Source organism: Mesoplodon bidens, assembly GCF_964165515.1.
Source record: "Mesoplodon bidens genome assembly, chromosome: 12".
Taxonomy (NCBI): domain Eukaryota; kingdom Metazoa; phylum Chordata; class Mammalia; order Artiodactyla; family Ziphiidae; genus Mesoplodon; species Mesoplodon bidens.
This window is the reverse complement of record NC_138168.1, coordinates 24,846,965-24,899,811: the sequence shown is the minus strand read 5'-3', so window position 1 is coordinate 24,899,811 and position 52,847 is coordinate 24,846,965. Positions and strand designations below refer to the sequence as shown.

At 40.6% G+C, this 52,847-nt stretch overlaps 2 protein-coding genes across 2 annotated transcripts; one reads left to right on the top strand and one right to left on the bottom strand.

Moving 5' to 3' along the window:
* Positions 1–16,940: 16,940 nt before the first annotated feature.
* Positions 16,941–18,367, bottom strand: LOC308626139 (CD59 glycoprotein-like). Its single transcript, XM_081250959.1, has one exon. It carries the CDS (start codon positions 18,340–18,342, stop codon positions 17,971–17,973), a length of 372 nt encoding a protein of 123 aa, XP_081107085.1. The 5' UTR covers positions 18,343–18,367; the 3' UTR covers positions 16,941–17,970.
* A 16,398-nt stretch (positions 18,368–34,765) lies between these two features.
* On the top strand, positions 34,766–37,050 carry CGA (glycoprotein hormones, alpha polypeptide). Its single transcript, XM_081251079.1, has 3 exons — positions 34,766–35,014; positions 36,172–36,356; positions 36,790–37,050. The coding sequence occupies exons 1-3, from the start codon at positions 34,915–34,917 to the stop codon at positions 36,865–36,867; spliced, it is 363 nt and encodes a 120-aa protein (XP_081107205.1). The 5' UTR covers positions 34,766–34,914; the 3' UTR covers positions 36,868–37,050.
* The last annotated feature ends 15,797 nt before the right edge of the window (positions 37,051–52,847 follow it).

Below are 52,847 nucleotides of genomic sequence, written 5' to 3'. Positions count from 1 at the left end.
CGGCGAGCAGAGCGAGCTTGGACTCCGTAGCATATTCATGCCATTCCATCTCCCGAAAAGTCTTAGAAGTCTTAAAGTCTTAGAGTACCCCCAGGGGCATGCAGGCTCCATTTGAAGACTATGCTTTAAAAGAGGACAGATGAATCCTCTGAATTAAGTATCAGAGAAACCCCACAGAGACTGGTTCTCAACCTGGGCTTGTGGAAGGGCTCCAGTGTGCTATAAAAGCCACCCTAAAATTGTGCTAAAATCTTTTGTGTTTTTGCATGTTTCTTAATTTTCAGTATAAGTGACTCTTACTAAAAAATGTTTAGATTCCATATCCCTCCATTTACGGAGAGAATATGCCAGGTCAAATTTCCTATAACTAATGTCTACTTTCTTATGAGTGAAATTGGAAAGATTGTTTTATATTTTGTGTGGTTCCAAGGAAGTTTTAATAGTTTATAAAACTACATATAATGAAACAAAATCGAACTTTATTTTAGACATGTGAGAGAACCAAAATAGGGGGAATATAGGGTAGGAAAATAACATAAAGCTAAGAGCAAGATTAGAGCACAAAATGCTTCTTGAAAGGGTCTCCATTCCCTTATTAAGGTCAGACCATGAATGTGGTTATGTGTTTTCTAGCAGCCAACACAGGAAGTACATAATCACCTAACTCACAATATCCATGAGATGACTATCTATTCCTTTCACTGAGGCCAAGGAGAAATCCTTCCATGGCATTTTTTTGTGTGTGTGTGGGTGAAGAAATTGCTGTGGACAATATCCTCAATAATACCCTTACAGTTTGTATAACAGTGATCTTCATAGAATTTCTCCTTAAAGTAGCCTTCAACGCAATAGTCATACTTACTGAGTCATTACCATGTGAGAAATACTTGACCAAGGTATTTATTTACATGCATTACATCATCCAATCCTCACAAAAACATTGTGAGATTGAATAACTAGGACTAAAGTGATGGTGTGTGACCTGGAAATAGGTCATAAAAGGCACTGTGATTTTCTATCTCACTGTGTCTCTCTCTCGGTTCACTCACTCTGGGGGAAGCCAGCTGCCATGTCAAGAGGACACTCAGGCAGATTATGGAGAGACCCACTTAAGTGAGGGACTGAGGTTTCCACCCAACAGCCAGTAAAGAACTGAGGCCTCTGACAATAGCTATCTGAGGGAGCTGGGAAGTGGATTCTCCAGACCCAGCTGAACCTTCAGATAACTGCATCCTCTGATTGATGCTGAGTCAAAGCACCCAGGCAAGCCACTCCCAGATTCTGAACCCAGAGAAACTGTGATTTAATAAATACTTGTATTTTAAACCACTAAATTTGGGAGTAACTTGTTATGCAACAACAGATAACTAATAGAGGTGGTAAAGGTACAAACCTCTCTGGTGCTCTAGTGGAGATCAAAGAAATTCTTTAGAAACTCCACAGCGAGGGGTTTTAACCTATGTGAATATGTTTGAAGCAAACCCTTTGGAAAATCTGATGATAGTCATGCAACCTATCCCCAGAAAATGCACAAATTGCATATGCACAACACTGAAATACGTCAAGGAAATCACAGTCTTCCTGAGGCCTATCCAGCGATCCACGTACCCCAGCTTAGGAGTGTGCTTACAGTGGTGCTTCTCAAACTTTACTGTGCATATAAATCTTGTTAAAATGCAGATTCTGATTTACTAGGTCTGAGTTAGGGCCTCAGTCTTTGCAAATCTAACAAGCTCTAACAAGATGCAGATGCTTCTGGTCTTTGGATCACACTTTGAGTAGTAAGAGAAAAGGAGGGGTAGCCTGCACATTCTTTGAGCAATTGTTAATAAATATTGCTTTTCTCTCTGGGAGTTTTGATAGGGATGGACCGGTGGTAGGTTTGGGGCTATCGTCCCTGACATGTGTCTGGAAAGCAGCATTTATTCAGTGTGTAGAGCCACAGGCCTTGGCTTTTAACACCGAACTGGCTGGGATCATAATTTAGGGATCTCATAAAGTAGTCACCTCACCTCTGCACAGAGATGGCTATGGTGGCATCTTTAGGTAGGGCGATATTCTTTTCAAAAAGTAATATTTGGTGAGCTCTAAAACACAGAAAATGAGCTCTCAGAGGTCAAAGTTCTTTATCCTGATCACGTACAAAATCATTTCATTCTGGAAAAACTTCAGAGCAGCTATAAGTAAACACTGACCTTGGCCATAAAGCTATTTCAGTAAAGGACCCAGAAAATGTATACCTTTAAGAAATATAATTTCCTGCTGGACATATTAAGTTAAACTGGTTGTAAAATATTGATAAATGGATTTATGGAGTTTTAAATTATGAATTCATTTAATGTTGGGTGATACTGAGCAAAAATAATGACTTTAATTCTAGAATACTTGGTCTCTAGGTTTTTTTGGGGAAGTCATGTGATACGAAGGTTGATTCTATCTTAAAGCCAGTCTTGGAGTGTTTGAATAGACGTGTCATCTATATATAAGAGAATGTCTATCTTTCTTTGAAGTGGGGTTATGCATCCAGATCATGGAAAAGTGCTGGCAAATTACAAGGGTAAAAACAGAAAAGGGGGAGGGGCATTGCAGAGGCCTATTTTGCCTCAATGGAAATTGTTAGCTGGCACATCAAGAAACCACTCTTTTTTTTTTCATACTGTAATTCTTAGACTAGTTCAAATAGATACAGATTATAAATGAGCATAAAAGACAAAACAGTACAATTAAAAAAAGGATTTCTATTTGAGTTCATGCAGCTTGACCAATAAGTTATGCTGTTCTCAAAGGACAAGAAAGATGAATAAAAGACAAGAAAATTTTTATATTATTCGTGGGAGAAACAGTAATGCTCACCAAATGTTCCATCTGCTTTCCTCCATTTCTCAGCCTCTTTATAGTACGTGAGCCCATGTGACTAGTTTTGGCCAATGAAATGGGAGCAAAAGTGATCTTCAGACTGAAGCAATAAACAGCCTATGTATAATTTTCCAGCCTTTCTTCTTTCCTAATTGAGGAAGTTATGTGTTCCATATGGAGCACCTACAAGTTGGTGGGATCTTGATCAGCCTGGGTCCTTGAGTGGAACAGAGACTCTTGCTGACCTGGGATAGACATGTAGGGTGAGCAGGAAATAAGTCTTCATTATGTTAAGCCACCGAGAATTCAGGATTAACTTGTTACCACAATAAAACCCAGTATATCTCAACTATTGCATTTTTGTGAGAGATTTCTCCACAAGATAAAAGACTTTAATAATGTTAATAGGGAAGTGGCTTTCTCTAAAGAATGCCTTCTCTTCACAGTGAACGTTGGTTTGAGAAAGCCAGCGTTAGTTTAAAAAACACAGAACTGGCATAAACACTGGATGAAAGATGTAGTCAATTAGTAGGTTAAAGAATTGCTCTTTGGAAAATGAGATTAAACTATTGTTGGCATCGAAACTGACAGATTCATATGTGTAGAGTTAATGAAGGCAAACAATTTGGACGCATTCAAAACAATGCTTAAGGCTTAACAATTCCAAAGTCAGCAAAGTGTGTACTATTATTTATTTAGGTTGAGATTTTAAAGTCAACGAACAGTGACAAAAATACTGATATGCAGTCAGAGAGCGTCCTGGGATGTGGAAAGTTTAGTTTGGGTTTAAATGTTGGCTCTACTCTTGCTAGTTTTCTAGGTGTCTTTTCACTCATTTGTAAAATGGGAATAAAGGTTTCTATCTTTCAGAGTCATCGTGAGAAATAATTATGGTAATATGATGTATATTAACTACATAGTCTGGATTCTGACCCTCAGAAATCACTCATAACTGTGATAATAAGGATGATGGTTTCATCAACCAAGATCTGAGATTCTACAACTTAATTCACAAATTCATACCTTGAGTCACTTGGTCCCAGAGATTGCCCTCATGGTAAGATCTGATTTGATGGTTAAACTCAGATCCCATTGTAATCCAAGACTGTATACATGTGTCTGTGTGTATGTGAGTATGTATGTGTGTGTGTCTTCTTTCCCCTCTTTTAAGAAAGACTAAGGAGATTAAACCATTTGTAGGGAATAAGGAACCAACAGCATCTTCCAACTTCTTTCAGATGTCTTATTCATTGTGGCTTTTTTGACTTCTGCAATCTTTATCAAACTCCTTGCTGGGAGAGAGCCCGTTTGCTGAGAGGCAACAGTGTGTCTGTGGTCAGCAATCCACTGATAGCAGGTGAGCGGGACAAGCTCACCTTTGAAGCAGCAGTGCTGAATTTTAGAAGTCATTGTATAGCAAGAGTCCACCCATAAAATCAGGAAGATTCCTGATCCCTTTACCCTCTCCACAGCCTTAATTTTTACCATCCAATCCCAAGGGTAAACAGCTTCTTGGTAAACTATGGAAAGGAATTTTAAAAAGATAAAAATAATAACTTTAGCCCAGATACTCAATTTGAGAGAAAGAGGGGAGGAAATAAACAGGATATCTTCTGTAACTATATCCACGGTAGAAATACAGCCAAAGCTTTTTCTAGATTTATCTTACTTGCTACCTTTCAGCACACACATGTGCTTAAATACATTGAGAGAGAATTTTTCCTTTTAGATACATATCTTTCTATTTTAAAGACTGGTTCACCTGAAAGCTCAAGGAAAGGCTCCACAAGAAGTCACCACCAATCCTTAATGGGCTATTTAGAATAAATAAAAGATAGAAGAACGTAAAGGAGAAGGTAAATGTCCAAAATTCAGAGTGGGCCTTTGTTCAGGAAATATGTTACATTTACCTAAGGTTGAAAGAGGTCAGCACAGCTAATTAACTTTTATTTCTGATGGATTATTTTACCTTGAAATCTGAAGAGACAAAAACTCTAAAAGTTCTCCGACTTGTTTCCCAGCTAAATTTTATTTCATATTTTGTCTCCTCTTTGCCTCCAGAACATCATTATGATTTGTAGTTACATATTTATTTGTGTTTATTTAGTATTTATCTCCCCTATTCAAAAATACACACTGTGAAAGTAGAGATCATTTGTATTTTGTTCACATATAAATTTTTGTTTATGATCACCAACAATTGGGTGGACAGTGTCTGGTACATGGGAGACATTCAATGGTAGTGATTGAATAGATAATTAAATCTTATAATGTGGGGGCTTCCCTGGTGGCACAGTGGTTGAGAATCTGCCTGCTAATGCAGGGGACACGGGTTCGAGCCCTGGTCTGGGAAGATCCCACAGGCTGCGGAGCAACTAGGCCCGTGAGCCACAACTACTGAGCCTGTGCGTCTGAAGCCTGTGCTCCGCAACAAGAGAGGCCGCGATAGTGAGAGGCCTGCGCACCATGATGAAGGGTGGTCCCCGCTTGCCACAACTAGAGAAAGCCCTCGCACAGAAACAAAGACCCAACACAGCAAAAATAAATAAATTAATAAACTCCTACCCCCAACATCTTCTTTAAAAAAAAAATCTTATAATGTTATATCATTATATAATCTATGTTATAAAATTTAGTTCTTTTTAGAATGTATATATTAAAATTATTCAGAAAGTCAACATATTAGAATCCTTACCTTTAATTTACCAACTGGTCATATTACACTAAAGAAATCTTAGATGTTGAGGATACTCAAGGGAGTTGCATAGCTTAAACAAATAAAAATAACAATTCCACATCTGTTGGCTCTCTAATGTAACCTAGAACATAGATACTATTAATGGCTGGTATTGGTCATAGGAAATCAATGTGAGGCAGGCTGTGACTCAAGCTGGACAAATCTCAGCCAGTTCCCTGGCCATATTTGATTGGCATATTAGTTTCCTATTGCTGCTGTAAGGTTGTACCACAAACTCATTGGCTTAAAACCAACCAGATGTATTATCGTACAGTTCTGGAGGTCAGAAGTCCAAAATCGTTCCACTGGGATAACATTGGTGCCAGCAAGCCTGCATTCCTTCTTGAGGCTCAAGGGGAAAATGCATTTCCTTGCCTTTTCTGGCTTCCAGAGGCTGCCTACATTTCTTGACTTGAGGCCCCTTCCTTCATCTTCAAAGCCACAGTATAGCATCTTCTCTCCTCTACGACCAATGCTTCTGCCTTTGTCTCTCTCTCTCTCTTTCTTTGTGTCTCTCTGATCCCCTTGCTTCCCTGTTATAAGGACCCTTGTGCTTAAATTGCCTTCAAGCACATAATCCAAGATAATCTCTTTCTTTCAAGATCCTTAACTTAGTCACATCTGTAAGATTCCTTTTGCCATGTAAAGCAGATTCTGGGGATCAGGATGTGGGCATCTTTGAGAAATCCATTACATAGCCCACCACAATTGATACAGGAGCAAGAATCTGACCTAAGCCAGGCCAGCATCCTTCTGGATTGTTTTTTGCCCCGGAACTTGAGAAAAATCACCCATAGTAATGGAAGCTCTGACCTACGAGGTTTAGGATCCATCAGCAGTCATATTCCTTGATTTACAGAATAGGCTGGCATAAAGGAAAAAGCATGGAGCTCCCTGGAAGAGAGACTAACGTGGAAACAGAGGGCTGAGGCCCAGGTGTGCTTTTGCCAGGTGTATATAACTGAATCACATTGCTGCACACTTGAAACTAACACATTTTAAATTAACTGTGCTTCAATAAAAAATAAATCATAAAAAAGGGCATGCACTAAAAGACAGTCTTTACTCTCAAGGAGTCCCATGGGAGGCAGAGTAGCAAATCGTCACCGCGTGTGATGAGTACCATGGGAGCACTCCTGGGGACACGTCACTCAGGAGTGTGCAAGCCAGGGATGGTTAACAGAAAGTTGATGTTTGGGCTGAACCCTAGAAGATAATAGGAGATTTTGGACAGTCAAGGGAGAGGACATTTCAGGCAAAGTCACAGAGGCACGAAAGAGTGTGGTAGGTTCCGTGCATCGTGAGCAGTGTAATATTATAAGAACAAGGAGTTTGGACTTCCCTGGTGACTAACCTGGGGGTTAAAAATCCGCCTGACAATGCAGCAGACACAGGTTTGAGCCCTGGTCAGGGAAGATCCCACATGCCGCGGAGCAACTAAGCCCGTGCGCCACAACTACTGAACCTGCGCTCTAGAGCCCGCGAGACACAACTACTGAGCCCGTGTGCCACAACTACTGAAGCCCCCATGCCTAGAGCCTGGGCTCCGCAACAAGAAAAGCCACCACAGTGAGAAGCCTGCGCACCGCAATGAAGAGTAGCCCCCGCTCACCGCAACTAGAGAAAGCCCGCGAGCAGCAATGAAGACCCAACGCAGCCAAAAACAACAACAACAACAACAAAGAGTTTATGTGGGGTACTGATGAGAAATGAGGTTGGAGAGCTTGACAGGGCAAAATTGAAAAGCTCTCAAGGCTCACGCCAGGGAGTTAAGGTTCTATTTCCAAAAGCAATTGCACAGTGCTTGGTATAGAATATTAACCGTCACATCGCTGATGGTTCTGACGCAGAGACTGCGCACGGTCAATACAGAAATCAAAAGGCCTGGTCACAGAATTGATGTTTGGCGCTGACATCTTTGCTCTGGGAGAGAAAAATCAGTGTTGGAGAGCTAGATTTTTTACATTTTTAAAATCCAAAGATCAAAGACATGAATATGACTGAGCAGCTGTATATGAAGGGGGTGAGAAGTAAAACTGGAAAGACTGAAAATAATATATAGTTAATACTTACTGAAGGCTCCTCTACATTGCTAATACACTAATTGCTAAGAGCAGGGATCTTTGCCTGGGGTCTGTTTATGAGCTTGGGACTATTCTGAAAACATCTTGAAGTTTTAGGCAAAGTTGTTTTTTTTCTTTAATTAATTTATTTAATTTATTTATTTTTGTCTGCGTTGGGTCTTCGTTGCTATGCGCGGGTTTTCTCTAGTTGCAGCGAGCGGGGGCTACTCTTCATTGCAGTGTACGGGCTTCTCACTGCGGTGGCTTCTCTCGTTGCAGAGCACGGGCTCTAGGCATGACAGGCTTCAGTAGTTGTGGCACGTGGGCTCAGTAATTATGGCTCACGGGCTCTAGAGCGCAGGTTCAGTAGTTGTGGCGCATGGGCTTAGTTGCTCCGCGGCATGTGGGATCTTCCCAGCCAGGGCTCGACACCGTGTCCTCTGCATCGGCAGGCGGATTCTTAACCACTGCACCATCAAGGAAGTCCCAGGCAAAGTTTTGAGCATGAGTGCATTTGTTTGTTTTCCTAAGGATAAGTGTTTTGAATTTTTATCATATTCTAAAAAGTCCTTGTCTCCAAGGTTAAGATCCACTGGCTTCTAGCAGTCAACTAGAACAAAAGGACATGAAGTAACATTGTTTAGACATTGCATGGTGGATTATAGTGGTAGAAATTTCTTTTGGGGGGAGTGGAGAGTTAGCAGGTAGGCCAACGCCCAGTGGTCTAATAAACAACCTCCCAAACCCTGCTGCCTTATCATAATGACAATTTATTTCTTGCTCACCTCGAAGATCTATGCAGTTAGTGGCGGGAGGTGGGTCTTCTGCACACAGCTGGTTAAGGATCAAGCTCCTTCCATGCTGTGGCTCTACCATCTTCAACATGTCACCTCAGAGGCACCCTGGCATCCTCCAGGTAGCACACAAGGGAAAAGAGAGAGCACATGGAGAAGGTGCATCCCTCTTAACTGCCTTGATGGGGCGGAGGCACATGCCTTCTCACATTTCATTTATAAGAACTGATCATAAGGTCCCTTCTAAGTGCAAGGGGCTTGGGAAGTGTAGTTTATCTGGGTGCACAGGAAGAGGAAATGTGTTTGGTGAATATCTAGCTAGTTTCTGCCCTGGGAAGTTTACAAAACTGGATTCTTATCTGCCTCTCATGGTTTTGGGGTAGCTCTAGGTGAAAATACATGGAATGAACTAGATATCCTTTCTCAAAGACCATATGGTTGTTCATACCGGGTTTTTAAAAATGTGTCCTTTGTTTAAATAATGTTTTAGGTCAGGAGCACAACCTCAAGAATTCTCTGATTCATCAACACCCTTAAGGGTAGTCACCCACCCAGTAACTCAGATGGAATGTGAGATAAAGGTCCAAGCCTTCAATATGAAGAAAGAGATTGAGGAATCTATACTACACTCCTTTCTACACTGAAGATGCTAACAGTGTTTCAAGGTCCAGGATATCTTATTGTCAAATAAGATTCACTTTATGCTTTCATTCTGATAAGCTCCTTTGTAAAACATTAGTCCAGGGCCTTCTTAACTCAAACTGCAGAACAAGTCAATTCCAGAGCGGAACACAAAGATCAAGTGATGTCAATCATCTAAGAACTGGAGCATATTAAAATGCTTTACTTTGAAAGACATTTTCAAGTGACTACTTTAATCATATAGAATTTTGCTAATTAAACAATTTAAATGCCAGCTCTACTAACTGAATTTTGAGTTACATTTTAATTGTTTCTGTTCTCTAAAAATATACATCAGAGCTTTTTAATTTTAATTCCACATTTTACACAGCAGTTAACTCTCCCACACAGCCAGCTCCAACAGTCACAAAAGCAGAAATACATGCTTGCTGAGGGTACTGTTTTCCAGTTTTAAGCTTATTAAAAATTCATCTTTTGAACTATTTAGATTAAGTTCTGCCCTTTACTGCATCTTACCAGTCTCACAAAAGCCAAGCAGTCAGTGTGGTCTGTATGAATATAATCATGGTCGAATTCTGACTTGACATAGTCTTTTTCTGACCTTAAATACTTTCTTCTCCATTAAAAACAGTTTTGCCTCTTCTAATTGACTGCTAAGTCAATTTCCTGGCTCTGTCTTCATTTGTTCATTTAAAAAATGTATTGAGGGGCTTCCCTGGTGGCACAGTGGTTAAGAATCCACCTGCCAATACAGGGGACACAGGTTCGAGACCTGGTCCAGGAAGATCCCACGTGCCACGGAGCAACTAAGCCCGTGCACCACAACTACTGAGCCTGTACTCTAGAGCCCTCAAACCACAACTACTGAAGCCCGAGCGCCTAGAGCCCGTGCTCCACAACAAGAGAAGCCACCGCAATGAGAAGCCTGCACACTGCAAAGAAGAGTAGCCCCTGCTCACCGCAACTAGAGAAAGCCTGCACACAGCAACGAAGACCCAATGCAGCCAAAAAAAATGAATAAATAAAATAAATAAATTTATATAAAAAAATGTATTGAAAATCTTCTTCTTAGCTGTGTGACCTTAAGGCAAATCACCGTGCATTATAGAGCCTCAGATTTTTTATCTTCGAAATAAGAATAATCTCCCAGATTTGTTGAGAAGACCTCAAATGGGATGATGAAAAGGAAGGTGCTTTGAAATCTTCCAAGGGCTGTAGAAATACCATTATCAATAAAACCACTAAACCTCCTGATAGGTGAGAACAATCATTGTTGCAGAGTTCCGAGAAGGAAGCAAGTGCGACTTGAAGCATCCTGCCTAGAGCGAGAGGGGAGAGTGGGGAGACAGGACTTGTGCTGAGTCATGGTGAAAGAGGAGGACTTAAATACATGGAGAGGGAAGGAGAGGGCACCTCAGTCAGAACTGTAAGATCCGTCCTGACAAAAGTGCACACAGGTGGAAATGAACTCAAGTTGGCTGGCTCTGAAGTAGGCTGTTGACCTGGGTGGATTGAGGAATAAACTTGAAAAGTAAATTAGGATCAAGGGGAGAGAGTCTTTTCATTGACAAGGACCTTGAATTGATTTTTGATTAGGACATGGTGGGATGAGGTTGGTATTTTCGGAAGACTCATCTGGCAAAAAGGGTGAGTGACCAGATGCACAAAGACTCGTTAGTGGGCCGCCATGTTCCAATCCTGGTGAGAAGAAATAAAGGCCTGAACTATTATGAGAGCAGGGGGGTAAGAAAAAAATGGTACTTGAGAGAAGTGGAAAACCCTGACTGTCATCACTGTACCACTGCTGCCACTACCAAAAGCACAAAAACCATGGCATTGCAAGAGAGCAGCATGGATTTGGTAGGACAGGTAAAGGGAGAAGTTGAGAAAGACTCTAGCTTTGGAGTTTCAGTGACTAGGAAAATGACATCCTCAACAGGCAAGGTGGTACTTTTCCAGGACAGAGGGATGGGGGCTTTGGTGTTGGATATACTGAGTTTGAGGTGAAAGCTGGACACATAAGTGAAAAGCTCAGGACTCTGTTACTTGCACTCCTTGCTTTGAATGTTATGCCCTTGTAATAGTGAACTGTCTCTTTCTTGTGTGCACCATGCTGTCATACTTCCATGCATTTACCCTTGCCCCTCCCACCTTATTTATTTACTTATTTTTGGCCACACCCTGTGGCTTGTGGGATCTTAGTTCCCCGACCAGGGATTGAACCCGTGCCCCCTGCAGTGGAAGTGCGGAGACAACCACTGGACGGCCAGGGAAGTCCCTATTTTTATTATTTTTTAAAGTCAGGTTTAGTGATGTTTAACTGACATACAGTAAAGTCCATCCTTTCCAGTTGTATGGTATAAGTATCAACAAAAATATACAGTCATGTAACCACCACTACACTCAGAGAATTTTCCCTGTGTCTCTTTGGAGTCAAACCCCTCACCCCATTTCCAAAACTCTTATCCAATCTCTGTCCCTATAGTTTTGCCTTTTCCAGAACGATACAGATGGAATCATACCGTGTATAGCCTTCGGTGCCTGACTTCCTTACTTAGCATGATGATTTTTGAGATTCACTCCTGTGTTGCAGGTACCAGTAGTTTGTTTCTTTTTTTAAAAAATTTATTTATTTAATTTATTTATTTTTGGCTGTGTTGGGTCCTCATTGCTGCACGCGGGCTTTCTCTAGTTGCGGCGAGCCGGGGCTGCTCTTCGTTGCGGTGTGTGGCTTCTTACTGTGGTGGCTTCTCTTGTTGCGGAGCACGGGCTCTAGGCGCACGGGCTTCAGTAGTTGCATCACGCAGGCTCAGTAATTGTGGATCATGAGCTCTAGAGCACAGGCTCAGTAGTTGTGGTGCACGGGCTAAGTTGTTCCGCAGCATGTGGGATCTACCTGGACCAGGGATCGAACCGTGTCCCCTGCATTGGCAGGTGGATTCTCAACCACTGCGCCACCAGGGAAGCCCAGTTTGTTTCTTTTTATTGCTGAATAGCATTCCTATGTATGGAGGTATCATACTTTGAAGAACAATTTAATTATTGATATTTTTAGCTTTTGGCCATTATGCTTAAAGCTATTATAAACTTTCACCTGCAGGTCTTTGCACGGACATAAGTTTTAACTCCTCTTGGATAAATACCTCGGAGAAAGATTGCTGGATCGCAACATAAATATATATTTAATGTTACAAAAAACCAACAAACTGGGGCTTCCCTGGTGGCGCAGTGGTTGAGAGTCCGTCTGCCGACGCAGGGGACACGGGTTCGTGCCCCAGTCCGGGGAAATCCCACATGCCGCGGAGCGACTGGGCCCGTGAGCCATGGCCGCTGAGCCTGCGCGTCCGGAGCCTGTGCTCCGCAACGGGAGAGGCCACAACAGTGAGAGGCTCGTGTACCGCAAAAAAAAAAACAAAAAACAAAAAAAACAAACCAACAAACTGTTTTCTAAAGTGACAATACCATTGGTATTCCCACTAATAATGAATGAGGGTTCCAGCGGATGTTTTGGGTACCTCCTCTCCCTCCCCGCTTCCCCTCATCCCCACCCCCTATCATGTTGTTATGCTGTTAGCAGCCCTATGGAGAGGCCCGTGTGATAACTATCCTGTCTGAACAAAAGGTAGTGAGGAGCCGAGGCTTGCCAGTAACCAAGTGAGTGAGTTTGGAAAGGGGTTCTCTGCCCTAATTGAGCTTTGAGATGACTGCTGCCCATCTGGGAGCTTGGCTGCAATCTCAGGAGAGATCTCGATTCAGATCCACCCAACTAAGATGCTCCCAGGTTTCTGACCCTTAGAAACTCTGTGAGGTAAGAAATGTTCGTTGTTTTAAGCTGTAAAGTTTGGGGTAACTGGTTACACAGATAATTAGTGCACTGAACCAAGACACTGGCGTGAAGCTCAGGGGAGAGGTCAGTTCTGGAACAGAGATTTCAAGTGAAACTATGAGAGAGGATGAGTTTTGAATGCTTTGTGCCGAGACCAGAGCTTCCAACCCTATTTCTGGGACCCCATCCAGAATGTCTCTATCTCAAAGGATACAGATAATTTTCAAGACAAAATTAACTAAAAAAAAAAAAAAAAATACAGTATTTGCGGGGTAGGGAGAGGGGTCCACATACTCAATAACGATTCTGTTGTCTCAGTTCTCTGAACTTTAGACATCACCCTCTATGCTGGTTTCCAGCCATCTCTACCCTCATGCAATATTTTATGGTGGTCTATTCATCTGGCAATTTTCAGGTATATACAAATTCGTTACATCCCACTCTTCCTCTTCTTTCTCTTTCTATTTTTTTCCCCTGAAACCCAGCTTTAATGTTTTACAGAGTGATGCAAGTTAAAACAACTCCCTGTGGAATCTGCTCAGGCATAGAGAGAAATGAACTGGGGGGAACCCTGACACCCTATTCCCATTTGGCCCCCGAATCCCAGACAGTACATTTTTCCTGGAGGTGTGAGTATGGGAAATAGGTGGGTGTGGGGAAGGGCTGGAGGGTAGTGGCTGATTCCTGTTGCCTCTCCAGGCTGGAGAGTTACGGATCGGTGGTGAGGGGCAGTCTCCCACTGTCTGCACAGCGACTGGGACTCGCCCAGATGAGGCTTAGGCAGTATTTAGACGCTGAGCTGAGACAGAAGCCTTCCACCCTCCAGTTCAGCTAGAGCTCGGGGGTGGGGGATGGCTGGGTGTGTGGTGAGCGGGTGTCAGGATAATGTTTGTGACAAGGTCTCCCTCGTGCCCCTTAAACATATTTGCCGTTGAACTGCAGCCAAGATTTTAGACCAGGACAGCCAGCATTGCTGGCTTCTCCTTCTTGAAGGATTCCTGGGGCTCCTCTGAGCCACACTGAAAGCATCGTGCAAAGGAAATCCTTCTTCCTTAATAAAAGCGGCTGTGATTCCCTCCCACCAAGTTCTTCACTGTCTCTAAAGCTGCACATGGCCATTTATACAGACACAGAGGGAAAATACAGTTTTCTGAATGTAGCACCCTTACCTCTCACAGCAAAATAGCCAAGCCCTTTAGGATAGAGATGCTTTAGGCAAACCCATATCACATCTAATGTCTCCTAAGACTTCTGCAAAATTAGGGTAGGAAGTCGTTTGGGCTTCATTTTTCTCTGTCCTACTGCACTATACATCTAACCAAACCATTCTGTCAATACAATTGCTTCTTTTTTGATTTTTGCACAAAACCGATTTCTCCTTTCATTCATAGCCCATAACCGAAAGCTTTCTGAAATGGATGTGGGAGGAGACATGTGCAAAGCAAAAGGAAATGGGAAAACGTTAAACAAATTACTTTTCGCCTGTGCGATTTTCCTCCTTTTCTCTGCAGCGTTATTTGCCTTCTCTGTTGACATTTCAGACTAGAGGAAGATTATGCATAATTGGAGCAGCAGTTTCTTTATCTCTAACCCTCTGAGGGTTCCAGGGACAGAGGTTGTTAGCCTGGGAAACAGGATGTTTGCATGACTGATTAGGCCACGCTGCTTTGACCGAAATAGTAGAGGATATTCTTGGTGGATTTGCCTGTGTCAGGTCGGCCTGCTTCTTGTCCATCACTTCTGGGGTGAGTTAGCTGCCGCCACGTGTGTTAGACATCACGTCTCAGGTTGTTCTTTCAGGCTGTCAGTCATCTTACCTGCTGCTGATGATTAAAAACCTTATCTCAACCGAGAAACTGTCTGCTGCCTGCATTTGTGTCTGTGACCACGGGATAGTTGTTTGGTGCTTTGGGCTATCTTTATCTCAGATTCCTGGTGCTGGGGGTTCCAGCTGTTTGTGGGAAGTAGAGGCTCACAGAGCTGAACAAATGACTTTACCATTTTCAATTTAGTTGTGCTGCAGGGGCAGCTGAAGATGACACCACACCGTATTGCTTCCTTAACTACACTGCTGGCTTACTAAACAATTGCTGCACAATCATGGTTTGTAAGCTTTGGTATGTAAAATGCAAATTTCTCAGCGCAGCTGACAGTGATTTTGATCCAGTAGGTCCCAGATGGGACCCGGGAATCTGTCTTTAAACAAACAGCCTGATAAATCTGATTTAGATGGAACACGGGACAGACTACAAGAAACAGAGCTACACAACATTAGAGAGTCGAGTGGAGGTTAGGAGATCCGAGTTCTGTTTTAGTAATCTCATGACGAGTCAAAAAGAATGTTGAGGGAAAATACCAATACTTCTATTTATAGTGACTAGAGTGTTAGCAATTTAAGGATATAATTTATGTCTAATTTCTCTCTCTCTTTTTGATGTTAACTAAATTCACAGTGGTAATCATTTTTTAAAAATTGAAGTATGGTTGATTTACAGTATTGTGCAGAAACAGACTCAGAGACATAGAAAACAAACCTATGGTTCCCACAGGGGAAAGCGGCAGGGTGAGGGAAAAATTTGGAGTTTAGGATTAACAGATACAAACTACCATATAAAAAATAGATAAACCACAAGGATGTACTGTATAACACAGGAAACTATATTCAATATCTTGTAATAACCTATAATGAAAAAGAATATGAAAAAGAATATATATATATATAAAAAACTGAATCACTTTGCTGTACACCTGAAACTAACACAACATTGTAAATCAACTATACTTCAATAATTTCTCTTTGGTGATGCACTTTGATTGATACACTTGATAGACACTAAATAATTAAATCTAATACTTAATGATCTTAACAAATTTAAAACATTTATTATCATTTGTTGAACATTTTTTTATTAATATGAATCATAATAGAGAACCCAAAACTAGACCACAAAATATTTAGGAATTTAGTAGCATTTCAGATTAGTCGAGACAAAAAGGATTGATTAGTCCCTCCCTGGTATTATAACTGGCTTGTCGTTTAGATTTAAAAAGAGGCCGGATTTCTACTTCACTCATCAACCCCAGATAAATTACAGATGAATTAAAGATCTAAATTGAAAATAAATAAAGCTGTATACACCCTAGAATAAAATACAAATACTTCTTTTTAGTATCATTGGCATGACATAAAACCAACAAGTCAAAAAGTTAAAGATAGACATATTTGACTACCTAAGAATTATTGTATGGTAAAAAATATCATAAAAGAGTCAAAAGTTAAGCTTAAAATTAAAGATAAAATTAACAACTTGAGAAATATTTTTGAATAGGCAGTTATGGAAAAATAATCCATAAATGACCTATAATTTATGAAATGATGTTCAACTTTGCTCAGAATTATATAAATGCAAATGAAAATAAGATACTCTATTTCACCTGTTTCACAAAAATTAACTTATTTCATGACATCAGCTTTGGGGGTGTGGAGAAGAGGGTTTGAGCAATCTCTATACAAGTTTAAAATACTCATAATCTGATCCAGCAATGCTACTTCTAAAAGCGTATCCTAGAAGTAAAATTGTACATGTAACCAGAACAAGGATGATAATTAGAGCACTGTTTGTAATAGTAGGAAAAACCTGGATATAATCCAAATAGTCATTAATAGAGGGCTGGTTAAGTAATTAATGATTCATAATACTTTGTACTTTTTTTTTCTTTTTTTTTTGCATTTGATGAGATTTTATTTTCAGAAAGGCAGGATTCATTCTGGTTTGTCCAACAGACCACATAATCAAGTTTTTTTTTTTTAATGTTAATCAAGAAATTCCACTTTCATCAGCAAAAGTAGGGCTATGCTGTCAAATACAGCCAAGATTGTAAGCATACAAATGGCATTAAGTCTACTGGATCTTAAATTATTCACCAGTATCCACAAGAAAAAGGCCAACCTTTGCCCTCCTGAAAAGGTATATCACTTTTTAGGAAACTGGTAGCGCTTCTGAAAGCCTCAGCATGCTAATAGCCCTTGCAAGTGTATTTTACACTATCTGTGCTGACTCAGCTAGGAGCCAACAGGCTGGATGTCGGCAGGTAAAACACATCCCTACAGACCTGTTACTGTTCATGATGACATTTGGAAATCTCAAATTGCAACCCCAAAGGCTCCTTCTGTTCCATTCATGCATTATACGTACACATATGAAGAGTTTTCCTACCAGTAGCATTTAAAATAAGCACACTTAATAACTGCAAGCCACATGTAACATAGAATATTCAAATGTTTAGTTTTTAACTGTGTGTGACAAAGCTAAGGCAGCCTACCATTCCAATAAAAAAGGCGGGGAGTGGAAGGGACAGGTTTAACACACCATTAATTTATGCTACTGAGTTTTTCTAGTGAAAGACAGCAAAGCCAATACAAAATTTAGGGACAGAGGAAAACTCAGGTTTCAGCCTCTGGTACCTCTCTAAAGGCAAACCTTGTGCTTCCGCGCCCTGCCATCCAGAAAGCTTGCCTCCTTCCCAGCCAGACACCTTCTAGCTGAGAATACAACAGTCATTAAGAATCTCTGTCCCTGACAGCCCACACCTGGAACATGCATCATGCCTACCTGGCAATACAGGGGCCATGTAAGGTGAGAAAAAAGCATGCCTTGTGAGAGAGACTGTTGAAAAGGAGCCCCCTGCCCCAGTCTCCCAAAAAAGTACTGATCACATTAACTACATCCAAGGAACCAGAGGGAAATAACTGAGGATTGCAGAGAATCTACTCGAGCTGTCACTGCAAAGAGCAGAGTAAGAGGCATGCAACCTTCCTCAAATCACATGCGCTTCACTCAAACTTTTTCCCTCACACAGGTCTTCTCTGCTAACAGGACTGGTCTTCAGCATCTCTCTGAGCTCCTCTCTCTTATCTGAGTTGCTCAAGCTAGTTTTAGTCTTTCCCAACAGGATCCAGTTGGAAAATATAAAGCCTTTGGAATGCAGCCGCGCAGGAAATAAGGCATATACAGAAACAGGAGATTTAGGAGAAGCCCTCCTGGTGTAGATTTAGAGACAAAAGCGCCAGACTGCCAGCAGCAGCAGGATGCCCAACAGAGCTGTTTTCCCTGATATACTCGTCCCGTCACTTTTGTTACACAGGTTCTCCTGGCAGCAGCGGTACTGAAGCTCCTTCTCCCCTAAGGCTTTCGCAATGGCTTCGAAACTGCAGCGGTCAAACATCCAACACTGGTAGTAAGTTTTTGGTGGCACGGCTTTAACGATGAAACAAGTATCTTGATTATGTGAATAACTGAAGACCGTAGTGTGGCCATTAGCTGGGTTAATACAGCTGTAGCTCTCCAGACTGTGACCTACATGGCAGAGGACAGCCAGGATGAACAGGGGCCCGAGCAGGACGAACCCTCCTTTGCTTCCCATTGTGACCGGCTACAGATTCTTATGGCTCCCGTCATCCGCTTTAGTGTGGCTACTCCTGCTACTGTACTATTTTAAAAGTATGGTTAGATCTGCATAATATATGTATATGGAAAAAACCACCAAGATACACTGTTAGATTTAAAAAGAAAAAGGAAGGTAGGACACTAAACAGTGTGTATATTATGTTTCTGTTTGTATATAGCAAAACCCCAGAAAATGTGTTTATATACACAGATGATTTCTGGAAACATTAAGATATTGTTAAAAATGGATACCTTTGGGAATGGGAGTGAGGATTTTGGGGTAGGAGGAAGACTTACTTTTCACTGGAAATACTCTTGTATTGCTTCAAAATTTAAAATCACGTAATATATCTTTGGAATTACTGAAGCAAAAGCTACTTGAAAAAGCAAGCATTTTACATACCTCAGCTGTTCTTCTGATTACAGCATAATGTTTGTGATAATCATACTTTGCTATCAGAAAGATCAAATTATGTTTTATAAAACAAATTAACTAATCATATGAAACATTTACAAAGGTGGTTATTTTGAAAAATAATTCAGTGTGTAAATGACAAAACGTCATTAGGAAAAATCCATGCATTTAGCGTAGCTGGTATGTACTTCACTGTGTCATACCGCTATGCAAAGATGTTCCTGACACCTCCTCTGTACCATGACATGCTTTCAGGACTTTGCCTAGTAAAGGTGGCTATTTGCCTTGTCATCCTGAAACCGTGTAACTCTGATTGGGACTTGAACCCACACACTGGGACTTGAATCCAGCCAAAACCCACACTGGGACTTGAACCCATGTTCTTTTAACTGAGATCACACACCTCGTCTCAGGACTTAATGAAGTTCAGGTTCTTGATGCCTCATCGCAGAAAGAATTCAGTGAGAGACAAAGTGATAGGTAAGAAGTCAATTTATTTAGAGAGAAACACACTCCACAGACAGAGAGTGGGCCATCTCAGAAGGCAAGAGCAGCCCCAGGGTATGGGGTTGTCAGTTTTTATAGGGGTGGGTAATTTCACAGGCTTCTAAGTGGGAGGAGTATTCCAGCTGTTTTGGGGAAGGGGTGGGGATTTCCAGGAAGCGGGCCACCGCCCACTCTTTGACCGTTATGGTCAGACTTGGAACTGTCATGGCTCCTGTGGATGTATCATTTAGCTTGCTAATGTGTTTCAATGAACATATACTGAGGCTCAGGGCCTAGTGGAAGTCGACTCATCCGTCTGCCATCTTGCACCTACTTGGTTCTAATCAGTTTATGTTGTGTCCTCAAACTAGGACATTCTTTTAAAGGTGGTGCCCTGACCCCTTCCCTCCTGTTTCAATCGTGTAAGCAGATAAGTTATGGAGTCCCCAGAGAAAGAGAACCAGGAATGGCTTTCTTGACATAAGAGAAGCCATTTTGGCCTAAGCCGTTGTGTGATCTCAGGTGGGCAGGGTCAGGATGTTTCCCTGTGAGCTGAACAAAGGCACTTTAGTTTAACATTCAGGCAGAAGGGCAGGGTTCCCCAAGGCAGGCCATTATGTATGCTTATAGCTATAGACAGCATCCTTTTGGTGATTATAGTAACAAAAGCAATGAAAAACAAAGGTTAAAGTAAAAGAAACAGATCCAACATGGGGTCAGATTTTGTTCTTCTCCGTTACAAAAGGTCAAAAGGAGAGAGGAGACGCCAGTCCATTGTCCTACCAACCTCCTAGAATCCTTCTTGCTGAAATCCGTCTTGAGCCATGCGTGTGCCATCAGGAAGGACCTTGAGTCAGAGTGATTGGCCAGAGACAACCTGGAACTAACCCCATTACCATAAAACCTGAGTCTGTGAGCCACATGGCAAAGCAGTTCTCCTGGGTTCCCTTACCCTGCTGCTCTCTGCCTGGGTGCCCCTTCCCAGTAAAGTCTCTTGCTCGTCAGCATGTGTGTCTCCTGGGACAATTCATTTTCGAGTGTTAGACAAGTGCTCACTCTTGGGCCCTGGAAGGGGTCCCTCTTCCTTCAACGAATGGAGTCTTGAACTTTTTTAGGATCACAACCCTAAAAGCAGGATAGACGCAGCCACAGCCATAGCCTGAAGTGCTTGGTGGGTTTTAGGAAGACAATGCACTGGGAATCTTGGACCTAAGCGTTCCTCAGCTGGCAAGCCATAACATATGTAATTTCTGTCTAGGAAGAAACTGAGTTTTACAAAAGTGAAATGAGGGGGGAAAAGGCACAAATACTGAGAACCAATCAGTCCTTCTCAGCATTGCCTCATGCCTTCTCCATGCAACCTTATTAAAGCCAGATGCACATTTAATTTTAGAAAAGTCTAAATAGGTGTGTGTTTTATTTTTCTGTTTTCTACTGGAGTAATGTTGTAAGCTTAGAAATGCTCTATAGCTAGCATCTGAAATTTACAGCTCTTCTGTTTTAAGTAAACATCAGGTACTTAGCTAATTAAATGTAATGCTTGTAGGATCCTGTTTATAGGAAAGTGTCAACTTTCAGGATGTTGTGTATAAGTCTGGATAAAATTATGTAGAAAATAACAGCGTACTCTTGTTTCATAGGCTGACCTTGCAGTCAACACCACCTGGAAATGGCTCAAAACAAAAAATGAGCGAAGGGCTGAAACGAGATAAGATCAAATTGATGTCATGGTAATTACACAAAGTACCATTCAATCATTGGATGGAATTTACTGTTGATCCCTGGACTTAGATGCAGGTGGGAACATGCAGTTTTTATTACTCTGCTGGTATATAAAACAGGTGAGGACTTTATTAAGAGCAGTTCCTGAGAAATCACAAGACGAAGCTAAAATCCCTCTTCAGATCCACAGTCCACTGCCCTGACCACATCCTGCAAAAAATCCAGCGGAAGGTAATATGAATGAAATAACTTGGGGGATTTTAATTGAGGAGTAAAGTATTTGAGAATACAAGGGAGCTGGTTGTGCATAAACCTTAGTAAGAAGACAGGCATTTACACATTCTCTTTTCAGCACTCATGATTGAATTGGGAGGAAGTCTGCAAAATTGTGGTCTGTGATCACAGGCTAAGATGTTATCTAACTGAAGCCAGAAACCAACTGTCTCCTGCTGTGATGTGTGAGTGCCTGTCAGTAACTAAAAAGTTTTCTCAAGAAATATTGGATGTCATTTGAAAGGCATTCTTTTGAGTGGTTTCCAGGGGTCAGGAAGAGAGGGAGTAGACATGTAAGGTGCTGATATTGTTTTGTCATCAGTTTTTAAATGACACATAACTACATCTTCAAACTGGTCAATGGTAAAGCAGCTCACCTGTTCAGCTGAATGACTATAGCTTCTGATATTTTTTGAATAGACCCTCTTGGGTGGACTTGAATTGTAACACTGAAATCTCTTGAACAACATTGTTTCCTTTTTCTTCTTTCATAGAATGCCACAAAAATAAGAGTCGGTAGTATTTCTCAATATTATGATGGACCTTGCAATTCTACATCACTCGGCTAAGTCTAATTGGTTTGTTCTGCAGAGAGTTTCTAGAAATGTTTGCTAACTTTAGTTATATTTGCCTCGGTGCTGCTTGGAATGGCAGCTGGTTAGGAAATTAGGACTAGAAAATAAAAGTGCTCCTTTGTCCCTCCTTATTAATGTTGAGGATACAAGATTGGGGTACATGGAAGAATTATGAACTGACACTACATGGGTCCCTCAGGAATACTGAAGCTCCATTTCACTTTAATGGGAACTTTTGTTTCCTGAGCTCTACAATCTTCTCCCCACTCAAAAAAGAAGATGTTTTATATTAGAACAGAGGAATATTCTTAAGTTTCTGAAGATGTCTTTTAAATAATTACTTAACACCAACTCAATTATTCAAAATATTGGTCACCCAAATTGATTGTAATACTTTGCTATAGTCTTGAATTATTTTTAAATGATAAGAATAACCACCATTTATGAAAAGTTTATGTGTGTTCATTTCATTTCTTTAACTTTGGTTTTGGTTTCTTTTCTTTCTTTCTTTTTTTTTTTTTTGCAGTAATAAGAGTCGTTGAAATTTTGAGTCATATTTCTCACCATTTCTTGCTGAAAAAGGTAGCATGTGAAGTGTTAGAGAAGCAATTTATTATATTCCAGAACAGCTTCTCAGTTTCCTTGTACATTTCTCAAATTTACATGAAAACTCAAAGTAAGAGCTAGGAAACAGAACTAGTAAAATTAGAACGTAATATGTGCATTTCGTTCAAAAGTAGATCAAGATAATCTGCTTTCACAAAGAGAAAATGTACAGGAATCAGCTGATACTTCCATTGAGAACAGCATGACCTATAGCACCATACTTCCATTTTTACAGATTGTGAATCCCAGAGTAGTTTGCTATCAACTTATGATCCTTGCAAATTCTGGTTTTGGTGTGTAACATTTCAGCATTCCCCATCATAATGCTGCACAAAATAATCCAGTAATTTCTTGATTCACCAGACTCAGATAACGTTATAGAAATGCTCTAGCATCCGCTGTGCACTGGGGTAGGAGGAGGAGAGAGAGAGAGAGAGAAGAGGGCGCTTAGGCCAGAGCGGGAGCGGAATCAAGGGCAATATTATGAATTGAATTTGAAAAGACAACAGTAACATCATGATCCATGCTTAAATCAATGCCCTAAAGAGAATGGATTAACTGTGTGTTTCTAGGCTATAAGGTAGTATAGGTGAAAGGGTACTATCTTAGGATCAGACCACTTTCCAGATGATTTTGGCAAATCCTTTTACTTCTCTCAAGGGTAGTTTTCTAGTCTACGAGATAGGTGACATAATAGTGCTTTCCCCAAAGTGTAAAGAGAATCAAACAAGGGAAATGGATATGAAAGCCAATGCCTGTCCCCCGCCAGTCACGCCCCACCAATCAAACACTAGTCCTCATGCCTTGGTCAGGTGTAAAATGCCTCTTTATCCGAATGAAATGGCTTTCCTAAGGCTGTTCTGAAGAAGGTGAAGTCAGATAAATATGCAAAATAAAAAATTACACAGGCAACTTATATTTGAGCTGGTATAACATAATGTTACTCTAAAAAAAAAGATGTCAGCATTCTATTTAGGGATATACCACCTGAAAAAAAAAACATTTAAGAAGTTCATTGTGAAATATAAAGGTTTGAAGGCAGTGTAGTAAAATGCGGTTCAGAGCTTGGAGTTGTAAAGAGACATTCTAAAATCTTAGGTCTGCCAGTGGTGAATTTTGTGACTTTGTATAGGTTACTTCGCCTCTGGAATTCTTTTATCTGCCAAAACGAGAAGAATACCTCACAGGGTTGTCATGAGTACTGAATATATTTATGTGTTCAAGGTGCTCAAAAGAATACCTAGCACACACAAGTGCTCAATGGTTGGTATTCTTTTCAATGTAGAAGTTATTATTACCAAATTCAGTATGGCAGATACTGTGGGCAATGCTAACTCCGAATTTTTTTTCACACTTTGTTAGATTTCCCCTAATAGATTAACTGAATCTGTGTTATATAAATCACACCCCACAGAGGAAAAGTACCGGAAGAAAGTGGAGAGACAAGACTGGCGTCCCATATCTCAAACCCTGGAGGAGAAATTTTTGTTATAAGGGACAGCAGTTGTTCCAGTTATCTATTACTGTGCATCAAAGTACTGAAAAACTTAGTGGGTAAAACAAGAAGTTATTATTATCTCTCAAGGCCCTGCAGGTGGATTGGGCTCAGCTGGGCTGTTCTTAACTTGGATTTCTCATGCATTTGTGATCAGATATTGGCTGGGGCTGGAGTCACCTGAAGGCTCAACTGGGCTGGTCATCCAAATGGCTTCTTCACTCATTATTTCCTGGCCTCTTTCTCTTTCTCTGTGTGCCATCTCATTCTCCAGGGTCGGTCCATGTCGTTTATAGCCTTCTTATTGTGTGGTGGTCTCAGCCCACTAGCACTTCTTACACAGAAACTGGCTTCTAAGACACAGGAAGCAGAAACTGCCAGGTCAGTGCAGGGCTACTCCCACGCTTGGCCCAGTGTTGTATTGGTGTAAGGGACACTCTCATGACTGCCTTATTCTATTGGTATAAGTAGTCATAGGGCCCACCTAGATCAATGGGATACAAAGAGAGACACACCACTTTTCCATATGGAAGTGGCAAGGTCATACTGCAGAGTGAATGTAGGCTGAGGGATATTTTTGTGGCCATCTTTGGGAAGTACACCTGCCGTAGCAGAGAAAACAGGGGCAATAAACAATAAGGGGCTTCTCTTTGCAGTTCTGCTCTGTTTTTTTTTTTAACTATTATTTATTTTTATTTTTGGCTGCACCACACAGCATGTGGGATCTTAGTTCCCCTACCAGGGATCGAACCCGTGGGCCCTGCAGTGGAAATGTGGAGTCCCAACCACTGGACCTCTAGGGAATTCCCTGCTTTGTTTTTATCACAGAAAAAAATGCTTATAATGTGAGGTGCTGGGGTTGAGAAATATACAAACCCAGCCTGTCCATTCTATTATTGAGAGACTTTAAGGTAAATTAAATGTTTCTATAATCTAGTGCTTTTAAATGGAAATGATACTTGGTGTGTCAAAAGATTGCACAAAAACAGTTCAAATAAAGAAAATGTAATGTACAAATTTTAAAAGTTACAAGAATGATTCTTATATTGCTATAAAAATGCTCTGTATAAAACTTTTCTGGCCTTTGGATGTTTTACTTTTCTGAGTGATAAGTTGACACTACTTAATGTTTTGTTCCTGATAGCATTTATTACTGCAATAATGTTAATTTAAAAAATTGGGTATTTTTAAACTACAAATATTTGAATTTCTCATTTAAAACAAAATTTTATGGTACATAGAGTTTGTCCTATCAAAATTTCTTGTTGATTTAGTTTGCAGACAATTTAAAAAATGCTGATGTGCTAGAAAAACCAGAAGGGTAATGGAAGAACTAAGATTTTAATTACATAATTATGTTAACATTGTAAAGTGCCTTAAAATAACAATTAAAGTAGAAAGTGTACATCTTATTTTAAGCCCCTTAAATTTAGTCAGTTAAGAAAAGAAGCTTGTCTGGGCTTCCCTGATGGCACAGTGGTTGAGAGTCAGCCTGCCGTTGCAGGGGACACGGGTTCGTGCCCCGGTCCGGGAAGATCCCACATGCCGTGGAGCGGCTGGGCCCGTGAGCCATGGCCGCTGAGCCTGTGCGTCCGGAGCCTGTGCTCCGCAACGGGAGAGGCCACAGCAGTGAGAGGCCCGCGTATCGCAAAAAAAAAAAAAGAAAAGAAGCTTCTCAAAATATGATTGTTATAAGAATCGTCATAAAGGAATTGAAATTTTTATAATCCTATGAGCACTTCAATTTCCTTCTAAATAGTGCCCGCTCTTTTTCTTTTTAAAAAATAAATATTTAAAGGTCATCTTTTGTTCTGTTTGTTTTTATGGAAACCCCTGGGGTTTTTTGTTTGTTTGTTTTTTTGCAAAGTATACCTGTACAAGTTGTATTTTATATGTCTTTTGCCTCTAAGACCCCCTTTTTTCACTTTCTCTTCATTTCATCTGGAAAATTAAGTCGGCTCCCTTTTAGAATTTTGTGAAGTCAAAAAATACTGTTAAGTAATTGATAAACAGAAATCCCACCCCAAATACAGCTGCTGAACTGTGTGACGTCACTTATTTTCCTGTGGACACTGGGACACTTTGGGGATACACTATTTGCAACCCCTGTGATTAGGCTGGGGAAGTTATGAGGACTGCTGAATACACAAAGCCCTGTACAAATGTTAAAACAGTAAAATATATATATTTACTACCGTCATGTCTTTCTTCCCCATGAAATACGTGTTCTTTATCCTCATTAGTTTTTCACCTCTCCATTTTCCTGTCCCCAGCCTATCAAATGTTTCAACATCTACGAATGCTTTTACTACAGCATTCATCGATCTAACTCACAGTCATTTGCCTTTGTATCTGGGTCAGAGAGCAGAAAACTTATTCATATTTGTGTCACCCATACTTGGCACAGTGCCTGGCACGTAGCAGGTACTTATTCAAAGTCTTTAAATCTTTCAAATGTTCAATTTGGACCTTAAATTTTGCACTTTACAATGTTGAACTGTCAAATCATCCAAAACTCATCTTTTCATAAAATAGAGAAAGCATTAATTATCTATATCAAAGAATGAATGAGGGGATTTGAGACAGATCATGGGAGTATTAACCGTTTCTCTCTCAGCCATCCTTTGACGATCAGTGAATGCGATACTGGGTCTAAGGTTGCTCTAGTGCCTAGGAGCAATATTTGAATGTCTACTTCGAAGATCTGAGAACTTGGAGGATTACTGAGGCTAGGGCCTGGAGCATGGGATCACAGAAGACATTCACTGCTCGACCTGGGATTCAGAATATGTTACAAGAACAGGGTAAAAACCCACTTCCTGCAACTAGAGCACATGAAGAAAGAAAACTAGTAGCCAAGGCTACTCCAAGTTGAGTTTCCTGATCACTGACCCCAGACTCTTTAAATTCATCCAGCAGGAGACATCAGTGGTCACATGGTGGGACGTGAAGGTGAGCCTGTTCGGGGACTGGCTCCATGGGAAGTGGTGGGATGAAGGATGAAGGGTGCTGAACGTCCGCTTACCCTTACGATGCTCCACCTTCACATCTCTCATCCAGGCTGAACTATTGCTATTCGCTGTTCCAGGCAAGATGCTAAAACTTACAGGCCTCTCCTCTGTTTAACAAACAATTCTTACATAGCTATCTCATGCCAGGCAGTGTGCTGGGGATTAAAGTCTTTGCTTTCAAGGGTCCTTTTCATTAGTGATCCTTCACTGAAGGCTGCCTACTTTTCTTCTTCTTGGTGGTTAGCTGGGCTAGATGGGGCTAATGAAGTGAAACCTTCGGTTAACTCTCTAGAAATCAGTTAGATTTAATCTGTTTTGTTAACAAAGAATTATTCCTCTACCCTAGCCAGTCATCTCAAAAATGTGGTATGAGTCAGTTGGGCTTCCTGGTGTGGAGAGTATGGGTGAGTCACCCCATCTACCACCACCATTAGAAAAATCGAAAACCTTACTCTTTGGCAGTGGGGGAGCAATGGCAGCATCTTTGCAGGTAAATGAAGACCAGGATGTCACACTGTACCAAACACTTGTCTTCTTGGAACAATCTTTTATATATATGTACATATATGTGTATTTGTGTACATACATGCATGTACACATATATACATACATCCATATATGTGTGTGTATGTATATTTAATTTGTCTTGAAGCCTTTCAATAATAGGATTGACAGGATGGGATGATAGATTTCTCAGTCCTGGCACCTTACCTCATAAACACTTTTTTTCTGTGATAAAAACAGAACAGAGGAGCTGCAAAGAGAAGCCCCCTTATTGTTCACTGTCCCTAAGTTTTCACTGCTATGGCAGGTGTACTTTTCAAAACTGGCCAGAAAAAAAATCTCAGTCTAAATTCCTTCTGCAGTATGACTTTGCCTCTCCCACATCAAAAAGTAGTGTCTATCTTTGTACCCTCTTTGATAGATGGGGTTGGCGTATATGTGTACGGTACTTGGTGTGTCAAGATATGTAGAGAGAGATATATATAGATATATACCGATGTCCATATGTGTGTGTGTATGGTACACTGCTATTTACCTATTATATAAATCATTTAATACATTAATTATATATTAATGTATATAATCACAATAAATAATATGCAAACATAAATAATAATAGTAAGTTTAACATTGTAAATCAACTATACTTCTATGAAAAATAAAAAATAATAATAGTAAATCATGGCAATAATATTCTTTAATACTCTTAAGAATGCTATCTTGTCCTCACAGAGTCTTATTATATTAAGAACATAAATTTGCCCACATACCTAGTTTGATATAAAGTAACAGATACCCAGTTGAAACATTGAAGCTCTTATATATGCTTTTTATTAATGTTTTCTTTTGAATTCTTATGACTTTTATATCTTAGCATAAAATGGCTCTTACCTGTGGCATATTTAACACTTAGACATTCATGTATTAGCCAGCTACAAATTCTATAGCTAAGTGAGAATATGTCGTCTCTAATGAATTTATTATCTGAAAATATTTTATTAAACACTTATTCTAAGTTGTCATTCAAGAGTTATCTTGTTTCTCAGTATGAATGACAGCTCTACACAAGCAACTTTTGATTGATACTGTTATTACTGTTCTAAAGTCCCGATGCAACACAACTGCATCTACTCTGTGCAAGACCTTGTGCTAGGATGGGGGTGGGTTAGAGGGGCACAGTTTCTACCCTTAAGAAGCTTTACGTGGATGGAAAGACAAACAGGTATATAACTAGCTAGAGTTCAGGACAGACTGGGGAACTTCATCTAAGAATTATAAGCAAAGTGATGGATAAATGCAGTGGAGAGTTATTTATTCTCCCTTTGGGCTTGGATGAAACCTTCACAATGAAGCTGGTGGCTGGGCAGCTCCTTAAAAAACTCTGAGGTGGATGGCTGAGAAGGGGGAGAAAGGCCTTACAGGTCAAGTCGAGAATACACACATTTTCTTGCCCTCATTTTATTCTGATGGGGCAGGTGGCAGGAGGTGAGGGTGTGTTGAGTGGGTGTTGGAGGCACAATGTGGGGTTGGATATATAGAGTCTGTGATGCCTGCAGTGTCCTCACTCGGAATACCAAGAGGCTGAGATTAGTACATCTGATTTAGATTGAGCATGTTTTGCAAAATAGCATAAATCCCAGCTGAACATAATTATTGTTCCTGCCCTGGGTCTTAATGTTTTTCTTCCATATTCCAAAACAGAAAGGCCTAAGGGTGATTAGGCTGATGAAAACATTTATTAAAATGTTTTCGGAAACACCTAGAATTTGAGGGTTAATCCCTTTCTGCTTGGTTAATCTCATCTCTTTTTAAAATAAAGACAAAGCCGTTTCTGTTATTGAAAGTTAAAGGAATGGTGACTTTGGTTCTGCTTTTTCAATCTTCACTTTATCATAAAGCAAATCCTAAAATATGCATCCGTTTCATGCTCTCACTTTCTGCAATCTTGTTATAAATGCTTCTCTCTGAATTAATTCTGATATAATTGTTCACTGCATAATGCTGAATTTTCATAATATATGAGCTGCAATATCAAAGCACAAAAATGATACTAGTTTAAAAAGGAAACCAGTTTCAATTCTGAAATTCTCCTTGTGGCTTTGTATATCACTTAAGAAGTGGTTCTCAAATTTCGGCTCTTAGAATCTGTTTATGATCTTAAAAATTATTGAAGAGCTCAAAGAATTTTTAAAATGAATTTATATTTATCAATAGTTACTGATATAGAAATTATGTTGGAAAAAGTTTTAAAATATTTATTTTTATTTTTTTATTTTTTTGGCTACATGCCTTGTGGGATCTTATTTCCCTGACCAGGGATTGAACCCGGGCCCTCAGCAGTGAAAGCACCAAGCACTGGACTGCCAGGGAATTCCCAGAAATATTTATTCCTTTAAAAACAACAATTTAAAACCCATCACATGTTAACACAAATACAATATATTTATAAAAAGTGACAACTTCCAAAACAAAAAAAGTCAGTGAGAAGAGTGGCATTGTTTTACCTTTTTGCAATTTTTTTTTTTTTTTTTTGGCTACATCCTGAGGCTTGTGGGATCTTAGTTTCCCAACCAGGGACTGAACCTGAGGTCATGGCAGTGAAAGTGTCAAGTCCCAACCACTGGACCACCAGGGAATTCCCTCTTTTTGAAAATTTAAGAAGTACTGGGCTAATAGAACACAGCTACATTCTCAGGTGCTTCTTTATTCAATCTGTTGCAATACCACATGTCATGTAGCCTCTAGAAAATTTCTCTGAACACTCATGAGGGGATGAGAGTGAAAAACCCAAACAGCATCTTAGTATTATTATGAAAATAATTTTGACCTCACAGACCCACTAAAAGTGTTTAGGGTCCCCAGATCTCACTTTGAGAGCCACTGACTTAGGACAATATTTATTCAGTGTTAATTATGGGTGAAGATAAATAAAACCCATAATTACTTGTGTCTAAGTATATAAATCAGGTAGAAATAATGATGTACATGTTTTAGCCTTACCTACATGTAAACAGTCTGTTTTCTGTATTATAAACTGTTGGTTCTACTGTCTGACAAATTATTCTTATAAGATACATGGGTTGATATAAACATCTAGCAAAAACATGGTCTTATCATGTCAGTCTACATGAAAAATCACCACAGGTTTTGAATCACATGAAATTATAAATCTCATTCTGAAATTTTTTTACAAGAAATTTTGGTTTTGATAAATTATAGATTTAGAGGAAGTTGCCCCCCCCAAAAGAAAAATGTACAGGGAAGTCCTGAGTATCCTTTAGCTAGTTCCCTCAATGATAATACCTTCCAAAGCTATAGTACAAGGGGAAAACCAGGAAATTGACATTGGTACAACCCACAGAGTTTATTTGGATTTCACTAGTATTGTGTGTATGTGTGTGTTTCTGTGCAATCTCATCCCATGTTAGATTGTGACACTATCACAATCAAGATAAAGAACTGTCCCATCACCACAAGGCTCCCTGGTTCTATCTTTGTAGAGCCACATTTACTTACTCCCCTCAACTTCCTCCCCACATACTAACTCCTTGAAACTGCTAATGTAGCATCTCTATAATTTTATCAATTCAAGAGTGTTATATAAATGTAATCACACAGAATGCAACCTTCACTCAGCAGGATACCCTTGAGATCCATCCAAGTTGCATGTGTATCAATAACATGTTCCTATTTGTTGCTACATAGTATATAATCTGGTATTGGAAGTACCATTGTTTGCAGAACCAACCATTCCTCTGCTGTTGGGCATTTGGATCATTTCCAGTTTGGGGCTATTATAAATAAAGATGCTATGACCCTTTGTATACATTTTATTTGAACACAGTTTTCATTTCTCTGAGATAAATGCCCAAGTACAACTGCTGGGTTATATGGTAAGTACATGTTCAGTTTTATAAGAAACTTCCAAACTATTTTCCAGAGGGCTGTACCATTTTATATTTCCACCAGCAACGTCTGAATTATCCTGTTTCTCTGCATCCATTTGGTGTTATTTTTATGTTAGCTAGCTGATAGGTATATAATATCTCATTGTGGTTTTAATTTGCATGTCCCTAATGGTTGATATAGAATACATTAAATGTGCTTACTTGCCATCTATATATCTTCTCCAGTGCAATGTCCATTTTTCAATTGGATTTTTAAAATTGAGTTTTCAGAGTTCTTTATATATTCCAGATACTAGTCCTCTGTTAGACATGTGGCTTGCAAACATTTTCTCTAAGTCCATATCTTGTATTTTCATCCTCTTTGAGGATTAACCCATAATTTAGATGAGGTCTAATTTATCATTTTTTCCTTTTATGTATTTCATTGTCAACTCTAAAAACTATTCACCTAGCCCCTGCCCACCCTTCCCAATTTTTTCCTAAACATTTTATAGTTTCACATTTTACAGTTAAGTCGATGATCCATTTTGAATTAATTTTCATATAAGGTATGAGATTTACATTAAGGTGTTTGTTTATATGTTTGTTTTGTTCTGTTTTTGTATTTGTTTTGCCTATGGATGTCCAATTGTTATAGCAGCCATTATTGAAAAAGTCGAAATCCTCTGTTAAATTGCTTTGGCATCTTTGTCAAAAGCCAGCTGGGCATATTTTTTGGTTCTCTATTCTGTTCCATTAGTCTGTGTATCCCTCTGCTAATATCATGCTGTTTTATTACTGTAGTTATAGAATAAGACAACACTGGGAAGACTGGTTCCTCCCACTTTGTTTCTAAAATTGTTTTAGCTACTCTAGATCCTTTGCCATTCAATAATCATAAACTTCTCTGTGTCTACAAAAGCTGTGCTAGGATTTTGATAGGTATTTCATTAAACATAGAGATCAGTTTGGAGAGAATTGACGTCTTTACCATGTTGAGTCTTCCAATCCATGCACATGATATGTCTCTCTGTTTATTTAGGTCTTTAATTTACTTCATCAGTATTTTGTAATTTTCAGTGTACAAGTCCTGTCCCTATTTTGTTAGATTTATACGTAAGTATTTTATTTTCTTTGGAGCGATTATAAATAGTATTGTGTTTTTGTTTCCACATTATTGTTTTTAGTATATAGAAATGTAGTTGATTTTTATGTGTTGTTTTTGTCATGCAATTTTGCTGAACTCACTAATTAGTTCCAGAACATTTTTTGTAGGTTCCCTGTTTTGCGCTTTTTTTTTTAATGTAGATGATCATATCATCTATAAATAGGGATAGTTTTACTTCTTCATTTTAAATTTGTGTGCCTTAATTTCTTTTTCTTGCCATATTGTGCTGGCCAGAATGTCCAGCACTATATTGAATAAGAGTGTGAGAGTGGACATCCTTGCCATGTTCCTGATGTTAAGGGGAAAGCACTTGGTTTTTCACCATTAAGTGTGATGTTATCTGTAGGTTTTTGTAAATGCTCTTTATCAAGTTGAGAAAACCCTTTTGGTTCTTGTTTGATGAGAGTTTTTATCATGAAAGAGTACTGGATGCTGTCAAATGCTTTCCTGTTGATTGATATAATCATATGATTTTTCTTTATTCTTTTGATATAGTGGATTACAATTAAGTGAATTTCAAATATTGAAACAGCCTTGAATACTGTGAATTATTTTCAGTTGGTTGTGTCGAACAATTCTTCTTATTCATTACTGGGTTCAATTTGCTATTATTTTGTTTTGGATTTTTGCATCTAATTTCATGAGATATACCAGTCTCTTGTTTTTTTTTTTTTTGTGGTACGCGGGCCTCTCACTGTTGTGGCCTCTCCCGTTGCGGAGCACAGGCTCCGGACGCACAGGCCCAGCGGCCATGGCTCATGGGCCCAGCCGTTCCGCGGCATGTGGGATCTTCCCGGACCGGGGCACGAACCCGTGTCCCCTGCATCGACAGGCGGACTCTCAACCACTGCGCCACCAGGGAAGCCCTCTTGTTTTCTTTTTTTGTTCTGTATTTGTCTGGTTTTGGTGTCAGGGTAATCCTGGCCTCATAAACTGTTCCCTTCTCTTCTATTTTATGAAAGTGGCTCTGTAAAATTGGTGTTAATTCTTTAAATGTTCTGAATTGTCTTCTCATTGGTAATTCTCTGTCTCTGTTATCTTTCATGGTTTGAACATAAGCAGTTTAAAAATAGGTATAAAAATCTGTCCCTTTCACATATATACAATGGAATATTACTCAGCCATAAAAAGAAATGAAATTGAGTTATTTGTAGTGAGGTGGATGGACCTAGAGTCTGTCATACAGAGTGAAGTCAGAAAGAGAAAAACAAATAACATATGTTAATGCATATATATGGAATCTAAAAAAAAATGGTACTGATGAACCTAGTTGCAGGGCAGGAATAAAGATGTAGACATAGAGAATGGACTTAAGGACACGGGGTGGGAGGGGGAAGCTGGGGCAAAGTGAGAGTAGCATTGACATGTATACACTACCAAATGTAAAATAGATAGCTAGTGGGAAGCAGCAGCATAGCACAGGGAGATCAGCTCAGTGCTTTGCGATGACCTAGAGGGGTGGGATAGGGAGGATGGGAGGGAGACACAAGAGGGAGGGGATATGGGGACATATGTGTGCATATGGCTGATTTACTTCGGTGTACAACGGAAACTAACACAGTATTGTGAAGCAATTATACTCCAATAAAGATCTATTAAAAAATTTTGTCCCTTTTATCTTACATGAGATTTTTCTAGAACATGTAGGGATAAAACCCAGTTCTTAAATGCGGTGAGGTCAATGCCTGGATAAATGGCCAATCACTCAGCTGACCTTGCATAACCTGATCTCATGTACTCAGAATGCTTAGGTAAAGCTGTATCTACAGGTATAAATAAGTCAGGAAGTGGATTTAGGAAAACTTTGATACTACCTGCTGTCTACTCTTGCCACATTGCTGGGTTAGCATTTACTTTGCACATTGATAACTAGGCTTACAGCCCAGCTACCGACCGTGAATAAAAAGCAGGAGAGACATTATCCTTTCTTTCTGTTCTCCCACCTGGGAATGTAGAGATGGGAAGGATGGGCTCAAATGCTTGGATATTTTATATATCATATATAAGCTTATCTATCTATCTGTCTATGTATCCATCCATCCATCCACTCATACAGATATCCTTAGATATTATCTAGTTGAAATTTCATGTTTCATAAATAAGGACATTAAAGCTTCTTAATAGGATGTTAAGATTTTAAAAAGAGAACTTCTTGTTGTTATCATTATACCTGATTCTACTGGTTGATGTGAGAAGTGGGAAGAGTCAATTCTCTACCTCTTTCCAAGGGAGAAATTGCTTTTTTTATACATGGGTTTAGAGTGTATTGGGAGCTGTAAGCAGAGGGGTCAAGACACTGATGACTATTACTATTAATAGTAGTAATATTAAAATTACTGGTTGTTGTTATGCCTGTTAAGCCAATTTTATAGTAACTTTTTTCCCATGTCTGTTTTGCAGAAGAGCCATGGATTACTACAGAAAATATGCAGCTGTCATTCTGGCCACATTGTCTGTGTTTCTGCAAATTCTCCATTCCTTTCCTGATGGAGAGTTTACAATGCAGGGTGTGTGACCAAACTTGGGTTTGCAGTAACAAGAAAGCACACATTTCTAGATGTACATCAATAACTCCATTAATTACATTTCTACCTCCTTTTCAAATGTGATAAATCTTTGCTGTTGGATATCTATCTAGGCACTTTTAGATTGTGAACATAAAATTAAACTAGGTTCCAAAAATGTACAGTGAAAATGATATTTACATGTCCATTTAAATAGCAGCCTGTACATTTCCATCTGAAATAGATTCCTGATTATTCTCTATCTGAGTTTTACAAGCAGAAAGTGCTCCTTATTCAGTCTAGCTAGTTGATTTTTTTTTCTTTTGTTTACATGTCTCCCAGAAGATTTGGGAGGATTTTAACATTGCCTTTGTAGATGAATTTTCAAATCAGTTAACAAGTGAGAAAACAAAACCATTTTATGCAGTAAATTTGTTTTGCTGTACTTTCTCAAAAATCTCATATAGTAGCTGATATAATTCCATCTGCTATGAAATTGCAAGCTACTATTGGCGATGGTTTTTCTCTAGACAAGTGATAATATTTTAACCCCTGTTCCCAAGTGCAGATGCCTGATCTCCTATCAGGCTGTGCCACTCACCATGCTTTCTTAATTCTGACATGCTTTTCTTTGTCAGTATTTGGAGTTGCTATGGGGGAAAAACAATAGCAGATTCTAAATGGGAAAATATTTTGCCTCTGGGCAAAATCCTTCTTTCAGATGAGCATGGTGTTTTCATCTGTCAAGTTTTGCATTCCCTATAGACATACTATCAGCACTGGAATTGAGAAGTCATACTTAAAGAAAGAGAAACTACGGCTACTGAGATTTCCCATGCATATCTGCAAAAATCATTTTCCCATGAAAATAACTGTAGTCGGTACAAATAGATATTGTGTATGAAGATGAACATACAGCCAAAAAGTATTGGGTTGGCCGAAAAGTTGGTCCGGGTTTTCCATGTTACGGAAGAACCCGATGAACTTTTGGGTCAACCCAATATTTATTTATTTATTAATTTAATTTCTTTTGATTTCCAATAAAAAAAAGAATATTTGCTGTCCCATAATAAGGAAAAATGCATAGTCTCTTTTAAAATTATTTTTGGATTATTTTACTCTTTGCCTTTTTTTTTTTCTTTCTTTTTTTCTGGTGATAGGCTGCCCAGAATGCAAGCTAAAGGAAAACAAATACTTCTCCAAGCTGGGTGCCCCAATCTATCAATGCATGGGCTGCTGCTTCTCCAGAGCATACCCCACTCCAGCGAGGTCCAAGAAGACAATGTTGGTCCCAAAGAACATCACCTCAGAAGCCACATGCTGTGTGGCCAAAGCATTTACCAAGGTGAGAACTGAAAGGGCCCCAGAGACTTTCTAACAGTTCAACCAGAGAAATGTCCTCAGAGCACATCCATGGGGTTTAATGTCAGAGGTATCTGATGCCCCATGCTTTACTGGGCATTTGTAGAGTGAAGGGCTGCATTTGTCCCCTTTAATCAAAAGAGTCAGTAACCTTGTGGGCACAGGCTGGATTTATTCTGAATGAAGAGAGTAGGGGTAGAGGTGATGAGGGGCAGGTTGGGAGAGAGTATAGAATACTTAGTGCAGACCTAAGCTCTCAGAGTGAAAATGTCAGCTGAAAAGGAGAATATGCAAATATAGCAAGCATCTATTTAATTCAGCTGGCTAGAGTCAATTTTATTTAACAGTTTTCAATTTTGCCTACCTATCTATCTATATATATCTATCATCTATCTTTTTTTCCCCTTCCTCCTTAGGCTACAGTAATGGGAAATGCCAGAGTGGAGAATCACACTGAGTGCCACTGCAGTACTTGTTATTATCACAAATCTTAAATATTTTGCAAAGGGCCATGTTGATGACTGCTGATTTCCTGGAATGGAAAATTAATTTGTTCAGTGTTTATGACTTTGCAAGATAAAACCCTCCTTTTCCTTACCATACCATTTTTTACACGCTTTAAGAATATACTGCAGCTTTATTGCTTTTCTCTTTATCCTACAGTATAATCAGTAGTCTTGTTCTTTTCATTTGGAATGAAATACAGCATTTAGCATGACCATAAAAAGCTGGTTCCGCTGGAAATAAAGTCTTTTAAATCATCATTCTACCACTGAATTCTAATTTTTTCTGAAAAGTTTCAAGCCAGTTACTTTTAATAGGATTAATGGGAAGGAGGGAGCCAGTGTGGGCCCCTATATACTCAGTGACCCAACACTGGAGAATCTTGTTCCCACCAAGCCTTCCAGAGCAAGCGGTGAGTCCTTCGGCCAGTGTGCTAGTTATGAGACAATCCATTGGGGTGAAGGAAGAAAATATAACTTCTATTTCTATTCATTTTTACATTATCCCTTTAGATGACCATTTGGATGAGTTTTATAGAAGTACAGATACATTAGTATGGTCATGCATGTATAAAATTTATAAATAAATAAATATGCAGATATTGAGGATGTTTGGCCCGAAATTTTTTACTGGTAGAAGTTTTCAATCAGGAAAAAAAAAATAAAATAAAAGAGGAAGAACACTACTCTAGGGTTTGGTAAAGACAAAATCATCCCCAGCCTGAAGTTTCTATCCACTGGCTTATGCCTGACCAAAAAAAAAAGCATCTTATTAGTTCCTGGCAGCCAGGTTGTAACCAAACAGAGGCTAAGGTAAGGATATCATCCTCTTACATTCCATGTCCAGATCCTGATGGGAATGAACAAATGACGAGCAAAGAATTCACTGAGCACTCACTGTGGGCTAGGAGGAACAAACACTTTCACTTAGCTCTGTCCAAATGCTTAAGAGTAGTGCCATGCTTCAAAGTCACATTTATTGAGCATTTATACTTATAAACAGAGATAGACCATGGTTCTTACCCATTAAATTAGATTAGCTGTGGTAGAGATCAAAGCCACCCAAAATTTCAACTCCTAAGGGAGCCTGAAATTAAAAAAAAAAAAATCACACTGGTTACAGATAACACTTTCAAAAAAAAATTCACTCATCACCAATTTGTCAGATTCCATTTCTGAATGAAAACCCAATTTCTAACAGGTAGGTAAACACACCAGGTGTCTGGGTGAAAAAGTTAAATGAGTGCATGTATTTTTAAAGAAACACTGAAATGTACACACATTACTTAACTTGTTCATTCATTTATTTATTATACATTTATTTAATGTCTAGTAAGTGCTGGCCCATGACTAGATCATGGAGATTCAGAGATATCAGGATTCTCTGGAAGATAAGCTTGAGAAAAGATAATGCAGCTTAATTTGAGAAAACAGTGGTGCTGATTCATGGGTTCATTCAAACATTTATTAGATATTCATTGAGAATCTACTATGTGTCAGGTCTTGAGAGCTTGTTCGGAGGATTCAGCAGGAGAAGAAAGCTAGCGATACACCCTTGACTGGAGTGCCCTTGCCCATCTGGGATCATCCTATTTGACAGAGGGGATGGAAGAAGTAATGAGAGAGGAAGGGGACATCCCCATGGTCATTCAGGTCAGCCTAGTCAACCCTGGTGAGCACTAGAATAAGACACGGATGCTGCTCTGAAGCAATCCACAGTCTGGTAGGGAAGAGAGACACAGGCAAAGAACTAAGATCTAGTGAGATTATGCTATGAGAAAGGTATGGATTTTGGTGACATTAAGGGAGGAATGGTTAACTTGGTCTACTGGGGTTTGTCATGGAGAGCTTCACAGGAAAGGTGATACTTGAGTCTAGAAGATAACCAGATTGATGGGGGAGGGGTTCAGTCTACTTTGAGGAAACAGCATAGGTAAATGTCCTGAGATGGGAACCAGTATGATGGTCATAGAATGACAAGAAGTTCAGTGTGCCTGGACTTCAGGGGCTGGTTGGAGGGCTGGAGCTCCAGAGACAAATGGACAACTGTCAACTAGGCATGCAAATAACATGCAAAGAAATGTACATTCCAGCTAGGACCTTCCTTTCTCAAACTAGGGGGCCTGAGGGTTCCTGAAGCCACAGGATTAAACATGCACCTTTCTGTAGGATCAACCTGGCTTGAAGATTTGGGGACATGTTATTTTAATTTCAAAACAAAAACAGATACATTATAGAGTAGAATGCAAAATTGCCAAAATGGGGTTAAAAATTGCGACTTAAAAAGAAACTTCACATTGTGGGTGGGGACTTCTGCATCCTGCTCTTCTGACCCGTCCCAAGCCTCCTGGGAGCTGGTTCACTCTTCTTGCATTAGGAGTTCTTAAGCAGAGGAGTTTGAGAAGTACTATTAAAGGAATAATAGGCTCTGCTTTGCCCTTTAGAAAAGTCATTCTGGCAGCAGGTAAACGGTGATTTGAGAGGGGAGAGACCAGTCACAGGATCATGAATTGGGGCCTTTGCAGAACCATCTTGGCAAGAGATGGTGGTGGCCTACTGGCGGTGAGGGTGAGGGTAAGAGGACGGGACAGATTTGGGAGGAATTAGGAGAAAATGAAGAAATGATTGTGGGTGCGACTCCTGGCTTCTTGCGTCGCTGCTGGATAACTGTGCCCCAAACTGGGAAATGGAATAGGTCTGTGTGGGAGCAGATGGGGGAAATGACAGTTGAGTTTGGGACATGCCGACTCGAGGTGTCTAAGGGGTACCGGGTGAGCGTGTCTAATAGGCAACGTGTATAGCGATAGACACGGAGCTTAGGAAAGGCCTCCAGCCTGGAGGAGTGGGCTCGAGGGTCACCTGTGCTCAGTGGTATCAACCCCACAGGGGTGGCTAGGATTGCTCACGAGGGCTTGCGGGTGTGAGGAAGGGAAGATGCTGGACCACCAAGGAGATTCTGGACCAGCCTGGCTAAGAAAGCAGCTGTTACATCTTTGGGGACAGTCAGTTAGAAAGCTGTGATAGGAGCCCTCTAGAGAAAAGACGATCATCTCAGATGGATAAGCAGCAAGGAGGCAGAGAGGCAGGCATGGAGGCTGGAAATGTTGTTTCAAACCCATCTGAAAAATGCCTAAAAGTGGTATTAAGGGAAGATGATCACATGTTTGAGGGGCGCTTCTTTCAAGAAAACCTCTCCACGATTCACCTCAGCCAGAGAGAGCTGCCCCAAATTCTCCCATGTGAGATTCTTTCCTTATGTCTAAAACACAGGATCCCAGGCACCTTTTTCTTGAATGGCAACACGTCTGACTGAGGCAACACAGCTGACCATTAACATCGTTAACAATGCCATTAACAAGATGAGTTAAACAGGCCACCAGGTCTGTCTGCAGGTCCTGGATCCTGTTTACCAGGGAGGGACGGTGTCAGGCAGGATGATCAAGGGATAAAACAAAGAAACAAGACGTCTACTACTTTGTAGTTGTGTCGAGAACTGGCCATGAGCAGAAACTCCTACGTGATTACAGGGGTGTTGTTGTGGACCAGGGCTCGAGGAGGAGACCAGTAAAACAGGGATGGCTCCTGTCTCCTTGGAGTTAGGGAAAAGGGCAGGAAAAGATGGGAGGAAAAGAGATAGAGGGGAGGGAAGAGAAAGAAGAATGAGGAGGGTATAAAACGTTGCAGAAGGAAAAATGTGTGAGAGGGAGGCAAGAGGGGCAATAAAAGGCCACTGGAGGTGTCTGTGGCCTCAGACATGGCTGAACTGGATTAAAGCAGAAAGGAAAAGCCATAATTCTACTCACTTCCACTTCTTCCCCCAACCTCTGTCAGAATCTATGTAATCACCCATAGTCAAGACCTCTAGCCTACACAAAGCCTTTGTGTGAATGGAAAAAGATGACTCTCTGGGCAGGCAGAGCATCTTTTTTTTTTTTTAATTGAAGTATATTTGATTTATGATGTGTTAATTTCAGGTGTACAGCAAAGTGATTCAGATATATGTATGCATACACATTCTTTTTCAGATTCTTTTCCCTTATAGGTTATTACAAAATATTGAGTGTAGGTCCCTGTGCTATACAGTAGGTCCTTGTTGGTTATCTATTTTATGTACAGTAGTATGTATATTTAATCCCAAGCTCCTAATTTGTCCCCCCACCCCTTCCCCCTCTGTTGGCTTTCTGTCTGTTCTATTTCTATTTTGTAAATAAGTTCATTTGTATCGTTTTCTAAGATTCCACGTATAAGTGCTATCATATGATATTTGTCTTTCTCTGTCTGACTTACTTCGCTTAGTATGGTAATCTCTACGTCCATCTATGTTACTGCAAATGGCATTATTTCATTCTTTTTTATGGCTGAGTAATATTCCATTGTGTATATGTACCACATCATCATTATCCATTATCTGTAGATGGGTATTTAGGTTGCTTCCATGTCTTGGCTATTGTAAATAGTGATGCTATGAATATTGGGGTGCATGTATCTTTTCAAATTAGACTTTTCTACAGCAATATGCCCAGGCAGAGCATCCTGAGTGAATGGCTTCATATTAAATGACATAGGAAAGTGGATGTCAGGCCGACCTTACCCTCTGGCTGGGCACCTTTGTGCAGTGCACACACTGTGCAATCTTACATGGCAGCTCTGCCCATAATCTCATCATCCTACTATGACCATTGTTGCCTTTTGGAGAGATAATGTCTTAAATTGGCGAGAATCTCAGTTGACATCTAAGATTCCAAATATTGATGTCTTCATTATCCTTATACTGCTAAGAAACTTCTGGAGAAAATATTGTCCCAAATTCTTGCCATCTATGGAGAAACTAGAATTGTCCATAACCTGGTCCAACAGGAAGGTAAAACCAACGAATCCACATGTAAACGACCGTGAAGCTGACACGAAGATGTTGACTAGGACTACAAACCTCAAGAGGTCCAGAGAGGTCTGCTTATTTAATAAAAAGTTAATCAACATCAAACTACCTGACATTAGTACAGCACTTTTACTTTCCCAGAAAGTTCTGGGATGGTGCCTCAATGAGTCTCACTCAGCCCCTCAGGGACCAAAAGTTAAGGCAGGTGGCACTGTCTCCATTTGACAGTTAGATAAATTGGGGCACAAAAAGCTTTGGTTGTACAGGGACTGGGAATGCATGGAACTCTGGGTTTCCTCATCTCCAGTTTTGTGCTGCTTCTTTCAAATTCCATTGTTTTCTCAAGGGATGAAATTTTTGCTTTACCAACAAAGGACCCATTTCTCCCTGGATACCAGATAGGAGAACTTGGAGGTTTTCCCAGGGTGAGAAGCCATCGTAGTAAAAGAAATTGAAGTCTGAACTGTGACTTGTCCACTGATGTTCTGTCTCGAAGAGTGAACTTCAGCTTCACCTTTGTAGTTCCTCTCGATTCAATCAACACCTCCTTCAGGCACTTTCTTTTTGAACTTAATTAGGAGAAATACAAAGAAATTTCTCTGTTCTGAAAGCCAAGTAGGATTTCCATATTCTGCTATTCAAAACTGCATAAATATTAAACACTTTTCACGAAGAACTGAAGCTGGGTCTGAGTTTCCTTGGAGCAAAGAGAGAAGTTATTGCATCGACCTTCAAAATGGGAGACATAAACAGGAAATAACTGTTGGATGCTTTTAATGAATTCCTCTTTTGACCCCCAGAAAAGCACATGTTTGGAAAAGTATTTTCCTATTGAACCTGACTCCCAGGGCTCACTCGTCTGAAGGACTTGAAAGCTGAGGTTTTGGGGAGAGAGTGAGGGACATGGGGGTTGGGTAGGACACTCTGAAGAAGCGGCCAAAAGCTTGGCACATGATTGAAAGTTTGTAAGAATGTTTTCAAAGAAGACATTCTGTTTTTTGTTTTTTGTTTTTTTTTTTGAGGTACGCGGGCCTCTCACTGTTGTGGCCTCTCCCATTGCAGAGCACAGGCTCCGGACGCGCAGGCTCAGCGGCCATGGCTCACGGGCCCAGCCGCTCCGCGGCATGTGGGATCTTCCCGGACCAGGGCACGAACCCGTGTCCCCTGCATCGGCAGGCGGACTCTCAACAACTGTGCCACCAGGGAAGCCCCATTCTGTTGTTTTAAAGCCATTTTTATTAATGGAATCCTTGCAAAATGTAGGATAGTAGTAAAGTGGGAAGCACAAAAAACGGCATCGGTTTTCTCCAAATGCTCTTGATCGGAAAGTGTGTTTGAATTATAGTCACTTATTCAGTTGTAAGTTGTCTGTGAACAGTAATTGATTCTCAGCTAAGTTGACAGTAAGGAGAATTTCAGGATGTGCAAATTTCCTTCTTCATACCTTTTTTCTCAATTGCCACGCATGTTGGAGATAATCAGAAAACGCCAGCATTTGCGTCCGGACTAGGAAATGGAGGGGACCTGGGAGGCAGAGCGTAAGTAGCGGTTTCGCCCACGATGGCTTCAGAGGGATTAAGGAAGAGGAAGAAAGCAAACCTGGGTTCGACCCAGAAATGCACCCCAGCTTTGATAAGATGGAGGAAGTGGGAAGGGCATGTGGATAAAGGGTTTCTGGCAGATGCTTGGGTTGACAGTATGGTGGGAGGAATTAAACGCTTAACCTTGGCTATTAGGGAGGGAATTTATGAACTATCTAAATGAAATTATGGTTATTCTAGTGACTGTGTGTCTCTGGTACTGCTCTCTGATGTGGAAGACAGTCATAACATCAGGGATGTAGTCACCGTTGGCATGGGCAGAGTGGACTCCAGGGTGGCCCCATGGTTCCTAGAGCTGAAGACGCAAGTGCTCACCCCAGCGCTGCGAAGCTGAGCGTGGCCAGAGGGTGGCTCTCTCCCCACCTGCTAACACCTCCATCCCATCAGGCAGCTGCAGAGGCACTGGTGCCCCTAGTAGACAGGTGGTGGGTGCATGGCACTTCTGAAAAAGTGGATGGGGCTGGGGAGCGGGTGTGCTTTCCAGGGATGCCTGGCAGGATGGGTCCTGCTCACGAGGCACATTTGTCTTCATATGGATGGGATCCTTCTGTTTATTTTGCCTCTGCTGTGCCCTTTTAGTGGCATCCAACTAGCTGCAGGGGGACAGCTCTAATGCATGGGCACTCGACAAATTATAACTTCATTATTTAAAACTATTTGATAAGCTAAAGTTAAAGCTCAAATCTGTTCACATGAATACACAGCAACATGATATTTGTCAATGGGAGAAAAGGAAAAGCCATTAGGTCCCTTATATATAGTTTAAACTATCATAAAATTTTGGATGGTTGTGAAATAATGGGTTTACGGAGTTTTTTGTTACCTGCATGCACAAAGTTTTTTTGCAGGCAGTGACTATCAAGAATTTGAAGAGGGTATCATTAAAAAGTCTTGACGATGAATTTCATGTAGCCATTTCAAAGGTAAAACTTGACAAAAAGTTATAAAGACATAGCCTCACCTTTCTCATTGAAATTTCTGAAAGTGTTTTATTTGAAAGTTTTATACAAATTTGATACTTTGTATTTTTCTCATAACTATAATTCTTTTTTTTTAACCAAGCTCCATATGGACATTCCCCAAATACCCTCCAGTTCACCCCATATTTTCCTAATTTTTGTGTGTGATCACATGAAAGGTTGTGAAACAGTGGAAGAGATGACCAGATTAGAAAAAAGAAAAAGACTGTGTTTGGCTGCCATCATTACAAAGCAAAGCACACACCAAAGCATCTACTGAACATTCAGGAAAGGGAGATCCTGAAAAATGTTTAGCAAACTAAGGATGGAAAATAGAATTAGTTTTATAGTCACTGTTATTCCTAATTTAAGATGTGTGAAATGCCATTAACTTTATCCTCATTTGGTTTGCTGTCTTTATTGTTTTACATTAGTGAACATAAAAATATTTATAAGCACTTTCATGGGTTCATTCTGCTGAGTCCATTTTCTCTCCTGTGGTTGGGAGAAGGACCACTAAATATTTTTTTCACATCTGTGGGCTCATTTACTCAGGTGTCTTATTTGGATTTGACCAGTTTTTCCGCTAATGTTCTTTTTCTATTCTGGGATCCAATCCAAGAATCCCACTTTGCATTTAGGTGTTATATCTCCTGAGTCTCCTCCATCTGTGACAGCTTCTTGTCTTTCCTTTTCTTACATGACTTTGACATTTTAAAAGAGAACTGGCCAGCTATTCTGTAGATTGGCCCTCAGTTTGGGTTTGTCTGATGCTTCCTCTTGATCAGACTGAGGCTGTGCATTTTTGGTCCTTCTCAGTATGTCATTCTGGGAGCTTATGATGTTGATAATGTCTTATTACTGGGGATGTGAACCATGATGTCTTGGTTAAGGCAGTGTCTGCCAGCTTTCTCCACTTCTCCAAAGTTATCATTTTTTAAAAATATTTAATTAATTTATTTATTTGGCTGTGTCAGGTCTTTAGTTGTGGCACGCGGGATCTTCGTTTTGGTGCACGGGCTCTTCATTGTGGCACGCAGGCTTCTCTCTAGTTGTGGCACGTGGGCTCTAGAGCGTGCGGGCTTAGTTGCCCCCCAGCATGTGGGATCTTAGTTCCCCGACCAGGGCTCGAACCCACATCCCCTGATTGGAAGGTGGATTCTTAACCACTGGACCACCAGGGAAGTCCCCACAGTTATCATTTATTACTGACTGCTACTTTTCTGCAAGTCTAAAATTATTTCAAAATAAAAAGTTAACAAAAATCCTCCTTATAATCTGATTTCTGCATCCCTTACCCTATTGTACTGAGCCTCTTAATGGTCATCCATTAAGATGGATTGTTCATGTTTATTAGAGCAGAAGATGAATCTTATGAAAATCAGCTTGTTGTTCCTTGGCCTTAGTTTTGCGGAGACTCAGAGCCAGACCTGGGGCCCAGTTCAGTGCCTTTCCAGACTCTGAAAGTCTAGCTGGAGTGGATCTCCAGATTTCAATTACTTGTGAATTCTCAGTGACCAGGTCCCACACACTCCTGACTCCGTGGCAGAACTCCCTGAAACTGACCAGTCACCTCTCAGTGGAGCACGAGCTCTTCCAGCCAGGCCAGACTGCTCCAAAGCCCACCACTGTGTCCCTGCCCCAGTGCCTGCTCCACGCCAGGGGCCATCTAGTCCATGCTCCTGCCCATTCAGGCCTGTCCCATCTAGAGGCCACTTGACGTGCTGAGGCAGAAAATGCTGGCTGGTGTGGCTGGAATGAGTGAAGGAGGGCAAGGGCTACATCACACAGGATTTGCTTTTGTCCCAGATACACAGAGAAGATAAATGCTAACTGTCTTGCTGTCATAGACTGACAGTATGCTCAGAGCCAGATAGAGACCATACACAATTCAGAGACTCACTGATAAGCAGGATTTAACTATCACTTACGTGGCTATAAATAATTGGGAATGATTACGGGTTAAGAAAATCCTAGGTGTAATTTCATCTTTGAGAATGACTCTTTCTGTGGTGCTGGGGCCTTGGTGGTCTGACTCAGTTTCTGTATTTGAATAAATGGAGGATGTATTAGTGACTGTAAATTCCTCTGGAGAAAAAAAGGCAGAATGCCATTTTCCTTTAGGTAACAGAAGTCATACCTTTAAAACTGTGCTTCTAATTAAAAAATATATATATGGAATTCCCTGGTGGTCCAATGGTTAGGACTCCACACTCTCACTGCTAAGGGCTGGGGTTCAATCCCTGGTCGGGGAACTAAGATCCCACAAGCCACACAGTGTGGGCAAACAAAACAAGATATATATATATATATATATATATATATATATATATATATATATATATATTTATAAATTTATAGATATTAAAATTTCATCTAAGATTTAAAAGTTACAGATGCTTATGCCCAAACCCAAACCCATTGAATTAGAATCCCTGATGCTTGAGCCCAAGTAGATGCACACTTTAAAACTCCACAGCTGTTTCTAATGTGCATCCTTGATGGAGAAATGCTGCTCCAGATGATGATAAAAGTCCTCAAATAAGAATAAGAACTCAAATAAGAATGGGGACTAGTGTCATCTATTTTTTGCTTTTGAAATTACTTTCCCTAAGGATGTTAGTCTTAATTTCAAAGCACTGCTTGAAAAGCCTATACTTTGCATTTCTTCTCCCTTAACTCTCCTGAATAAACATCTTGAGCTAGGCATCAGCAGGAGAAAGCAGCAGTGATTCTTGCCTTTAGTCTCTGGAGTTTTGGCTTCACTCTAATGAGAGGAATTTCTTAGTAGATTCATTTGTCATGTCACTTCACATTTTTTTTTGATGTGAAGAAAGCTGGTTATGGGGTTCTTATTCATGCATAGTCTTTCTCTTAGGACACAGGTAATAAAAAAATCATCACCATAAATAACAACTCCATGAAGTCATAGCACAAATGAAAATGTTAAGTCTTTAACTTTGTTCTTGACCAAACAAGCTCAAGTGTTTATTGTCTGGCCATTCTCTACTCAGAAGGTGAAGAGAAAATGTTCCACTTCGTCACATTCTGTAGTTGTTCCATTAATCAAAATATCAAAGAAGGTCTAGATGATGATTTTAACTCAAAGAGACAGACGCTGATGTGGCTCAGAAGGAATTTAATTTCTGATCCAGGAGTTAAACACACTGAAGTCATCCACTTGGACTCTATTCTCCCAAAGTGTGACTTATTTAAGTACATTATTGAGTCTCCTATATATTTTCCAGAAGCAGTGGACACTGATATCCACTAGAGCAGAAATGCAGGGCAGTGTGTCTAAGACATTTGGGATAAACTTTTCCCCTTACAGATAGCTAGAGCCATGGGACCACTTCTGGCCAATGGGCTGTTAGTGAAAGTGTGACCTGTCACTTCTGGGCTGGGGTGAATTCTCTTCGTCTCCCACAGGGACTGTTCCAGGGTGATGTTCCAGATGACAAAGCCTCTATGAGCCTGGGTCCCTGAGTGACTATAATCAGTAGAGCTCCTGACCTGCAATGGACATGTAGCATGAGGGAAAAATCAACGTTTGCTCTGCTAAGCTTGTGCAATATTGCCTACCCAGAATGATCAATGAACACCCCAAGACGTGGGTTTCCTTCTTTTTTTTTTTTTTGCGGTATGCAGGCCTCTCACCGTTGTGGCCTCTCCCGTCGTGGAGCACAGGCTCCGGACGCACAGGCTCAGCGGCCATGGCTCACGGGCCCAGCTGCTCCGCGGCATGTGGGATCTTCCCGGACTGGCGCACGAACCCGTGTCCCCTGCATCGGCAGGCGGATTCACAACCACTGCGCCACCAGGGAAGCCCGTGGGCTTCCTTCTTATGTTTTCTTCAGAGTGATTGAAATCAAACCTCTGGGAGGACATGCAAATTAAAGTAAGCACACATTTTATTTTACAGACTTTTTGGCCAGATGACTCTGATACTTAGAGAATAGCTCCTTATTCAAGAACACTGGGCTTTCTCTGGTGGCGCAGTGGTTAAGAATCTGCCTACCAATGCAGGGGACACGGGTTCGAGCCCTGGTCCAGGAAGATCCCACAGGCCACAGAGCAACTAAGCCTGTGTGCCACAACTACTGAGCCCACATGCTACAACTACTGAAGCCTGGGCGCCTAGAGCCTGTGCTCCGCAGAAAGAGAAGCCACCGCTGTGAGAAGCCCGCGCACCGCAACGAAGAGAGTAGACCCCACTCGCCGCAACTAGAGAAAGCCTGCGCGCAGCAACAAAGACCCAACGCAGCCAAAAAAAAAAAATAAAATAAATAAATTTATATAAAAAAAGCAACTTAAAAGCTTTAAAAAGAAGAATGTTAAAACCACTAAAAAAATATATGTATATCCTTTCTTGATCATTCCTGATATTTCTTGTTAAGAGCCCTCTGTTACATCCTAAGACGTTGCTGGAGTGTTTTGTTGGCGACAGCCTTCAGGAAAAATTGATCTGCTCGGAGCCTGGTGCCAGTGAGGCTGCTATTTTTTCCCTTTGGCACTTCTAACCGTACTTTACTACCTCAGGAAATCCAGAAGGACTAAGCATCTCACACCCACCTTCTTAGATCCTTCAACTTAAATTTTTAGGCTCTCAGGACCACAAATTCAGATTCCTGTCAGGCTGGAAGAGGAGGTCTCTCCAGCTTTGTTCTCTTGAAAAATTCCTTCAGAGCTTCTCATATACTAGCTCAGGACTGTTAGCTACAGAAATTAATATACAGACGGTGAGGATAACAGTCATGATGATTGCTATGACCAGGTCCATATTCCTTGAAAGCACTAATTTCTCTCATTCACTTAAAAGAAAACACACATTTAGTAGAAAATGCACTTCACATCTTGAATTTTGATCTTTTCCTGGACTGGTGATGTGAGGTACCATCCTCTCTCGAGATGCTGGGCAAAGGCAGTGTGCCTCAGCTCCCAGCCAGCCACGCGATCACCAGGGTAAACAACTGAAACACAACCGTCCTGTGCCCATACAGCCATCCTGTTTTTCACTTTCAGTACAGTTTTCAATAGATTACACGATATATTCAATGCCGTGTCATAAAATAGGCTTTGCGTTAGATGATTTGCCCAACTGTAGGCTAACGTAAGTGTTCTGAGCACATTTAAGGTAGGCTAGGCTAAGCTATGATGTTTGCTAGGTTAGGTGTATTAAATGCATTTTTGACTTACAATATTTTCTTTTTTAACTTTTTTGGCTGTGCAGCCTGCGGGATCTTAGTTCCCTAACCAGGGATCGAACCCCGGCCCTAAGGGATCGAACCTGGGCCCTACAGGATGGAACTCACGTGGAGTTCTAACCACTGGACTGCCAGGGAATTCCCTCAACTTAGGATATTTTCAACTTGTGATGGGTTTATCCGGACATAACCCAATAAGTTGAGGGAGATCTGTATACAATTTCAATAGTCGTTGCCTTCAATTTTCTTATAGTCTACCTGAGGAAAACAAGAGGAGAATAACAACAAAACAAGTGAATAAGTGTAGAGAAATAAATGAGTGGGCAAAAAAGAAAGCTGTGGGAATTCCTACTAGAAAAAAGTTGCTACAGGCTGGGGGAAAGTAAGAGTTAATCTATGGATTTACAGATAACTGTTGACAGATAAGGGTGGGCATATCGGCATGTATGTGGCGTAGTGTGTAAAAAGGCAGGGGATGGTCATGAGGCAGGAATAAAGTGAGAACTGGGGAGAGAGGCTTGCAAAGATAGGTTGGGAGCAGACTGTCGAAAGCATTGGACTTTGGACTCAGGATATAGAACTTTAGTTTCTAGAAAATGGAGAGTCATGATTAAAATTTTTTTTTCTTTTAATACGGAGAGTGTCATAAACCTGGTGGCCAGCCAGTCTGCCAGCCAACTGCTGGGTTCTTTGGAGAGGGAGGGACCTGGAAGTGAGGCTGCTTTCACTGTAGGCCAGTAGCATGTGTGGAGAGTGGAGGTAGCTAAAGAGGCTGTGATGAGAAAAGGGGGTGCAAATCTGGGGCTGCTAAATCAGTGACAAAGATAATGGTCAACATCTATTAGCTCATACAGTGTGCCAGGCACTGTTATAAGCGTTATATAAATGATGCTTAAATCATTTAATTCTCACAACAATCTTTGAGGTAGGTATTGTTATTATTTGTGTTTCAAAGATTGAAAAACAGAAATGAGGGTAAGTACCTTGCCCCAGGTCTTACAGCTAGTAAGATTTGGGGTGCTCTCTAGTGACTGCCATGGGATGGAAATGGAGGTCAGCAGAATCCAGACTGTCTGATGAGCCTCTCTACTGGCTGCAGAGGGGATGCTGAGCTTATTCGGGGTGAAATATCCCCTTGGGAAGCTGGAACGTGGACTTCCTTCATCCTCAAGTGTCAGTGCTGCCCTGTGGGACCCAGGGACTAACGGGACAGGGCCAGCAAGGTAAATCATAACCAGGACACCTTCTCTGAGGCTGAGTTCTTTAACTAGGACATCCTGAACTCTCAGTTAACTGTGCTTATAGAAAAGGAAGAGCATGCGCTTGGGTGCAGAGATGCGTCTGAGCCAGGAACTGCCATTTCCTAGCTGTGTATCCTTGTGTGAGTGACTTAACCTTGCTGAGGCTTCATTGCCATACTTGCAAAGTGGAGATGATAACAATGTCTTCTTCATAGTGTTGTTTTGAGTATTAAAGGGAACGAGGAGGTAAATTGCTCAGCACCTGGCATGTAATAAAAGCTTATTAAGTGTCAGCTGTTTTTTTAATTGCCTGGCACCATCAGCTATTTTATTATTGCCCAACTACATTTTGTTAAACATGTATTAGGTAAAGCGGTACAATAAAAGGAAACTGAACATTGGAAAAATGTTAGTATAGCTACAAAAGAAAATGCTAGAGCCGGTCAAGATACACTTGATTCCCATCTTCTCTTTGTCAAAGGACCTTTTGGCACAGGTTCTGTAGATAATGAAAAGCTCATTATTCTTTCCTCTTCTGGTTTGCAACCCTTCCTTTAAGGAGTCTGACAAAGGGGGAAAGTGCAAGTTGCCTTATCTAAAGCAGTGCAATAATTGGTTGTTTGAATGGCATTTTGTATTTGATTTTCCCAAGGGGATAGTCGCTGGAGCCACACAGACTGTCTGGGCCCCAAGGGCAGTCCCTGGCCTTCTTTGTAGGAATGTTTTTAACGTGTACTCCTAAGATGCACACATCCACACAGTGTACACATGCAAAATGTAGCTGCAGAAGAGGTCTCTGTGCAACTAGAAAAACTGATTAAAAAACAAACAAACAAAAAACCTCTGCGCATTAGTGTAAGCTGCCAATCACACCCTCAGCCAAAGGAGATTGCACATTATCGATGTCTGAAAACTTGCTTCAGTAGCGTCTTTCCCAGCTGGCTGGTTTTGTTTTGTGTTGTTTTGTTTTCAGTTGCAGAGATGCTTTCTTTCTTTCTAAAGATGGCCACTTCCTTTCCTTCGGTGTTTGTGCGTCTTTATGCATCAATACAAGAGAGAATATATTTTAAGTGTTTTGTTCATATGTCTGAAAACCAGTCAGTGGTTGACTGCTTTTTATTTACTTGCTCCCTGCAGTTCCAAGACGATTGTGTGGACTTGGAGCACCACCCAGTGGCAATGTGTAGCCAAAACCTTAAAAAAAAATAAAAGAATTTGGAGCTGGAAGAAAATATCAGAAGCCATTGATTAGTTTTCTTTGAAATGAACTAGAGGAATGGGTGTTTCAAAAGCAGGAATATGACCAGGTCATTGCAATCACTATGACTGTTATCCTGACCTTTTCTTTCTTCTTGCTTTTGTTCCTTTGGTTATTTCATGCCATTTTATTTTATTTTATTTTTTTTTGTGGTACGCGGGCCTCTCACTGCCGCGGCCTCTCCCCCTGCGGAGCACAGGCTCCGGACGCACAGGCCCAGTGGCCATGGCTCACGGGCCCAGCCGCTCCGCGGCATGTGGGATCCTCCCAGACCGGGGCACGAACCCATGTCCCCTGCATCGGCAGGCGGACTCCCAACAACTGCGCCACCAGGGAAGCCCCATGCCATTTTAATATATCACTGCTGCCATGTGTTTAAAAAACTTTTTTTTGTGTGTGATGGTTTGTAGTACCCCTTCCTGACACAGAGCAGGACCCTATGGGGCCTTCCCAGGACAGATCCCACCCCCCATCATGTCCTCTGCCTGCCTTTTGCCTGTAGAAAAACTGTAGTCAAGGAATAAACTTAATCAGAGAAATGAGAAAATGCGGAAGCAAAGGAAAGCAGTCAAACAGGACAAAGTAATAATACTGTAGTCATTAAGCAAAGTCAAGGACATTTAGTTCCTCCTCAAGGGCTATAGAGAACATTCTGAGCCATGTCCTTTGAGCTGTTTTGTAGATACTGAAACCCACACCAGGTGGAAGAAGTTAATTACATGATGGCCTGACTGTAGCCATGACATAAGCTGTGACAATTTCGAGAACTGGCCTCAAAGAAATGGGAACAAACTGATCCTGGAACTGAAGACTAATTGTAGTCAAAATA

What these genes read in the sequence shown, in the direction of transcription:
- LOC308626139 (XM_081250959.1), bottom strand. Translation starts at nt 18,342, where the DNA reads ATGGGAAGCAAAGGAGGGTTCGTCCTGCTCGGGCCCCTGTTCATCCTG.
- CGA (XM_081251079.1), top strand. Translation starts at nt 34,915, where the DNA reads ATGGATTACTACAGAAAATATGCAGCTGTCATTCTGGCCACATTGTCT. An exon ending in TGGAGAGTTTACAATGCAGG is followed by an intron (nt 35,015 to 36,171) that starts GTGTGTGACCAA and finishes TTCTGGTGATAG; the next exon opens with GCTGCCCAGAATGCAAGCTA. An exon ending in TGGCCAAAGCATTTACCAAG is followed by an intron (nt 36,357 to 36,789) that starts GTGAGAACTGAA and finishes CTTCCTCCTTAG; the next exon opens with GCTACAGTAATGGGAAATGC.